The following is a 72089-nucleotide window of genomic DNA, read 5'->3' on the forward strand; positions in this document are numbered from 1 at the left end:
TTTTAGTGCATGAATGGATCAGTGAGCACTGGAATCTCTGGATTGAGTTGGAGTCGCCAGGTGAATGTTTCAGCCTTCATATGTGTCTGACTGCTGCCCACCATCAGCGATCAGATCTGCAACTTGAATGATCTTTCTCGGAGAAGATCTGTCACCTCTTCCCCAGTTTAATGTACTGGGGCAATTTGCAAGTCAGATGTTCAGTTCATAAACTAGACTGGAGATTGACTGAAGCAGCGTTTATCTACTTATGCACTCGCAAAGCAATGTGCAGTTCGAAGGCTTCCTGGCATAACTTCAGGCTCCGTCTGTAGTTTATAAAACAAAGAACACTAACAAACAAATAAATTTTTCTTCCCCAGTGGAGTCACCACTATGTTAGCGCCTAAATCTACCTCAGGCTGAGAAAGGTAGGATCTAGGGTAACATCAAACCACGCTTAACCTGGTAGCTAGCCCTACCAGGTTAGGAGAGGGCTCTCTCCTTGTCAATCTCAGCAAAATATAATCAATGAGGGCTTGAGATGATTTATATGAATATTGATCTTAGGCTAGGTATGTGTGCAAAAGAGTTTTATTGAATTTAAAGATGTTTTGTTGGCTCAAATGGAAAGGAAAATTTTGGGTCTTGGGAATGAGGCTCAGTTTTGTAGAGGTCTCAATGGGGCAAGGTAGGCAAGTGATTTGATACTTCAAATTGAATGAAATGGAGAGATTTAGACAGGTGAGGAGTTGAAGAGGGCAAGAAAACCTCAGGGATCCTCTTCAAATAGCTGAAAACATCAATAACTAAGCAAACCCTAGGTAGAGCACTGCAATTTCAATGGATTCTACCTTTATCCTTGTTTGTTTTAGTTAAGAAGAAGAAAGAGAGATAATGGCATACATAAAACACATATAAAATTAAAATTATAGGAGGAAACACAATATCAAAGCAAGATGCCACATGAATCCCATAGAGTGCTGCAAACCTTGATCTATTCCTTAGCCAAAACTGCTGAGAAATGTATAAAATGAAGATCCAAGCTTTCTCATAAGTCCAACCTTCTTCCAAATTTCAACCCCTACACTATGAAATTCATACAATATATACATTTTCTCATCCTTTTACGAAGGGAATTGAGCTCAACCATTTTCTTCAAAATAGAATCAATTACATTAAACTTGGGCCGAATTTCTGAAAATAGGTGTTGAAGATGACCTCGTATCTCCTAAACCATAGCACCTGTTACAAAACTGAAAGAGGTTTTTGTAGATAAGGTCATGTTGGAGAAAAAACTCTCTCAAATTTTGGAAATTCATTTCCCGTTTCTCGCAATCTGTTCCACAAAATCATCTCTAAAATAGAAAATCATTAAAAATTTAAATCTGTGAAAATGAGCTGTAACGTTCTAGTCACATATCCCAATTCGTGACACCTGTGAATAAATGGAAAGAGGTTTTTTTTAGGTTCGTGGTTAACAAAACCTCCTTGGGTTTTGAAAAATTACTTTCCATCTGTTGTAAAATGGCCCTGCACTAAAATGACTAAAACAGTGAAAAATATGAAAAATTTGCTTTGTTTTAATGTAGGCTCCAAATATCACTATATATCTCTCACATAGTAACACCTGTGCATAAACGAAAGGAGGTTTTTATTATTTGGTATGTGATGAACAAAAACCTCTTTCACTTTTGAAAAATTCCTTAGAATTATTTCAGAAACGGATTTTGTCCTAAATTTGTCATTGTGTGCAGCAACTGACCTCAAAACATGCATAACCAAGAATCACTCATCCATTTCGATCATATCTTCTAATCCGGGAGCCAGTTACAGGAGTGTGATATATCATTGGAAAGAGTTTTTTGAGCTTCTTCTGATGGATACACTGGCAACATTTTTTGTGCTAAACATCATGTGCAAAACATCTAACAAAACCAGACATAGTAAAAGCTCATGTTGATCCCTGGTGACAGGCTGCGAAGACTGGAACTAACAACTTCAAATTTATTTTAGGAATAGTTATTATTAACAAGAATGAAATATTGGAGAACATTCCCCTAACTTTAAATCATATGCAGAGGAACATGATATCAATAGGTCAAAGGCTTAGACATCTTGAGAAGCAAACAGGCATCCCACCTAATCCTAGTTGATAGCAAAGAAACAACAAGGAGCCCATAGCAGTCCAAGCAACTGATTTTGATAACTATGGTTGAATGACTTTTAGTTATCTAGAGAGAGAGAGAGAGAGAGAGAGAGAGAGAGAGAGAGTAATTTACTATCATTATTTGGAAAATTGCAAACACATATAATATGACTTTGTGGAAATTGAATTCATGGTCATTGGTTAGCCAAATGTGAATTGATAATCATATAAAAAATATGATTTACTTCAAGACTTCCATAGGAAAGGGTAAATAGTCCAATCAAGATATATGATGACAAGTACAAAACATATATGTCTTATATTAACACTATATTGGATTATTAATAAATTAAAGAACCTAATAAAAATGAATTTCAATCCAAAAATATTTCATTGTCAAATTCATATTTCCTCCTCCACATAACTTCTAATAGTTTTAATGCAAATGTATCATTTTTGTGGCTAATAGAGGGGTGCAAACATAGGTAACATCATCCTTTCCTACATCAATGAAAGCTTGCTATTTGTGGAAGTTGATGTTGATGTTTTTCTAGAGGAATTCAAAGAGTTCCATTGACCTTAGTTTGGATGATCACTTGCATGATGATATATAAACATGCAACCAATTCTCATCTCACTCTCATTTAGGGTAGAGTTTCTTATTTAATGAATTTAATTTATATTCATTTACACACATATAGAATTTATGGAATATGTTTTAGATAAATAGGGTTCACAATCTCTTTTTATGGAATGCCAACCATGCCAAACTCGCATGACCTCCATAGGGATCTATATCCAAAACCACTATAAACATGTGAGATAATTTTAATACTAACAATTTGATACCCTAACAAGTGTCATTAATTGTCTTGGCTAGGGATATAAAAGGTTAGGTGTTAAACTTGTTTAGGGTGCTTTGAACTATTTATATTTCTCACTCCCATGAAGGAAGAGAGTAATTTGTTTCCCATGTCTCCCCATTGTGTCTCCTTCCTTACTTATTTTCTTTATTTGAAGCACATGTTTTGCATTATCTATCCACACCCCATAAAAACCAAACACCTATTCATCACTTCTCTTGAATATTGTTGATTGAATTTAATGATCAAATTATGTTTCCCCTATAAATATTCCTTCCTTGCAAATTCCCCTAAAATATATTAGGATTTAGAAACATTATGCTCATGAGAAATCCTAGCTTCAACAACCATAGACATTGCCATGGAAACAAGGCATGTAACCCTCATATTCTTCATTAGAAGTGTCTATGTTAACAACAATTTTGTAACTACTCTTAGAAGCTTTCTCCTCTCCATTATTTTCAAACCTTTGACATGTTGACTTCCTCAACTCATCCACTAGTGATAGAAGAGTAGCCATATTCGAAAATTTTGTTGAGATAACTAGCTTTAGCTTAAAGAAATTGAAAAACCACACTAACATTATTAGCATGAAAAATCTATACTTGTCACCACTATTAATTGAAAGGTTTCTTCCATTCATTCAATGTTAAGTCTAAATGCCTTGATGGCCTTATCCACTCCATAGTGAGGGAAAAAGGAATTTGAAGCCTTTAAATTCAAATGCATGGAAAATATTACTCCAACAACCTCATCTTACACATGTCCTACACTCATTTCCTATAGTGGATTTGATCAATATTTACCGTTTCATATAAATGACAACTAGAATATCGATACTAGATTTATCTCGATGATGGACCACACTGGTCCGTTGTAGATTCTTAGTTAAAAAATGATGCAATGAATCCAAAATAACTTTGAAACAATATTTTTACTATTTGGTAGTAAGTGTTTCTTTCTTCCAACTAAGTTATTTATTGTGATTTTCCATAAATTCCTTTTATGGTATGATGTTGTGTTCCATACACTAGATCTAGAGATTTGATATGTATAGGGTTCATGTGACAATTGCCATATTTTTGGATTAATCCATGCCATGTGTAATGATTAATTTACACTAGCTTGTTGCATTGGATCAAATGATAACACATTTTGAAATGGTCTACAAATATTTTGATTAAATGTTACCTTTCATGTGACAACAACTACTCAATAGCCATTTCTCTAGCTATTATTAGGGTTGTACTCATAGTTACATATGTAAAACACAGATAGTAAAGAGAAATAGTAATTTGGAATTGAACACAACATTCATGAATTAGTGCCTTTATAGCATACTCATTGCTATATCATTAAGATAAACATAGTAAAGACAAATGGTAATTCACACTTAAACTCAAGATGGACGAAACAACCCTTTAACTCAAAGAGTATAATTTCAATTTTTATTGTTTGTAAATGTTTAATAACAAACATTTTATTCTAAGAGATCTTATTTTTTGCATTGATCAAATTTCAATGTCAAATTATGGATTTAGTGTTAAATTCATTATGCCAAATGTGTCTTTTGAGAGATGGATCACCATTGATTTTTTTGGCACTCGAGAGAGATACCATTAATCAACATTTGTCATGGGTATTTGAAAATTTCATACCCCTTGAACTTAGCCACCTATCTTCATATCTCTACCTATGAGTTACTCTCCATGTGAAGACTTAGCTTTTTCCACTAACTTATTGCAATGTGGATGGAACTCCATTTAAAGATTATGAAACATTAATATAATCTATAATCTAAAGCATAGGCAAGTTTTATTTCTTAACCATTAATCAAATATCTCATATTGCTACTCAAAATATTATCATTTAAAATATATATGTAAAATAAGAAGGATACCACACACACGGGATCTACTTGACGGGCTTATGAGGTCCGTGCAGAAGAATTTCCTGAGTTGTGATACCACACACACGGGATCTACTTGACCGATCACAGTTATCTTCTTCTCATTCCTATCCACGGCAATATACTCCACCCCTGTAATAAAATATCCTTCCATCATTTATCAATATTCGAAACCTAGTGAATGGTAACAGAATATTTTTGGCCATAGCTTTGCTGAATGACTTTTACCTTCAATTCCTGCAATTGTCTGCATAGCTCTTCTCTTGCTTTTCTCGCTCTCAATCGCCAGCAATTTCAGCACTATCTTCTGCAAATGGATCATTATCAGCAGTGATTGAGTTTCATGCGACTTAAAATATTCACATGGACAATAATTTACACGACAAATTCATTTCAAAATACATCCAAAAAAATAAAATCAATACAGTACTTAACCCTAAAAAGCTTGAAAATTCTTTCAACATCATAAAAATGTCCAAACTACATAAAGAAACCTATAAATTACTTAGCCCTAGGAAAGATTGGAAATTAAAACAAATCTACAGCAACACATATAACACAGAGGCTCTGATAAACGTGGAGAGGAAAAGTTAGTGGCATACATTCATACTTGACAGGCAACAGAGCGTTTCCAAAACGCTCTCTGTGATGTATGACTGAGAAGCAAATATACAAAATGGATCGGAGACTTGTATTTCTTCTTAAAGAAAACCCCAAGAGTGACATAGTGAGTGGGGATTGATTAACTATTTATATTGGTGTTAGAGCCATGCATCGTAAAAGCTTCTGCAGCCTGCCCAAGGCAATGCTAGGCGGTATGGCTAGGCATTGACTTACGAGGAGAATTGCCAGGCTGTGAAGACGTTCCAGTGCTGAAATCCACGGTGCCCTTCATTTTACAATTATTATTTTTATGAAAACATCGACCTGTAATATGTACGGTAAATCGACAACTTATGTTTATGACGATAAATTTTGAAGTGAAGCCAATGAGATGATTGCGTCCAGAACGTGCTGAGAGTCAACGCGACAAAGACCGGTCACTGTGTAAGTCGACCGGTCATGTAAGTCATTCGCAGCAATTACAGGAATTGATTTCATATAAAGATATATCATAGACATGTGGCCACAACGCATCATGGTGCATATTGTTAGCCGTGTAGCAGGGCTTTTATTAAGAAGACTTTGAAAATTATTTTTGAGTTCAGGGAGTCAATGGGACAAATTCCATTTTGTCCCGTTCACACGGAAAGATAGGTTACAACTTTACTATTTGATCAACTAGCGAGTGCACCCAGCGGTGCAAAGGAAAGCCTAGAGGAGAAGTATGGAAATTTTGGAAAGAAATAATTAAGTCTCTGAGTTTTTATAGTAGCAAAAGATTAAATTTAAGAAAAAAGTTGCATTGACATAAATGTCTTAAAACAATGACATAGTAATGATGGTATCTTTCCCCTTCGTGCTCCCTCCACATCTTAGGCTTTACTATATGACATTATAGAAATGGAGGAAGTACCAAAGTGGGATAGGAATCAATCAATGGCAACTATGAAGAGATAAATGGAAGGAAAGGAAACCCTTTGCAGTCAAGAAGCATAGAAAATGTATCCATGAACTCCCTCATACACTAGATCAAGTAAAAAATCATTGAGCTCCTTGCCAATAATGAGAAAGAAAAGAAAATTGGAACAAAAAAAGAAAACTTGAGAAAAAGATGCTCATTTGAATATAACACTAGGCTCCCAAGCATCTCTACCCAGATTGTGCTACATTATATAGTCAGAATTGAAACATTTAAACATGCAGATATTGAATGTATTTATAATCCAATTAATAAAAAACTTCATTTGTGAGTGTTCGATCACGGTCACAACACCCATTTTCCATATATCATCTAAACAGAAAATTTAAAAAGAGATCTATTCACACAAACCTATAGTCCATAATTTCACTTCTACCATTTACGCTCTACATGTATTAGCCACATAACAAAAGTTCCAATGAATGAATGTGATAAAAACTGAATATATTAACTATAAACTAAATGGCTAAATGGATTACCAGGTGAGATACCTGGAGAGTGTACAAACACTCATACAAGCCCGCTTGTTACATTGAGTCAGATGAGCCTCAAATATATAGGCTTTCACACTAACGGGAAGGTTTCAACCACTCCCTAGTGTTATCACTTGGATTGAACCTCAGGCTGAAGGAAGGCAATGTCAGGGTAACCACAAACCACGCTTAGCCAAGTAGCTAGCCCTACTAGGCCGGGAGAGGGCTCTCTCCGTAAGGATCTCAGCCAAGATGACTGGATCAGGGAAATGATATTATGCTAGGTATAGTAGCACGAAGATTTGATTGGATTTTGAAGGGGTTTTGTTGGATTAGGGGGAGCTGGACAGTTTAGGTCTAGGGAATTAAGTCAAAATTGCAAGGTGTTCAATGGGGCAAGGTAGGTATAAGGCTTAGCACTCTAGGGCTTGATGGGTGAGGTGTTTTAAGACAGGTGAGAAGCTAGGAAGAGCATGTGTTACCATGGATCCTTACTAGACTGTAGAAAACATATAATGGTGAATATTTCCCCAAAGCAGAGCAGTGATGTTATGAATTCTTCCTATCAATTTGAAAAATTCACTTAGAAACAATGAAATGATTAATGAAGTACACAATACATATTAACATATGATCGCAAGAGAAGAAACTGAACTAAACTCCATACCACATGGATTCCAAAGGAATAGCTGCAATTTTTATTAATCTCCTGCTAAACTGCTACAAAATGATGTACAATCAAGGTATGAGCATCCAGCTGAGTCCAACCCTTTACAATGAGAAAGAAGAAGAAGATATAAGCTTTTTTTCAACCTCATCCCATCCTCAGGGGTCAAATCCCTAAGATGAGGAGCTAATCTAACCAACTCTGAACAAGAAACTGGAATATAGGCATCTTAACGACTTACCTCTAAAAGTGAAAAAACTAATTCATTTAAGCTCAAATTGTCTTTTAATCTAATGAATCTACCCTCTACTACTAATTATCCATCATATTTACAAGACAAGTCATCATTTACATCAGTAAAACATACTCCGTGAGAGAAAATCCATGAACACAGTCAAAACATAGAAAAATAGCCATCCTATGCAAAATTTGCCCTACGCGCAACGCCATTGGCCCAACGTGCAGCGCCACTTTTAGGTCCCTTTTGGAAGCATTCCTAGCATCCAAATTGAGCTCATGATAATTCACTGGAAAGGTCGTCAAGTCTACTTTCCCAACCACCTGGAACTTCTACATTTGAAGCTCATTTGACCACTCAAAACTTGATTCTCCCAAGACTGCTTCTATGTGTCCAAAAAGTGGCAGAAAGGTCATTTTTAGGGTTTTTTTGACCTTTTGGTGGACCAATTCTGCCCCAAAAACTTAGCAAATCCATAGGGTGCATGTACTCATCACTCTGAATCCAAAAATGCAAACCATTTGTGCATTGGGTGTCCCTAGGAAAAGCGCAGTGCCGGTGGTGTTACACATTGAGCCACCTCCTGAACACGCATCGCCGGTGGTGTTGCACATTGAGCCACCTCCTGAACGTGCAGCGCCACTTCAAGACAACTTTTGACTATCTTGCTGGTGTCCAAATTAGGCATGTGATAGCTCGTTGGAAAGCTTGTCCTGTCTAATTTCTATAACATTTTTAATTTTTCAATTTGGAGCTCATTTTGCCTCTCAAAAGCTCAATTTCCCAAGACTGGTCAAAATGTGCAGAATGAGGCTGCCAAAATGCAGAGTGTTGTTGCAGTTAACGTTTGGGGGTCTTCCTCAACTCCAAAGTGAGCTCCTGATAACTCATTGAAAATCTCTCCGTGTCTAGTTATCATTTGAATCATCCAGCAAGTATTTTGGATATTCCATCTAAGAGAAAATTTGATTTTACCAAAGTCACGCCAGAAGGGCAACAACTCTCCTGTGGCAAATGATTGTTTGGACATTTCTCCCAAACCATGAGACCTGTGTAAAAAATGAAGGAGGTTTTTCTTCTTGAGTCTATTATGGAAAAAAACCTCTCTCATTTTTGTCAAATTCATCTATCATGCTCAAAAAAATCATTTGAATAAAACCTATCCCGATGTGTGGAACAGGGGATTTGTAGAAATAAAGGGAAATCAAGGGGATGAGGGGCTTATGAATCCTTGAGAAAATTTTTACAAGTAGGGAGGAATGTTAGGAAGAAGGGAAAAGTGGAATTTCAAGGATTGAGTGAGTGGAAGGGGTCCAAAAGGGCAAAATGCAGGCCTAACCTAGAAAAGTGTCAAATTGTAGCAATAAGCTAGGGTTTGTGGGAAAATGATGAATTTGAGGGATATTAGTGATGGGAAGTGTTTAAGAAGGTATATTAACGATAAGGGAATCTGTATTAGTATCAGGATACAAGTTTTGTTGATGATTTGACCATCCAAGAAAAATTACCTTCAAAACCCTAGGAGAGGGAAATGAGCCTTACCTAAGCACAACTGAAGCACAAACAAGGTGTAAAATGACCCATTGGAACTTGAAATAATGATAACAACTTTTTGAATGACGGTACACTCAGCCGAATGGTGACATGGACCAATATTTGGAAAACTTAGGAAGGAGTGAAAACAATCCTAAACCTAATACCTAGTGACCAAATTTTACTCGAAGACTCACTGAAATGACAAAATTTGACTTTGACACCCTAAGACCACTTTGTAAGAGCATATTTGATCACTAGTGGAAGGCTGCAAAGACTGACACTAACATTGGCTCCATTGGGGATGGTCGCTCCTTGGAGGTTCCAAGAACACCGTAGACCAAGTAGCCTTATCCATTGGGCATGGAGTAAAAAAAACTCAATTTGAAATACATGACTGAATACTGATGACTCAAAGACACAAACTGACTTTTACTCAACTAAAAACAGACTCAATACTAAAACACAATTGAAAAACTGGAAAATATGCTCAAAATGGAGCTTATTCAATAGAACCTACTCTAACTATCCATTCATCACCTGATCAAGTGAAATGAAACAACCAATGCAACCAAGTAAACATTCTGGCTGTTGTTTGAATTCTCCGCAAGTGCTTGTTTATGAGCAAGAAGAGAGAACTACTAAAATGCAACTCCCATGAAAACTTGTAAATAGATCCAAATTTTCCTAGATTGAATAATATGGATTCTCTACCTGACTCCAAAAATATTGCATGAGGATCTTGAAATTCATGTGCACTAGGACTTAGCTCATCCAATGGATTACTTTGATTCTCCTCATACTATGAATGCAAACTTTCATTTGAACTTTGTGATGAAACTCTTGCTGAAAATGACAAAGAAACCGGCTGTCGGATCAAGTTTGTATCAATACTTTTTTCAAGTTCACTGTTAGCTAATGGAGAAGGACTTTGATTGTAGACATCATCCAACACATCAGCTATTGGATCATGAAAAACTTGAAAAGGCTATTGCAACCCATTTTATATTGGTTCCAATGAGATTGCATGCTTTTCTACAGGCTGCTCATCCTTTATTGAAGATATACCATGCAAATTTCCCTTCAAAAACTGAAATGATTCAAAACATAATGGTACAGGCTCATCTTGCATCATTTGATAATATGTTTCAGCTTCCAAGTCTTCATCTGCAACATGACATTCAATGGCATTCGGTGGATGCAAATCTAGATATGAGAAGGCTTGAACAAGGATTTCCTTTCCCTCTAGATGGTCCATATCAAGTCTTATCGACGGTTGATTTCTGATTGCACAAAAGTTGTCTCTGATGAACTAAAACGAAGTAAAACAAAAAGGCAAAGATCCTTCACTTACTTCAATATTTTCTGCACTTAACTCCTCACTTCCATGGCTGATATGCATCGGCTAATCACCGAGCTACTAAAAGTGAGCTTCCTCCTTCCACAAACCAGCTGTTGTTTTGTCTGCAAGACTAGCTTATGTTTGGAGAACATAATCATCATCATACTAATCAAACTTAGGGAAATCATCAGTATAAAACACATCATCAAGAATACATGTTAGATCAACAGATCTCTCTTCTGCAAGCTGATTTATAAAACAATCATTATCAGATCTATGACAGTTGGGATAAGAAAGGAAATGTTCTGGATCAGCCACTTGTTTTTCTTCAATCAGCGAGCCATGGTATTGAACATCATACTCATTCCTTGTGGTGATATTTTACATCATCTCTTCCACTGCACTTACCAAAACATCGAGCTTTACCTCTAAAGATGTCGATTCCTTTGGATCTATGTTCTTCATCTCTTCTTCCTTCAACTTTACCCTTCTGATCAGCAGATTAGCCTCTACATCTAATGCACTATTTTGCATCTCTTTAAGTGTTGAAAGGTTCCTTTCCCTTAGCTGAAACTCTATTTCCAGATCAAAGGCTTTCGGATAATGCAAGAGAGCTGAATCAGGAGGAGGTCTTATATTAAGAGGCATCAAACAATAAGTTTGGTTAAATCTGGTAGAAAATTGTTGTACTATCTCCCCTGGCTGTGTTTTCAGCTGGTTATACTCTTCTAGAATCAAGAAAGGGTTTTGTCTGACCACCCACTTGTTGAGGAAAACTTTGACGAACTGCTGGAAATCTGAGATGCTCACATCAGGCAGGGTTTTGAACCAACTCTTGACTTTGCCTTGCAAAGAAAGAGAAAAAAGCCTAATACTGACATCCTCTTCATCAACTTCAAAAAGGTCAAGAAAAGACTCAAAATTCAGTACGTGTCTCTCAGCAGTGATGTTGTGACAGTCACCATCAAATCTTGGTATATATAGGTAATGATTTTTAGGGAAAGCATGGGATATAGGAGGTAAAATCATAAGCTTGTATCTATTTGGAATTTTACAAGGTATAGGAGTATATACAAAAGCTATAGAATTATTCTTGATCTCTTGAGGCTCATCAGTTTGAAGATTGTCATCATAAGATTCAGAAGAAGGGTCTTTATCAAGATCAAAGGCATGCGAATATTTTGTATTCGCAATCTTCAAAAGGAAGGAATCACATGCAGGTCTAGGATATTTTCTCAAATACAGTATACTTTGTAAATTCTTCTTGACATTCTCGGGAAAAAGAGAAGAAATAATTTATAACAAAGAACATAATGTCTTGGATGAAATTCAAACTTGAATACCTGATATTTCCATATTGTCCTTTCATGTTTGTGTTGGTCAGGTTCATCCTCCAGCGGAGTCCTTGGATCTGATCTCGAAACTGATTTAGAGTCGCCAGGTGAATGATTTCAGCCTTCTGGTGTCTGATCGTTGTCCACCATCAACAATCAGATCTGAACTTGATACATTTTGCTGAGGAACATAAAACTACGTTCCCCAGTATGGTCACCACTATGTTATCACCTGGATTGAACCTCAGGCTAAAGGAAGGCAATGCTAGGGTAACCACAAACCACGCTTAGCCAAGTAGCTAGCCCTACTAGGCCAGGAGAGGGCTCTTTCCATAAGGATCTTAGCCAAGATGACTGGATCAGGTAAAGGATATTAGGCTAGGTATAGTAGCATGAAGATTTGATTGGCTTTTGAAGGTTTTTGCTGGATTAGGAGGAGCTGGACATTTTAGGTCTAGGGAGTTAGGTCAAAATTGCAAGGTGTTCAATGGGGCAAGGTAGGTATAAGGCTTAGCACTCTAGGGCTTGATGGGTGAGGTGTTTTAAGACAGGTGAGAAGCTAGGAAGAGCATGTGTTACCATGGATCCTTCCTAGACTGTAGAAAACATATAATGGTGAATATTTCCGCAAAGCAGAGCAGTGATGTTATGAATTATGCCTATCAACTTGAAAACATTCACTTAGAAGCAATGAAATGATTAATGAAGTACACAAAACATATTAACATATGATCTCAAGAGAAGAAACTGAACTAAACTCCATACCACATGGATCCCAAAGAAATAGATTCAATTTTTATTAATCTCCTGCTAAATTGCTACAAAATGATGTACAATCAAGGTATGAGCATCCAGTTGAGTCCAACCCTTTACAATGAGAAAGAAGAAGAAGATATAGGCTTTGTTTTAATATCCTCCCATCCTTAGGGGTTGAATCCCTAATATGAGGAGCTAATCTAACCAACTCTTAACAAGAAACTGGAATATAGGCATCTTAACGACTTGCCTCTAAAAGTGAAAGAATTGATTCATTTAAGCTCACATTGACTTTTAATCTAATGAATCTACCCTCTACTACTAATTATCCTTCATATTTACAAGACATGTCATCATTTACATCAGTAAAACATCCTCCATGAGAGAAAATCCATGAACATAGTCAAAACATATAAAAATAGCCATCATGTGCAAAATTTGCCCTACGCGCAACGCCACTAGCCTGACGCGCAGTGCCACTAGCCCGATGCACAGTGCCACTTTCAGGTCCCTTTTGGAAGCCTTCCTGGCATCCAAATTGAGCTCATGATAGCTCATTTGAAAGTTCTTCAAGTCTACTTTCCAAAACACCTATAATTTCTATATTTGAAGCTCATTTGACCCATCTAAACATGATTCACCCAAGACTTCTTCTGTGTGTCCAAAAAGTGGCAGAAAGGTCATTTTTAGGGTGTTTTTTGACCTTTTGGTGGACTAGTTCTGCCCCAAAAACTTGGAAAATCCATAGATTGCATCTACTCATCATTCTAAATCCAAAAATGCAAACCATTTGTGCATTGAGTTCCCCTAGGAAAAGCGTAGCACCAGTGGCGTTGCGCGTTGAGCCACCTCCTGAATGCGCAACGCCACTTCCTGAGCGCGCAACGCCACTTCAAGAAAACTTTTGACTTCCTTCCCAATGTCAAAATTTGGCATGGGATAGTTTGTTGGAAATCTTGTCCTATCTAATTTCTAGAACATTTTGAATTTTTAAATTTGGAGTTAATTTTCCTTGTCAAAAGGTCAATCGCCGAAGACTGGTCAAAACGTGCAGAATGAGGCTGCCAAAATGCAGAGTGCTATTGCAATCAAATTTTGGAGGTCTTTCTCAACTCAAAATTGAGCTCATGATAGCTCATTGAAAATATCGCTATGTCTAGTTATCATTTAACTCATCAAGAAAGTCTTTTGGACATTCCATCTAGGAGAAAATTTGATTTTACCAAAGTGACGCCAGAAGGGCAACAACTCTCCTGTGGCAAATGATTGTTTGGATATTTCTCCCAAACCATGAGACCTGTGTAAAAAATGAAGGAGGTTTTTCTTCTTGAGTATATTATGGAAAAACAACTCTCTCACTTTTGTCAAATTCATCTATCGTGCTCAAAAAAATCATTTGAATAAAACCTATCCCGATGTGTGGAATAGGGGATTTGTAGAAATAAAGGGAAATCAAGGGGATGAGGGGCTTATGAATTCTTGAGAAAATTTTCAGAAGTAGGGAGGAATGTTAGGAAGTAGGGAAAAGTGGAATTTCAAGGATTGAGTGAGTGGAAGGGGTCCAAAAGGGCAAAATGCAGGCCTAACCTAGAAAAGTGTCAAATTTTAGCAGTAGGCTAGGGTTTGTGGGAAAATGATGAATTTGAGGGATATCAGCGATGGGAAGTGTTTAAGAAGGTATATTAAGGATAGGGGAAGGTGTATGAGTAGCAGGATACAATTTTTGTTGATGATTTGACCATCCAAGAAAAATTACCAAAACCCTAGGAGAGGGAAATGAGCCTTACCTAAGCACAACTGAAGCACAAACAAGGTGTAAAATGACCCATTGGAACTTGAAATAATGATAAAAACTCTTTGAATGATGGTACACTCAGCCGAATGGTGACATGGACCAATATTTGGAAAACTTAGGAAGGAGTGAAAACAATCCTAAACCTAATACCTAGTGACCAAATTTTACTCGAAGACTCACTGAAATGACAAAATTTGACTTTGACACCCTAAGACCACTTTGTAAGAGCATATTTGATCACTGGTGGAAGGCTGCAAAGGCTGACACTAACATTGACTCCACTAATATTAACTATAAACTAAATGGCTAAATGGCTCTCCAGGTGAGATACCTCAAGAGTGTACAAACACTCATACAAGCTGGCTTATTACATTGAGTCAGATGAGCCTCAAATATATAGGCTTTCACACTAACGGGATGGTTTCAACCACTCCCTAGATATTAGGATATGAGGTCTAAGATTAGAGTCTCAAAACTATCATCATCATAACAATAATCTAAGTTTAGCTTTCTCCATTACTTCCAACGCTCCCCCTTAATGGAGAAAGGGTACTGAACAATAACATACGCCTGCTGGTCTAGTCTCAACTAGGCTTACAATAGTACATAAAAACTTGGTTACAGGGGTTTTAATTTTGGTCTTTTTGCTTGATAATCCATGCTTGTTCATCTTGAGTCGAGGCTTCATCTTCAGTTTCCTCGCCATGAGGTAGTGATGTATCTTCACCTCATTTCTTCCCTAGTGATGGAAAGCTTGAATTCTTATTCTCTCCCTTCTCAAGATTATGACAGGCTGGATAGGAGAATTTTCCCTCTCACTATTTCCGATGTCAACCATCTGAACATCTGCTATGATGTCTTTATCATTCATTGATGTAACGTCTACACACACAGAAATATTAATGAGATCATCACAATTTAAATTATCTCCAGCTTTGTCTTCTTTTGCCATGTCTTTGCAATAAGCTTCATGTGGCTCGTCCAATTGATCTTCAACACTTTGTTCCTCTTTACACCCTTCCTGAAGATCATCTCATGTGTCTTCAATATCAAGATCTTGCACAATAGACTGTGCCTCTTGATTCTTGTGGCCATCAACCGAACCACATTGTTTTTCTTAAATTTCTTTTGACTCGAACATACTAGTCATTATAATACCTCCAAATGCCCACATGAGAAAAACATCATCATCAGAATAAAAAATATCTTCAAATATAGACGTGTTGTTAAAGTCCAGCTTATCTTGCTTTATCTTGCTTCGAGATTTCTTTTCGACTCCACACGGTCCTCTAACGAGCTCCAACAACCCCATTACCACGCAGGCAGGAAACCTCTCCCTTTGGCAGCTCTTCAACTATAGAACCTTGTAGACTGTGGCTTCTATGCCACGCAGGTCTCAGTTCCCTCGACTCTGGCGACGAGCAACACAACGACCTATCACAAACTGAAAACGCTATCAATATCTAATCCTAATGTATGTAATTAGCGATTTTTGATAGCACATATTTATGAAGATGGGTTCAAATCAACAAGAACTTTCACATTTTCATTGTGGAATATAATAACTTAGAAGAAAATTTACCCAATTGCTTTTGGAATCTCCTCAACCTGCAACTTGAGTTTCTCAAACAATTAAATTTCCAGGACAAATTTTTTAGATGACGCTCTGGAACATGAAGCTCTAGAACATGCCACAGATCCACGGCACCACCGATATGTTAGCATGTACTGTTAACACGCCGCTACAAACTTCGCTTACCAAAAGCTAGAACACCACCTGAAAACGACTTCAAATCCACTTTCCTTGTAGGCACATGTCGGAAAACGACTTCGGATCAAACTTCACTCCAGCAATAGCAAATCAGGCATGAATCTATCTATGACTCTCAATTTCCCTCCGTAAGTTTGCCCGCTTTAAAACTGGGCTTCTATCCTCGCGCACAACAACACTAGATGAAATCTTGAGCTCATGTTGAGCTACGAATAGATCAGCCGATGGATCGAGGGCATCAATAGGTTGCTAGATTGAATCCTTCGATTATTAGAAAACAGAAAGTGAACGTCTTCCCGGATCTAGTCTGAGCACACTCCATCAAATCCCAACCCACGAGCTAAATAGGTATAGCATACTTTTGGACAGGAGTGGGTTTCATATAATTACACCTTCACAGATTGGTATTCAAGCTCTCCTCCAAGTCGATCTTAAAGAAAGTGTTAACCCGAGGAGGAACGGTGTCACCACTGGTCTCAACAGGAATGTCTTCGTACGCATCAAAATTGATCCCCGTATTCTCCTAATCAAAGACCTCACCAGTATTCTCGCTTCCACCCTCCTTCATGAACAGATTCACTTCATGTTCATGCCACCAACCATCGGATATGTTATTATTGATGCTGGAATTATTCCCCATCGACAGCTGCCATGCAGTAAGGTCGACACGATTTTACGCCAAGCCCTCGCGCCGATTTGAAAAATAAAAAACCTCGTAAGTTTTTCCAGTGAATCGACGCAATTTTCTCACTGACACACATGAATCAGCGCTATTCCATGCCCAAACCACATGACGCTTTTGACTTAGGCGCGTCGGGTAGATTCTTCACTCAACGTACAGGTTCCTCCATCCTGTAGCTCTGATACCATGATAAAAAATGAATATATTAACTATAAACTAAGTGGCTAAATGGCTCTCCAGGTGAGATACCTGGATAGTGTACAAACACTCATACAAGCCTACTTATTACATTGAGTCAGATGAGCCTCAAATATATAGGCTTTCACACTAACAGGATGGTTTCAACCACTCCCTAGATATTAGGATATGAGGTCTAAGATTAGAGTCTCAAACCTATCATCATCATAACAATAATCTAAGTTTAGCTTTCTCCATTACTTCCAAAAGAATGAAATTTTATGAATTCTTTGTGTTCGGAGAGAAGCAAGATATCTGAGCATTGAATAAGAATTGACTCCTAGGCCTAAGAACAGATACTTCAAAACACTCTGTGAAAATCAAAGGGGGAGAACACAAACAACTACTTGTTTGACAATAACAATTTCAGCATAGATAGATAAAAAAAATTTCAAAACCAAACAAATTGACTAAAAAGGTCTCTTCAAATAAGAATAATGAACACGCTGCAACCTTAGATGTGTTATAGTAGTCTATATTTATCTATACTAACCTCGCCAACCAAACCATATAGGATTCAGATTATTAAATTCAAGAAACTTTCTTAATGGACACAACATATGAATATTGGAACCACAAAAATTGATTTATTGCAATATATCCCCACTTAACATTGTCTCAACTATAAGCCTGTAAGGAGTCAGAACTATAATCGAAATGGGCACATTTGTTAGGAGAGTTCCAATCCAGGTGGCTCTAGGGACACACAACAAAGAGGGCTTATGGGAGCTCAAAAATCAAAGTGACCAGAATGCTTTTGAACCAGGACCAGAGCGTAGATCTCGTCGTCTTGATCCCAGTGGTGTGAACAGTTTGTCAAATCGAGTCCGTATGCAAAAATTAGGAGTAGTCAAACTTCAGGTTGACTTGGGTGACTAGGCAGCCTTAAGGAGGTAGCAATTTGGACAAAATCCGGCCACCAGATTCTGGCCAACCTGGACCATATTCTGGGTGAATTTGTGGCCTATTTAATTTGTCCCCTTCGGTAATTTTTCAAATTTTTAAAAATGACTATTGATTTTTAAAGTCCATATATATATATATATATATATATATATATATATATATATATATATATATATATATATATAATGGTGGTGGGCCATGACCCCCGCCACCACCATCGGATCCCAAACCACATTACATTAAAAAACCCAAAATTTTATGGGCCGATGGGCCATGACCCTCGTCGGCCCTCCCTCAACTCCTGCAACCACATAACAAATCAATTTAAATTTGGCTCGGCGACCATTACCCTGCGGAGCCCTCCAACCAAACCCACAACACAAACAATATATGACTTAATACGGGGTGGGCGCGGGCAACCTCTGGTGGACCCCACCCACACCCCAACACAACCACCATGAATTAAGTGAGAGGTCGGTGGGGATCGAACCCACCCAACCCACGTGGGCTGACCCCCACCTAGAAACCCCATATATGGTGCGTACACCATGAGCCAAAGTACCAACTCAAACCATCGTGCACCTTTAATAAACAAAACATTAATGTGCCACCCTAAACTTTAACAAAATAATATTATGTGGGTTAATTTGGGAGGGGTGGGATTTGACCCCCCGACCCCTCCTCAACAAAATCCTAAAGTTGCCACTGTGCCAACCAACCCACATTGAACAATCTACCCAAAAATGTATATAAACCCTCATTTTGTCAGTGCAATCAGGCATGGAGGACCAAGAGCGTGCACAAAAATCGAGGTGAGACAATTTTTAATTAATTTTTATAGGTGGAACCATGATCCTTAAAAAGGGCAGGTGGAACCATGATTGGGTAAAATTCTCAAGAGGGTGAAATTTTTGCAGTGTCCAAATTGGACAAACTTTAGGTCGATCTTACACCTCTCATTGACACAAAGCCAATGGCGTAGTTAGTTCCCTAATATGAGTAGCAGATTTGCAGAGGACCCGGAGGAGGGAATCTTTGAGGAATCTAAGGGGAATCTAAAAGATTCCTTGAGCCCCAAATTTCCACTTTCTCAGAATTCAGAAATTTGACAATCGATTTTGCACTATTCGACGCCAAAAATCTGATGGTGCATTTAGATTTTCCATTTTCTCATTTCGTTTTTCAGCCACTTTTCTAAGTTGAGTGCAGGCGTCAGCGTTCAACATGCGAGAAATCATTCCATGAGATTCGACGCCGTGAGATTGATGGTACAACTAGCTTCAACAGTTTGACGTCCTCTTCTTCAGATGGCCCCTGGATGTGAGGTATATGCAGTGTGTTCATGTACTTCTTTTTCTATGCATTGTGCTGCACAGATCCCTATTTGATGTTTGATGTGGGATCTTGTTTCTTATTTGTTTTCATGATTCTTGCTTGATGTGATGCGGAATCATTTTGTGCGATGTACTTGTTGTCATGATTCGTCATGTTTCGTTTGAGATCCCTTTGTCATTATGTTGATGGGATAATCATGTGTTGCCATGCATGTTTGCATTGAGATCCCTTTATGCCATGTTGGTGGGATGCTCATTATCATCATGCATGAGTTTGTGTCATACGGATAGGAGTCCTTTTTGACTAAGAGTTCCTATAGCGGAACATCTTTTGGAGCCACTCCTGCGTGAGGGCGTTTTCCTTGTATGATAGTGACATCGCCTCTTATGTGAATCATCACTACTGACAACACTTAATGCAGCGGCCTACACCATCTTGACACCAGGGACTGGAGATGTAGTCCCTCCTGGACGAACTCCGTTATCAATAGCTTATGTTTTCATGTGTTGATGGATGTCATGTTCATCTTCTTTATAGTATGCAGATGTATTCATTGATGTTCTTTTAAAAGTGCAATTTAACACATCACGAAAGTAAAAGGTCTTGGAAGGGTCCTTTTTCACACCCGGACCTGGATCAAGTGGTATCAGAGCGGTCTTTACGTGGATGTGAATTGCAAGCATGAACAATGGAATGTGTAGCGACAAAGGATGAAAAAGTGATGTACGAGACCACACTCAAAATTTCCAAAAGGGTGGAAATAATGTATGAAACTGTACAGAAAGAGATAGAGGAAAAGGAGCGATTGCAGCTTCAGCTGCAAGCCATGGAAGAGGCCCTGGAAGAACTGAAGCACAACAAACATAATCTTCAAATAGATAATGTTGAATTGAAGATGTGTCTACATGAAGACAAAGAGGAAAAACAAAGTTTTCTACGACAGCTGCAAGCTAAGGTTGAGGCCTTGGAAAAGTTGCAGTGTGACCCATGTGAGGTAAAATGTAATTCTCTGAATTCATGTATGTGTCCCGATGATGATTTCGCTGTTTTCGAAAATCATACCATGGGAATTGGCTCCAAACTGGTGAAGATAATGAGGTATGAAGGAAAAGGCTTGGGCGTTAACGGCCAAGGCATTGTCAACCCCATCAAAGTAGAAGAATTACCCCATCAGGCAGGACTTGGGTGTGTCATGAAAGAAGTTGGGGAATGCGCCAAGATAGCCAACGAACCACCAACAACAGATGATGAGAATCCCACATTAGTTCTTTCCAAATTGACAGAGGAGGTAAAATATGTTGATTTCCTTTCAATTTTGTCTTCACATAGTATGATTTCTGTTGGAGATTTAGAGATCCCAATTACAAGGACGAACATGAGGCTCCTTACCAGGACGAGGCACGAGGAGAAAAACGAACTTGGTTTTGATAACCAAGGCATAAATCAACCTTTGGAGGTTGTGCATAAACATCAATTTGTAAGCTTCAGATACATCGAGGGAGGATGCTCGAAGGCGTCAGATTCTTCCGAGACATCGTTGAAATCGTCGAGGAAAGAGAATGATGGGAACACATCCCCATCATCCCATGGCAGTGCCCATTGTAGGGAACGAGCTGAGGCAAGCTCTCATCACCATACTTACACCAGAGAGAACAAGGAAAGGTATAACCATTCTTGACATTTGAATGCTCATTTCGATTATAATCATGTTGTTAATGATGCACGAGAAACATGGCATCGAAAAACATGTACCTTTTGTGGATTACGTAACCATACATTTTATAAGTGTTGGAAAAGAATGGCAACACACAATAGGATGAGGTGTGAAAGACCCTCTCAGCAGCATGTTAAACAAATCTGGAGGAAGAGGACCTATTGTAGTCATTGCGACAGAAGTGGCCATCAAAGAGCCACATGTTGGAGGCTCCATCCAGAGCAGAGCCTTAAAGACAAAGTGTTGATGCATGAACCAGGTGAAACAATTGTTTGACAAGAAAAACCACCACAGGGGGATGACCCATTCATAGCGATAAGTGAAAAATGGTTTCTAGATATGTTAGCTTGTCATGGTGATGCTTTTGTAAATCATTTGTTGCACTTTAAAATGTAAAAGTGATGATGTGTTTTCCATCACTTGTTCAGCAACAATGATGTCTGGTCTTATTTTGTGTTGCATTTTACACTTTGAAAGTGATGTCGTGTTTCCATCACTTGTCAAAGCAAAAACAGTGTTGGCCTTATGTTTGTAAATCATGTGTTGCAGTGATGATGTGATTTCCATCACTTGTTGAAGTAACAATGATATGTTGGCCTTGTTTTCATAGCTAGGGTATTGTTTCCGTTTCGATGTAAACTTGACCACCAAGTATAAACTCATGGCAAGTGTGGGATACTTGGGTCATTATTTGGTCATGAAAGTCAAGCATGTAATTTGCAAAACAATGTACTATAGGTTGCAGAGGTTGCAGGTGTCGACTCATTGCTTAAGGCTTCGAAGAACAAAGGTGAAGGAGGTGGAAGCAGGACCTTTTCAGGATGCTTGTGATGCAGACAAGGTACAGAGAAGTTGTAGATTATTTTTTATGCTTTTGGAGGACCAAAAGCTCCTCAGTGGGGAGGATTGATCCAGGTGGTTCCAAGAACACACACAGGACAAAGAGGGCTTATGGAAGCTCAAAAATCAAAGTGATCAGAATGCTTTCGAACCAAGACTAGAGCATATATATCATCGTCTTAATTGTGGTGGTGTGAACAGTTCATCAAACCGAGTCCGTATGCAAAAGTTAGGAGCAGTCAAAGTTCAGGTTGACTTGGGTGACTAGGCAGGCTTAAGGAGGTAACAATTTGGACAAAATCCGGCCACCGGATTCTGACCAACCTGGGCTAGATTCCGAGTGAATTTGTGGCCTATTTAATTTGTCCCCTTCAGTCATTTTTTGAATTTTTAAAAATGACTATTGATTTATATATATATATATATATATATATATATATATATATATATATATATATATAAAAACAAATGGTGGTGGGCCATGAACCCCACCACCGTCGTCGGATCCCAAACCACATTACATTAAAAAACACAAAATTTTATGGGCCAACGGGCCATGACCCCCGCCGACCCTCCCTCAACTCCTGCAACCACATAACAAAATCAATTTAAATTTGGCTCGACGACCCCGTCGAGCCCTCCACCAAACCCACCGCACAAACAATATATGACTTAATACGAGGTGGGCGTGGGTCACCTCCGATGGAGCTGGCCCACACCCCAACACATCGACCATGAATTAAGTGAGAGGTCGGTGGGGGTCAAACCCGCTCGACCCACGTGGGCTGGCCCCCACCGGGCGGCCCCATATATGGTGCATACACCATGAACCAACGTACCAACTAAAACCATCATGCACCTTTAATAAACCAAGCATTAATGTGGCACCCTAAACTTTAACAAAATAATATTATGTGGGTTAATTCGGGAGGGGCGGGATTTGACCCCCCGACCCCTCCTCGACAAATTCCTAATGTTGCCACTGCGCCAACCAACCCACGTTGAACAATCCACCCAAAAATGTATATAAACCCTCATTTCGTCACTACACCCAAGCATGGAGGACCAAGAGCGTGCACAAAAATCGAGGCAAGACAATTTTTAATTAATTTTTGCAGGTGGAACCATGATCCTGAAAAAGGGCAGGCGAAACCATGATTCGGCAAAATTCTCAGGAGGGTGAAATTTTTGAAGTGTCCAAATTGGACAAACTTTATGTTGATCTTACCCCTCTCAGCAACACAAACCTGATGGTGCTGTCAGTTTCTTGATTTGAGCAGTAGATTTATAGAGGACCCAGAGGAGGGAATCTTTGAGAAATCTAGGGAGAATCTAAAAGATTCCTTAAGCCCCAGATTTCCAATTTCTTAGAATTCAGAAATTTAACAGTCTATTTTGCACTATTTGACGCCACAAATCTGATGGTGTGTTCAGATTTTCCATTTTCTCATTTCATTCTTCAGCCACTTTTCTAAGTGGAGTGCAGGTGTCAACATTCAGCATGCGAGCAGTGATTCCATGAGATTCGACACCGTAAGATTGATGGTACAGCTAGCTTCAGCAGTTTGACATCCTCTTCTTTAGATGGCCCCTGGATGTGAGGTATATGCAGTGCGTTCATGTACTTCTTTTGCTATGCATTGTGTTGCACAGATCCTTGTTTGATGTTTGATGTGGGATCTTGTTTCTTACTTGTTTTCATGATTCCTGCTTGATGTGATGTGGAATCATTTTGTGAGATGTACTTGTTGTCATGATTCATCATGTTTCGTTTGAGATCCCTTTGTCGTTATGTTGGTGGGATACCCATGTGTCGCCATGCATGTTTGGATTGAGATCCCTTTTATGCCATGTTGGCGGGATGCTCATTATCATCATGCATGAGTTTGTGTCATACTAATAGGAGTCCTTTTTGATTGAGAGTTCCTATAGCGGAACATCTCTTAGAGCCACTCCTGCGTGAGGGCATTTTCCTTGTATGATAGTGACATCACCTCTTATGTACATCATCACTATTGACAACACTTAATGCATCAGCCTACACCATCTTGACACCGGGGCCCGGAGACGTAGTCCCTCCTGGACGAACTCCATTATCAACGACTTATGTTTTCATTTGTTGATGGATATCATGTTCCTCTTCTTTATAGTATGTAGATGTATTGATTGATGTTCTTTTAAAAATGCAATTTAACACATTACGAAAGTAAAAGGTCTTGGAAGGGTCCTTTGTCACACCCGGACCTGGATCAAGTTCATTGGAAATGATTTAATTCAAATTAAAATTGTAAGTGTACATTGTGACAAATGTGGTGTTGTTTTTTGATAACTCTGGAACAAACTGCTCTTCTGCTAATGTTGAAACGCCTTTCATTTAATAAGAAAAAAACCACTGCAAGAAAAAGACATGTGTTGCACCTAATAGGATAAACACCTTTCATATAATAGGATTAAAAATCGTTGTAAGAAAAAGACATGTGTTGCGCCTAATAATTAAGCACCAAGAATTCACTTACTTAGTGTGACAATATTAAAGAATGCACTTACTTAGCAAGGGAATTAATCACCATGGCAATATTAAACAAACATGTTGTAGGTATTTTAGTTTTTGAAGGATAGTTGGAAGACATCTAAGGTCCTCCTCGATGGATATGTTATGCTAGCAAGCTGCTCTTTTTCTAATGATCAAGCACCTATCATATAATAGGAAAAACACTGCCGCAAGTAATAGACATATGTTGCACATTGTGCCTAATAATTTAGCACAATGAACTCACTAACCTAGAAAGAACATTAATCACCATGGGAATATTAAACAAACATGTTGTAGATATTTTTTCCAACTAAAGGATAGTTATAAAACATCTAAGATCCTTCTCAATGGCTAAGTTATGCTATTCAATGTAACCAAAATCTATTCAAGTCATATTAACCCCTATAAAATCCCAAATATGCAAAATAGATCGCAATGGCAAATTTCCAATGTGTTTAAGATGGGGAGAAGAAAAACAATGATACTTTTATATATGAAACATGATGTAACAATTTTTTAACAAAATAGTGCATATCCCAAGGATCAACCAACAAGTGCACAATACCAGCACAAGGAACATTCATCAAGATTATAATGTCATAAAAAGGACCTTTCAGCGTTGGGTGTTGGAATGACACAACTATCGTGTCCCAGCTGAAGAGAATGTTAACATTCATGCCCAACGATGAATAAAATAAGTTAGGGAAGCCCAGTTTGAGGTTTAGAATGGAGAGCATAGGGATTAGAAGGAACTAAGGAATGTATGGAAATCTTAAGAGAACTTAGGGGTAGAAATGTTAAAATTTGATTTTAAAAGTTTAACATGTAAAATTGTTTATGAGCATGCAATAGACAAATAGGTAGAAATGGAATAAAATATTTGAACATATATTTAAGCCCTATAGTAGAGAGGTAGTATGTGAGAGGCACTCTATGAGAAACAAAATCCTTGGCCATGTGCACAATGTTCATACTGCTCTTAGAGAATCTTAGGCCTGAAATATCAAGCACGACTCCATAAAGTTAGTTTTCATCTTATGTGTTGTTTAAACTCATATTAGTTTTCATAGATTTTCATTTATTTCTCCATAACAATTTTAGTGCCATTCTCTATTGTCAAATATGACAGATTTCATGATCATTAGGGGAATTTTGAGGTCTAAAATGGGCCTCCTAAGAAAAATGTACAACCAAAATAAACTTTATAAGAACCAATAGAATTCAAGATGATGATGTCAACCATGGGGGATGATTCACCATTTTTGGAGTAAAAAAGTAAAAAGATTAAAAAATAATAAAATAATAAAACTACTTTTTCAACTCATATTTTCAAATCATATTTTCAACTTATCTCCATGAGGTTTTACTCAAATTTTGAGCGGGAATACTCGTTGGATGCAAAATTTAATTCCTCATCCAAAGAGTACCCATGTTGCATACTTTCGATGGACCTTGCTACACGAAAAATGAGAAATAAATGAAAAAACGTGATTGCAATCATGTTTTTCAGGTATTTCTCATTTTTTGTGTAGCAGGGTCCATCAAAGGTATGCAACAGGAGTACTGCTTTGATGAAGAATCAAATTATGCATCCAACGAGTTTTTATGTTCAAAATTTGAGTAAAATCATAGGGAGATAAGTTGAAAATACGAGTTTATTTTTCCTTTTCCCTCTAAAATTTGATGATGTCATCTAATCTTATTTTATTATTTCCACTATTATTTTATAATTTGCTTAGGAGACCCATTTTAGACCTCAAAAATCCCCTAATGGAATTTCAGATTTTTTAATATGTTATTGTCTATGTTTTGACTTGCATATATTTCTACATTTCTTTATTATTGGAATAAGCCTGAGTTTTTCTAAGATGTTTCAACAAATATATTTTTAGCGTAACAACAAATCTTAGTTGTAATCAACTTCAAGGACATCATACCAAAACTTACATACATCTTATGTTAACCCTGAAAAGAACCATCTCTACACATTAACAATGGCAGCAAAAGAACCATTATGTGAAGCAATTTACATTATGTGGATATAAAATTTCGACAAGCCTATTGCAACCACATTTTGCACTCAGTTGTAAATCCTTTTGGTCATATCCAACAATATGAAAATTTAGTTGTCAGAAAATATATGCAACCGTTCCCCATAAATTGAATCATACGTTTGAGCTTCAATTCCTGGCACTGTCTATTGTCACCATCATGAAATTAAATGAGCTTGCAAACAATATATTTAGTAACATTCATAACAACTTGGAAAATTAACTGACTAAACCAGTTGGGACGTTCTGCAGGACTAATTGAAAGTCTTGAAACCATGATGGTTGGTAAAGGTATAAAAACAACAAATGATAAGAGAAGGGTTGAATGAATCATTGTTGACTGGTGCTATTTGGTATTGAATTTGATATCCAAATTTATTCAAATTCTTCTTGCATTAAAAAATCCATTCAAAATGTAAGACATTCAGGAGACAAAACTAGTTTTGGTTGCTTTCCAATCTTTAACAATCCAGCTACAATGAATGTGACAAAAGATAAGGAATGATACTATTTCAATTTAAAAATTTAAGGAATGTTCAAATAACGACATAAGCATTGCAAAATATACTCTACATTAAAGAATGTTAAGGTGACAAGTTATAACTTATACTACTACTATAACATAGAAAACCAAGCCAAAGAGATTTGAAATTATTCTTCAGCTTTAGGGTTTTTCTTATCAAGTAATCTCAATGAAAGACTTACATAAACAATCTTAAGTGGATGTGCTCATTCCAAAAAAGGAGACCAAGATACCAATTCTCAGTGCCTACCTACTCCATAGTAAAGACCATGTAAGCCACCCTCCCTATAACCTTTGGAAACACATCCTGTATACCCTTGTAAGTTGGTTGGATACGAACACGCCTTGTGCCCTTATCTGACTCTATGGTATATGAACTAGTCACATGCAAAACAAGATTCAGAATCATAAACAAATGAGTTGAGGGACATAGAGACTGTAGCGTATTTAATACCTATAATTGTTGGAGGGCATATAAAAAAATTATTTTGAAGATTTTCCTCGGAAAGAGCTCACGGCCTAAGCCTAAATGTTGTATAAGAATTGACCCCCTAGAATTCATTTTTCAATATTCAATGCTTTTCCCACAATATTTCTGCCATAGGCACCCGTAGAAACAACGTCCACCATAGAGACACCATTCTAGTAAATTGTGGTGGGAAGAGTGAGGCCTTCCTTCACAACTTCCTCCATATTGTCCCACATCCTTGCACCGCCTTGGACTGTAATTTTCATTGTGTTCTTGTTGACTCCAATAACAGATGCATAGTTTTCAGTTGAGATAATCAATCCATGGTCTCCAAAAAACATTCGCCTTGACAGGCTACAAGCCAGAGTGCTTACCACTTTGATATTTTGCTTCTTTTTCATAGCCCGGGCTACAACATGTAAGATGTCGGCTTCAGTTTTTGGTTACACAATCTCTGCAGCTCTGTAAATGTTGTGATCATCTGAAATTCCTTGATAATTAAAGATCTGATATCCTTTTCCATTGTTTTTACATTTGAATGACAAAGGAGATAAACGAAATGCCTTGAAGCATAATGGAAAAGCAAAGAGAAATAGAATACTGAGAAGGTTAAGTTTGTGGCCCATCGCTACACAGATTATTTGAGCCCTCCAGCTTGGAAAATTGGTTTTAGGATTTGATATCAATACATTCCTAGCACTGTTACACCACCACACCCACTTCAAAGTCAATGGTGTCCCATTCGGAGCAACAGGTTCCTAAGGGTGAGCTTATAAGCCAAAGTCTCCACATCGATCGAGACTCTTCCCTGAGAGCCAACATTCTGTAGAGCACATGTAGGTGAAGGAGATCGTCAATCTGAGTAACTAGGACGAAGTAATGGGCAAAGTACTGGACATGGTAGGCTTGCATCTCGTTCTTCAGATGTCCGGGTGCTTGAGGCAGATGTTAATTTTTAAGTGGCAAGAAGGACGAAAATAGATGACTTTTATTGGGCAGGGTGAACAGTGTATGCTCAATAAAATCCAGCAAAGAAAACGCCTTTTGACGTAATTAAATCGAAATAAGATTTTACTATTTTATTTATTAAATTCAAATAAGATTATATATTAATCAAATTTAATGCAAAATCATTTACTAAAGTCAACTGAGTCTTTTTTTTTCAAAATAATTTATTAATGTGAATCTGATATTTTCATATTAATTAAATTTAATGTAAAAATAATTTATTAAATTCATTAATTAAAATCATTTAAATAATAAATAGTTAAAGTAATCGTATTTTAATAAATATAATTTAAGCATTTTAATTTTTAAAATTGTTAACAGGTATATTTTTTTATCAATTTTATTAAAAATTTTAGAAAATTTATTAAAAATGTAAACAATAATCATTGAGATGGTATAATTTTAGTGTAATAGAAATTTTAAGGATGTTAAATCCATTTATGTATTGAAATTTATTTTGAATAATGGAAACAATTATAAAAGAAGAATTAAAGAGTAATTTATAAATTAAAACAAATTATCTCATAAAAACATAGAGGTTGGGCAAAATAATCCAACATAAACATAGGTTGATTCATGTTAAATGACAATGAGTTTAGGTTGATGCCATTTAAGAAGAAAACATAAATTGTTTAATAAACTATATTAGAGCAGTTTTAAAGCAAATTCTGAGATAAATCCTTGTTTATCCAAACATGAATACATACATTCAAAGTGTGGAAATGACAAGAGACAAGATTACAATGTTAGGTAAACTTGACTCGAGATAGAGTCAAAGTTGACCAGGGTAAACAGTGATGGTTTTGGGGCACATGGTATTGTGCACCCATAGTATTATGCCCGTGGTATTATATGTAATGGAGCTTATAAAAGGCTGGAAGGACTTCATTGTAATGTAAGACCTGGAGGTGAGCGGTGAAGGCTCACTTGGTCGGATTGGCAAGGGTTTTGGCCAATGTTAATAAGATCTTATTAGGTTGGATTTTTCCCGGATAAACATTTGTGTTTATGTGTTTATGATTGTTGCTGATTATTTTCTTATATATATTCCTCTCGGTAATTATTTATGTTATGCAGTAAATTTCTTAACAATTGGTATCAGAGCCATGGTTAAGGGTTTGGAATTCGGATGTACACCTATGCAGCGAAGGATTTATTTTTGGCTTCAAAACCTAATCTAAATGCAGCCAGAACAAGGTTCTAGAAACACTCAGATAGGCCACTATGCCAATGTTGAATGTGTGAGATGTTGTAGTCGTTGCGGCTAGTTCAAATCAGGCTGAGAGTTGTTTATTGCAGTCTGTGGATCGACTGAGAGAAAATAAGGCGCTGGGTACCTGTGTGTGTTGAGTGCGCATATCCTGTGATCGGTGCAAAAGAAGGTATGCTAGAGAAATGATGTGATTGCTACCACGACTGTGAAAAAAAAAAACGAGATCCCAGTAGGAGCTAAATTATCCAGTGGGATTGACTTCTGAAGACCTGCCTGTGGACAAGGCTGTTACAGCGAAGAACGCGAGGAATATCAAAGAACTGGAAGTAAGTCACACTCAGACTGGGGAAGCTTATCTTGGTGGCATCGGTGATGCCATGGAGGCTGCCATGAGGGTCAATGAACAGGGTGGCATGGGGTTGCGGGCATGACCTGCATATCAGGATCATCATGAGTCAGGGGCAGGCAAGGAGGGATGAAGCGCAAGATCAATTGCCGGAGCCCATAACATATGGAGACATATTTGACGTCAGCGAGAGTCTAGCGGCGCAAGCCATCACTCTGCAAGACGCAGCTTTCATGAAAAGCGCAGAGACGAGGGCGCTTGGCAAAGCATTGAAGGTAGGTGTCACCTGAGTCATGTAGGCGGCAGCCGAGATGAACGCTTGCACTGGCCTAGTGAACAGTCGGGCATAAGACAACATTGTGGGTGAGTAGGGTGTCACTATCGCCGAAGGCCAGCTATCCGGTGTGAACGTCACCACGGAATATGTAGCCGGGCAGGCCATTCACTCCGCCATCTGCCCGACACCCGCAGATTATCCCACGGTGGCTAACGCGGATGTCACCATTGGAGAAGCATTGGAGGCGGCTGCCATGAGAGCAGGTGATAAGCCTATGGAACTAAGCAATGCAGTTGTAGTCCAGGCAGCCGAGCGGCAAGCCACCAGGACTGGCAAGATCTCTAAAGGCAGTGTGGCCTCGGCGGCGCAGTCGGCGGCAGATGTTAATGCACGATTGCCGTATTCGATGAAAACGACCTTGGGAGACGTTCTTTATGTTTCATGGCAGAGACGTGGAGGCCAACAGGAATTGCCTATTCACGGCTTCGCAAAAGGCAATGCAGAAGGCAATGAGGTTGAACACAAACCCGAGGGATTTGGGGCGGAGGACTGTCCAACGTTTCATTGAAAATTATGAGGCAACCGGATCTTCTAAACATGAAGAGTTCGACAGGGCTATTAGGAATCTCTACTGCCCCTATCTTGAGGTCGGATGAGGCGTCCATGTTGTTCAGGAGGTAAAGCTTCTTGCTAGTAAGGCGGATCGCCAGGCTTTAGATGGCCTAAGCGACGACCTCGTCCAAGTTGGCATGCAAAGGGAAATGGTGGCAGAATCGATATACAAAAAGAGGATGTGAAGACATGGAAAAAAATAAAAAAAAATTAATGAAGTCAAAATTATTGCATGTAAATGGGCATACTACTGTAAGACCCGGTAAGGCATGTGTACCCCTGGGTAATCACCGGTAAAGTCTAGGTTAGACCTCGGTGATAGGGGGGATGTCGGGTTAACAATACCTTAGGTAAAAACTCTGAGGGGGGTAAGGGCTAGAGTGAGCCGGATTGTCTCACTTAGTAGGTTTGGCTCGAGTTAGTCAAGAAACCCCAAGTCAAGTTTAAGGAGGGAATTGTTAGGTAAACTTGACTCGAGATAGAGTCAAAGTTGACCAGGGTAAACAGTGATGGTTTTGGGGCACATGGTATTGTGCACCCATAGTATTATGCCTGTGGTATTATATGCAATGGAGCTTATAAAAGGCTGGAAGGACTTCATTGTAATGCAAGACCTGGAGGTGAGCGGTGAAGGCTCACTTGGTCGGATTGGCCAGGGTTTTGGCCAATGTTAATAAGATCTTATTAGGTTGGATTTTTCCCGGATAAACATTTGTGTTTATGTGTTTATGATTGTTGCTGATTATTTTCTTATATATATTCCTCTCGGTAATTATTTATGTTATGTAGTAAATTTCTTAACATACAACATAAGAAAACACATCACCATTGGGATATGACATAGGAATCCTTGTAAATTCACACCTTTGGCGTTTTCATTCACTGGAAAATATCAGAAAAATACAATGCACACAATGTTTCTTCTTCTAAACCCTGACCATCCCTTTTCTTCATCACAATTAAAAAATAAATAGACAAAAAAAAAACATATCCCACCTCTAGGAACTGAATTCCCTAAAATAATTTCAGTTTCTACCTAATGAGCAAATATAGAACTGCTTTTCTGAAAACTAGGAACTATTTGACCAAGGTTTTTCCAAGAAAATTTACATTAAATACAAAGTTTAAATTGATTTTCAAAGTCCTTAGATGCCTCAAAACATTAACCATGACCATAAAAATAAATTACATGAATTTTTGACATAGATTCCACAGTCAAAATATTGACTATGTGGAAGCGCAGTGTCGACACTGCACAACCTCCTAGTCCAGCAAAAACACAACAAAGAAGTGCATCAAATTGATAGTTGATATAGCTCTAGTCACTCCCTGAATTTCTCAATGACTGATACACGTGTGAAATGGTATCGACATCATCAACTTCCCCTTTATAAACCTTCTCTCATTATGCAAATATTCCAACTCTCAAAAATCCACTTACAACAAAAGTGGAATGCCTATATGAAAGCACAACACCCTAATGAAAGTGTAGCACGCAGAGAAACACCAGAGATGAAACTAAAACTATGATGACTATACTGCTTGTGGAACAATATAACCCCCAACACCAATCGAAACAACTGTGTTGGCTTGGCTTGGAATTTACGTCAACCAACCAAGAGCTTGGTAGATGCTACTTCTTACAATCAAGCAAGTGTGGAAACCAAGTCAAACAGAGAACTGGACAATACTTCCGGAGGTGTTAGACTTGATTTTCATGAACAAGGTCCATTCAGAGAGCTGGAGTTCTACCAGTGTGTTGCCAAGTGTTGTAGTGGCTACAACCACCCTCCAAAATTTTTCCTTAGCTTCGTTTTGGAGCCTCCCAACCAACCGTCCTCAGTAGCATGTCTTGCAATGTCAAGTACACAAGATTCAGTGGTTTTCTAGTAGCATGACAGTGTGTGCATGATATCTTGTTGCATTTCCCTCAGAGGCTGCTTCCCTGGACTTGGTCCCACTGTAGGTTGAACAAATCCCTTAAGAAATTGCACAATTCTTGAGGGGAACCAGCCTTCCTTCCAGAAATTGTGCAATCCTGATTGGCAGTTGTTATAGACATTTTTGGGCACTGCAACCCCAATCAAACATGTCCATAAACTAAGGACTCCTAAGTCCCTAAAAGTGTTGTTCCATCCCCTAAAAGAACAAGGTCAGCTGATTACATCATCTCCCAGAAGTTCTCCATGAAAAACTGCTCAGAACTGGTCAAAACTGGATCATCTCACTTGCTCCATGGTCAAAGTACGATGCATCCCACCTAATGCACACGCGAGGTGCAATGCATACTGAAAATCCCTTCTATGGGGTGCGATGGGTGAGAGTGGACAAATGGCAGAGTCAATTTGTGAGGTGGAGGATCATGGAATCTTCCAGAAACTTCTTATGACACTTGCCTCTCTAAATTCACCCAGGGATGAGTAAGAGATCATCAATATCCAAGTGGAATCAAGAACTATCATAGAGAGGACACCAATCAAATCTCAAAAGTTGACTCATCTCCCTGCAATAATCTATATATGGATCCCTCATCCCAGAGATCTAGAGGCTGGAATTTTGTATCTTGTAAGGAAGTGCTGCTGGTTTCTTGGTGTAACATCATAGTGTTGGGTGATCTAAGCTTTTCATGAGGTGAAGAATGGCTTTCTTGCTGAGAGGATGACGCTAGGTTAGAACAATTGGTTGTAATCCTCTTTGCTATTATTGATATTAATAAACCTATTCAAGTTTTCCTCCACATTCTTGTATGATTGATGATGTATGCATTTGTGTGGTCAATATATATCTGGTCCTATATTGTTTGTGATAGTAGATCTCTGTTCTTGGATAGTGTTATGCTGCTTTGATTCCACAGGTGCTCTTTGAAGCTGGGTAGACGAGGAAGCGAGTGGCAAAGATCTATCAGAAGGGAGAGGAATCAAGCAAGGAACCAAGCACAAGACAGAGGTTGGTCTCCTTTGTTCCCCTCTTATCTACTTCTCATAAAGGAAAACAAAAGTAGTTTTAGTTTGTTTGTTTCTAAGATAGCTACCAGTCTTAGTGGGACTAGCAGCTCTGCATAGACACTAGATTTCTCGATAACAAAATGGCGACTCTGCTGGGGATCAAATAGCTTGTTTGCTTTTCTATACTTGTTTGTTTTATAAACTTACAGATGGAGCCTGAAGTCAAGCCAGCTAGCCTTCGAACTGCATTTGCTATGCAAGTGCAAAGTAGACCAATGCTGCTTCAGTCTATCTCCGGGTTTTTTATAACTGAACAATTTATTTGTAAACATCCTAATTGCCCTTGTGGTGGCTCTAATAACCTCCTTAGATCTACCCCTGTGATTTATTTAATGATTATCACTTGCTCGGCCTAAATCCCTGAACTGTGCTGCAAACTGTGATCAAGAACTGGATCAAAAGTCTCGCACTGTACCATCACACCCTCTCTTCAAGGATATCAGTATGCATCGCACTTCCCGTGTTCTGTAGGTGGGATGCATACTGGAATCCCTGTGTAATAGGTGCGATGGTCAGAGAAGGCTAATTTTGCCTCCAGACTTTGGTTTTTATTCACTCTTTTCAGCTCTATTTAGGAGTTTTGCTGTCTGTAGTCAGTATACCTATGTGGAAATCCCCTTCCTTGCCATTATTCCACCTCCATTGTGAAAAGAACTGTAAGTGTTTTTATGTATTGTGAGCCATTTTCAGTTCTCTTTTACAAAGAAGTAGCGTAATTGAACTGTCGTTTCTTGATTTGGAAGTATCGCAAGTGTCGTTTTTAGTCATAGAAGAGAATCCAACTGTTCTTGATAGTCGATTACATTGTTACTCTTGTATTTGATTTGAATTAGTAGTTTTTCAAGTGTCGAAAGCAAGTTTTCCATTCCAAATCGCAAAGTGTCGTCATTGTCTTCATTTTTTCTTGAAAGGAAGCTTGTTAGTAATGTCGCTTTTAAAAATAGTTCAGATTTGCGCTTAGCTTTCTTTTTATCATTTACACATTAAGAAGGCTAAAAACAAATACATGCATGTGCATTTGAATTTATACTGTTTGTTGGTTTGATTTAGGACAGTGCATATAGTGTTTGCTCTTTGCTCTATGTTTAAAGAATATCATCTCTCTTTCTTTAGTAGCTAGGATTTTCATTGCAAAAAGAAGATTAAACGATTGTTTATCATCTTATATTGCATTTTAGGAATTGTATATCTACATCACACGGTGAACCTGAAAGGCAGATTTCTTAAACAAGATCAACTGTAAAATAAATTTAATGAATCTAAAAATGCTTTGGAACCTAACGCACAACATTTAGAAGTCTAGGCTAGAGACGTATTCCGGCGTCGTAAAGCCTGGTAACTGTTGTTTTCATTGCTAGTTGGGTGATTCCTCCACTTTGAGACGACAAGTGCCAGTACAGACATGTGCTCCCACGTACCATTGAGTATATATTGGGAGACCACAAAGGCTATATCCTTTATCCATAGGAAGCTGTGTCTGCTGCCCTATCAATCGCAATGCACTGAACACAGCATTCGGGAAGATTGATTACCGTACCGTAAAAAGTATTCTGCAGTTTTGCGATTGGTTTGGTAATCCCTCTATCTAGATTTCTAGATTAGTCTCTTTCGTTCCTTTTCAGACTCCTTAAAGTAAAAGGTCCATCTGAGCACTTGTCACTTCAAGCTCATTAAAAATTGAAGGCGAGTAGAGTCATCTTTTGTTTTTTCTCGACTCTTAAAAATTGAAAAAACAAGTTGTGTCAAAGCATCTAAAATTTATTTTAATCGGAATAAACATCACCTTTCCTACGTTGGTCTTAGGTTGAGAAAATGGAGTCCACCAACCAAGGATTTCCCCTTGGAGGAAATCCTAGTCCTTTCTCCTCTTGGGGAGATGTTGGTGCAACCCATATGGCCACATTGTCGCTTCCAGGATTGACAATTGGACTGCCTGTATGGCTCTTCTCGACCTCTGTCGTTCAGAACACCATGATTCCTGAGCAGTCAAGCAAGCAACTAGACGATACCAAAGATACCCCCCAACCTTCTACTTCGTCCGATTCTCCCTCTCCTCCTTCCTCTTCACTTGATGAAGCTGGTAAAGCCAAAAATCAAGTAACTAAGAAGGAGAAGAAGGGGAAGGAGAAGAAAGAGAAGAAGAAGAAGGAGCCAAAGGGAAAAAGGGCAACCAGGCATCATCTAGTGAAAATCCACACACTGCACTATCAAAGCCTAAATCTCCATGTGTCATTTGCAAAGGAGATCATTATCATCGAGATTGTCCCTGCATCCCTCGGATCTTAAGGGACTGGTCTCCTCGTTTGCACAATCCGGTGTTAACAACCTCTAATGATCATGTTGAAAGTACACCGTCAAATAGTGAAAGCGAAGCATCGAGATAGAAAAGGAAAAGTAAATTCCCTTGTAAACTGTTGACACCTAATCTTCATGATTGGGGAATTTGTAAAATAAATAAATCAGGAATGTGAACAGTCATCGGAAGATGAACTGAACAATCACTCCTAATGTATAAAACAATAACATACCTATGGAATAATCAGACGAATTAGTTTTTTCTGCTTTTGGAGAGTTACTACCTGGCCTGACATGGTATCAGAGCCAGTCCTAAGAATATGCGTAACTCCCTTCATCTCTGCCACTGCCTCTGTCCTGAAATGATGTTGCACTGCACTGCTCTACCTCTGTCGCTGCCCAGAAATGATGATGCACTGCACTGCTCTGCCTCTGTCGCTGCCCAGAGATGCGTTGGACCCAACGCTCATGGTTGTTAACGTTATCTCACCTAACGCTCTCACCGTTATGAGAGATTCCATGCGCAGCTGGACTGTTGAACGCTGCCTGATCCAGGGTTTTCATCCATCGTTGAACGCTACTTGATCCAGGGTTTTCATCAATCGTTGAATGCTGCCTGATAAGAGTGTGGTATCATCGTTTTGAATGCGCAGTGCATTATAGTTGGTAACGGTGTTTTGTTTATGTTTTGAACGCGCTGTTTGTGTTTGCCTTGAACGCTATTTACCTTGGACGGTGTTTGTATAAGCTCCTATGTGTTTACCACCCGTCGCCATGAATTTTTTTTGAAGAATATGTAAATAGCAAGATAATTGCGGTTTATAGTTTCAATAGCAATATGTCCAATGAATGTTACGAAACATAAAATCATTCCCATTGACAAAAATGTGTAAATAAAGTTGGGACGAGCTGGAGCTCCGTGCAACACCATTTGAATTTGTTCGGTAACATACCACTGCTTATGCATCCACAGCGAATACCAGATCATTGCGATCCCAACGAGGATAAATATGGATTTTATGATCTTTAGAACCCATATTATGCAAGTCCTGTACTGATTGCTCCTCATTTCTCCAATATACTGATGGCCTGAGATGCCCGACATTGCATCCACTCAACACTGGATTTGTTACTCACTGGCCTCTGGGCTCTTAACCCAGAGAGTGAACGTGGCCACCTACTTAATGGAGCTGAATAGCATTTACATTGAAGTTTGAGCCAGGACAGAACCAATCCTAATCACCGTCTTGGTAGTCCACAATGTCCGTGGATACGTGTTGAATTCAAAGTATTGCGCAGTTTATATCATTCAAAGCGTTTGTTGAATTCAAAGTATTGCGCAGTTTATATCATTCAAATCATTTGTTGAATTAAAAGTATTGCGCAATTTATATCATTCAAAGCGTTTATATATCATTCAAAGTATTACGCAGTTTTCAAAGCGTTTTATATATCAAAGCATTTGTGGTATTGCGCGTTTTATATATCATTCAAAACATAGTAGTATTGCACAATTTTTTTTTACCATGAAGAAAATATAGTGCATGAGGCTGTAACGTAAGGAAGTTTTCTTTTCAGCAGAAGTATTTTTTTTACAGAATGCATTCAATCATCTCTATGGTAGGAATAGTTCTCACTGGCAAGGAGAACTATCCTGAATGGTCCCGGATGATAAAACACACCCTCATCTTCAATGAGTTGTGGAAGGGAGTGTGTGTCGGAGAAGGAGACAATGACCCAGTACAGCCTACATCAGACAAAGAGCTTGTCATTTGGGATAACAAGAACAACAAAGCATATGCATTAATTGCAGCATCTGTAAATGAAGAAGTAAGTCGCCATATTTCATCATATTCAACTGCCTTTGAAGCTTTACAAAAGCTCAAAGAACTCTATGATTCACATTCTGCACTTGAAGTTGTTCAGCTCATGATTAAACTCTTCACTCTTGAACTGAAAAATAATGATCCTCTTGCTCTTGCATCTGAAGTAAAATCCATAATGCATGATATCAAATCCACTAAGGTTGAGCTGGATATCCCTCTTATTGCTTTTCTCAAGGCACTCTATCCTACTTACTCCAATTATCTTGAGTCTTTACAAGCAAATGGAAATCTTAAAGATATAACCTTTGACTCTCTTGTGAAAAAGTTTGCTGAAAGAGAGAAAGCCTTTGGAAAGAAGACAGTCCCTGAATCTTCTGAAGAGACTGTTTGCCTTGCTCATAAAGAAAAGCATCCTGCTCAAGATTCTACAAGAGGAAGAGGTGGACGAAGAGGAAGATACTTCAGAGGCAGGGGGGGTAGACATTCTCAAGGAGAAAAAGCAGATCTGCATTGCATTCGCTGCAAACGAAATGGATCAAATGATGCTTCTACATGCAAGCTACCATGGGACAAAATTGAGCAGAAAAGAAACCAGCAGAAAGGTAAAACTGATGATACAGACAAAGGTAAAGCACCTGAATCCGCTCACTATATTGAGGCACAATGTAACATTGGAGTAAATGAAGATTTGTTTAATGCTTCACTTGCTTCTTCGAAAAATGGTTGGTTGCTTGATTCAGGAGCAACCTGTCATATGACTCATAGGAAAGATTTTTTTGAAGATTTCACTGACAATGTTGATGGAGCAGTATACTTTGCAGATCAGTCAAAAATCAAGCCATCAGGGCTTGGCATAATCAGGCTTAAACTGCCTAGTCTTCCAGACTTTCTTCTAGATCATGTTCTATATCTCCCACAGCTCAAGAGAAACTTGCTGTCCTTGGTCCACATCCGCCAGCAAGGTCACTCCATTCATATGTTTGATGGCAAGCTTGAGGTAAGAAAAGCATCTGAGCACTCACTTGTCATGAGGGGAATAGAAGAAGAAAGGCTTCTCAAACTGCAAGGAACCTCTGCTGATGCACAATATTTCTCATATATTTCTCATCATGAAGAAGGTACGCTTCCATCAAGTTTATTATGGCATGCTAGATTTGGACATTTAAACTATGACAGTCTTCGCTTATTGAAGAAAAATGGTGTTGCTGGTTTGCCTACAATTCCTAGGAAACATAAGCAATGTGATGCTTGCATTCTAGGAAAGCATAGCAAACAGTCTTTTCATGATTCACATTCAAGAGCACATAGGAAGCTTGAACTCATTCATTCAGATTTATGTGGTCCAATGCCTGTTTCTTCTGCAAATGGAAATAAATATATCATGACATTTATTGATGATTACACCAGAATGTGTTGGGTTTATTTATTGAAGAACAAATCTGATGCTTTTCAAACATTCAAGAATTTTCATAAATGGATTGAAAATGATGCACAATCTCATATTGGGTCTATTCGCACTGATAATGGAAAAGAATATACATCAAATGAATTTGAAAACTATCTTCGCCAACATGGGATCAAACATCAAACAAATGTACCTTATAATCCCCAACAGAATGGTGTAGCAGAAAGAATGAATAGAACAATTTTGAATATGGTACGATCCATGCTTTTCTTCAAAAATGTAAAGATAATGTTTTGGGCTGATGTTGTTCTATGTGTTGCATATATAAAGAATAGATGTCCATCTAATGCTATAAGAAACAAGACTCCTTATGAATTGTGGTATGGACATGTTCCTTCGGTAAAACATCTCAGGATCTTTGGTTCCACCTGTTATGCTTTGATACCAAAGGTACATAGAAACAAACTTGGTGCTAGAAGTCGTAAGTGTATCTTCCTGGGGTATTCAAACACCTCTAAAGCATACCGCCTCTATGATGAAGTAAATAAAAAGTTTGTTGTATCTAGAGATGTCATTTTTCTTGAATCATCCAAATCTGACAATGTTGCTGAGCGGCAACTTGATCGCTTGGATAGATTCGCAAAAACGAAATAATTTCAAGAATTTGATAATCAGATTCCACATCTTGAGAGGGGGATTCCTATACTAGAACAACATGTGGAATCTTCTTCTAAAGAACAATCTCCCCTGCATGAAACTCCAACAACAGATGATGCTTTAAGTGATGTAATTGATAGAATTGGGAGACTCAATCTTGATTCAGTCCCAACTCAATCAACAGAGCAGCCTGGACCATCTCAGAAAGGTCCCCCAAAATGGCTGACAAAGACACTTGAAAGTGTTCATCCTGATGAAATTGGAAAAACAGGAACCAGAAATTCAAACCGACAAAATGGAGGTGATGTAGATGACTCTAATTCACCTGTTGATATGGATGTTACTTATGATTGTGAATTGAACTTGTCTACATATTTTGAACCAACTTCCTTCAAAGAAGCTGCTTCTCATGATGAATGGAAAGAAGCGATGAAAAAGGAGTATGATGCCCTCATAAAGAATGGCACTTGGAAGCTGGTTGATCCTCCATTTGGAACCAAACCAATTGGCTGCAAGTGGGTCTACAAGAACAAATACAAAGTTGATGGATCACTTGACAAGAACAAAGCTAGGCTTGTGGAAAAAGGTTTTGCACAGAAGGAAGGGGTCGATTATGAGGAAACTTTTTCCCCCACAGCAAAATGGGCCACCATCCGGACACTCTTTGCACTAGCAGCTCAGAACGGTTGGAAAGTCCATCAAATGGATGTAAAAACTGCATTCTTGAATGAAGATCTAAAAGAGAATGTTTTTATGTCCCAGCCTGAAGGATTTGTTGTGAAAGGACATGAACAAAAAGTATGCAAACTTGTGAAGTCCTTGTATGGCCTCAAACAAGCACTACGAGCCTGGTATGAAAAAGTAACTGAGCATCTTCTGAAACTCAACTTCAATCATTTTGATCTTGATGATGCAACTTTATTTGTCAAGAAAGTTGGCAAAATAGTTGTGTATCTTGTGGTATATGTAGATGATCTTTTAATGACAGGGAACAATGAAAGCTACATTGCATCCATAAAGAAGGAATTAGGGAAAAGTTTTGAAACGACTGATTTGGGCTATGTCCATTACTATCTTGGCATTGAAGTAACCCAACATCCAAAATCCATATTTCTTTCTCAAAAGAAATACATTGGAGATTTGTTAAATAGATTTGGCATGATAGAGTTCAATCCTCTTTCTACTCCAATGGAACAAAACTTAAATCTCACATCTATTGAAGGAAAGGAATTTGAGGATGCAACAAAGTATAGACAGCTTGTAGGAAGTCTCATCTACCTCACTACTACCAGACCAGACATTTCATTTACTATTGGAATCCTCTCCAGGTTCATGCAAAAGCCTTGTGAGGGACATTGGTCTGCTGTAAAAAGAGTTCTAAGGTACTTGAAGGGAACTCAAGACCTTGGAATCAAGTATACACAGGTGGACGAATTCAGCTTGATTGGATACTCTGATTCAGACTTCGATGGAGACAAAGAAACTGGGGTATCTACTTCAGGATATGCTGTGAGTCTTGGATTAGGAGTTGTCTCCTGGAGATCGCGCAAACAATTAGTTCCAGCAGATTCCACAACTGAAGCAGAATACGTGGCAGCAGCTGAAGCAACGAAATAAATTGTGTGGCTCAGGAAAATTCTTGAATATTTGCAGGTAAAACAAGTACAATCAACTTCACTCATGATTGATAACACCTCTGCAATAAAGTTGGCCAAGAATCCAAAGTTCCATGATCGAACAAAGCATATCAATACTAAATATCATCTGATTCGACATCATGTTGAGGCCAAAACAATCCATCTCCGTCATTGTTCCACAAATGAGCAAATTGCAGACATCTTCACCAAAGCACTTGGAAAGGAAAAGCTTGAACGATTTAGAATGATGCTTGGACTCACCAACATCCCTTTAGATTAAGGGGGGAATGTTGACACCTAATCTTCATGATTGGGGAATTTGTAAAATAAATAAATAAGGAATGTGAACAGTCATCGGAAGATGAACTGAACAATCACTCCTAATGTATAAAACAATAACATACCTATGGAATAATCAGACGGATCAGTTTTTTCTGCCTTTGGAGAGTTACTACCTGGCCTTACATAAACTGTGTGAAGGCGATCACGCCGTCCACCATTGTCCCTTCCTAGATGAGGCTAAAAGAGTTTTGGACGACCGTCCGGTTTCACCATTATGTCTTCCTCCTGGATATAAGAAACTCTTTCCAAGTCCATCACTAGTTGAAAATTCGACTGACACACCATTGTGGTCAGTCAAAGCGTCTATCATTGAAGATAAACCATCTGAATTCACACCAGATGAAAGTCAAAAGTTCGAGGCGGCAGTTGACCTGATCTTGCCTTCAGAAGGTCCATCTTTAGATGATACAGTCACCGGAGAGAACAAGAATGACACCGTTCAAATTCTCTTCGTAAACACAGACTCCGATGAACATGGGGGTAGTCTGCCCGTTCCTTTACCGCAGGAAGGAAGTTCGTTAGAGTCATATCCGACCGTCTATTTGGTCCCACCTCCAAGCAACCTAGTTGTTTCCTTCGATTGGAATCTACTAGGCAGACCCTGTTTACCGACTAGTGTACCATTTCGAATCATTGCACAAATATACAGAATGGTCATGGCTGGTACCATCATAGGTGAAGGGGCTTCTGTGAGTATCCTTTCCTCAACTGCTTGGAAAGCTCTTGGTTCGCCATCGCTTTTTCCTGAGATGAGAAATCTAATAGGCTTTGACAAAGGAACCAGTCGACCGTTAGGGATCCTTCCCAATGTGCCGATAACATTGAGAAGGAAAACCATTCACATGAACATAATGGTAGTCCAAAGACCCCTAGATTATAATCTACTCCTTGGATGTGACTATATTTATTGCATGGGAGCCATTGTCTCCTCGCTCTTTAGAGTAATGTGTTTTCCGCATGAAGGAAGAGTGGTCAAGCTCGTATACCAGCTTTCATTCCCCGGCTCACACATAGAAAATAGTCAAATACCATCCCTAAATGGTCTTTTCATGCAAGGAATATCTCGTCAATCCCCGGTCCGTCCACCTGATGAGCGCGAGTGATTCGGGAGGACATGACTGAAACCCAGGGGCATGCACCCTGGTCTGTTTCGGCAGGAAAAACTTGGGCATAGGGTAGATTTCCATGAAGGATATATGACTGGTTTGATGTGGGATTAGACCAGAATAATATACCTCTGTCAGAAGGTAGGCCTTTCCCGATAGAACAAATGTTTTGTCTGCAAATTGAGGGGTAACCTGGAAAAGGTAGGCCTTTCCCAATAAAACAAATGTTTTGTCTGCAAATTGAGGGGTAACCTGGGAAACTCTACTTCACTATAACTAAGGGCATGCAAGCGAAGAGTGACCATTTATTTTTTAAATTTGTAGGTCCTCTAACCCTTTAAACTCATAGGATTGGTCGTTTCCTAACTTGCATAAAGAAAGGATGCGGGGCAAAGCTGTGTAACGTGCAAGCTCCATAAAAAATGGTATCTTAGATGAGACATCCTTATTATACGACTGGATCGAGAAGTTTTTATGTGGAGTTCAAGCTCGTTAAAAATTAATCATAAGCAATGAGAAAATCCCCAGAGTTTAAGCTCATTCATTAAAAAATGAACCAATTTCCGGTAAATAACCATCGTGAATGTATTATCATCAAACTTTGAGCCTTGGTCGTGTTCTCATCATCACCTCCACTCTGTTTTGGCCGATCATTCACCTCAATTTGATTGTTTACCCTTTTTGAGGAGCAGCTACGAAGAGTGATCCTGTTAGCCATCCTTGTGACACTGCCATGATCGGAAAATTCCAAACCTTACCTGGAATTATCTGCTACCCGAATTTATCACTCGTTCCTCGAAAAACGAGTCTCCTTTAAGCTCTTTTCATCTAACTCGTAAAATATAAAAATATTGCTGAGTAATTGTCCTCTCCAGCTCGTTAAAGTGACCGGAAGTGCTATCCCTCCTCTAGATTTTAATCTTTTTGGACCGAGGGATTATTACACAAAAAGATCGAGCGCTTGTTTTGTTCGGCTCGTTAAAATTACCGAAAATTCATCCCTTTTGTATTATTTTATACTTTTTCAGACTTAAGGGATTATAAGATGAAAAAGGATTATTGGAGTTTTCTTTACGTCCCTTTCAGACTCTCTAAAATTGGAAAGGACCGAGTTATCTTTGTCGTTAAACTCATTAAAACTGAATAGTGACAAACTTGTCCATACAGACTAGAACGAGTTTCACTATCACTAGGCTCGTTAAAACATAGCGATGGGTTTTCAAAGTGCGATGCATCCCACCTAATGCACATGGGAGGTGCGATGCATACTAAAAAGCCCTTCTATGGGGTGCGATGGGCAAGAGTGGACAAATGGCAGAGTCAATTTGCGAGGTGGAGGATCATGGAATCTTCCAGAAACTTCTCCTGTGACACTTGCCTCTCTGAATTCGCCCAGGGATGAGTAAGAGATCATCAATCTCCAAGTGGAATCAAGAAATATCAGAGAGAGGAAATTAATCAAATCTTAGAAGCTGACTCACCTCCCTGCAATCATCTATATATGGATCCCTCATCCCAGAGATCTAGAGGCTGGAATTTTGTATCTTGTAAGGAAGTGTTGTTGGTTTCTTGGTGTAACATCATAGTGTTGGGTGATCTAAGCTTTTCATGAGGTGAAGAAGGGCTTTCTTGCTAAGAGGATGACGCTGGGTCAGAACAATTGGTTGTAATCCTCTTTGCTATTCTTGATATTAATAAAGCTATTCAAGTTTTCCTCCACATTCTTGTATGATTGATGATATATGCATTTGTGTGGTCAATATATATCTGGTCCTATATTGTTTGTGATAGTAGATCTCTGTTCTTGGATAGTGTTATGCTGCTTTGATTCCACAGGTGCTCTTTGAAGCTGGGTAGACGAGGAAGCGAGTGGCAAAGATATATCAGAACGGAGAGGAATCAAGCAAGGAACCAAGCACAAGATAGAGGTTGGTCTCCTTTGTTCCCCTCTTATCTACTTCTCATAAAGGAAAATAAAAGTAGTTTTAGTTTGTTTGTTTCTAAGATAACTACCAGTCTTAGTGGGACTAGCAACTCTACATAGACACTAGATTTCCCAATAACAGTAGTTTGCTTGCCTCAGGAATTGTGCAATTCTACCTATCATCCTTCCCTGGAAAAACTGCATAATCCAGCCTAGCAGGACTGCTTGGCCCATAAATTGCACAATTCTGGGTAGCAGTCAGCTGGTTAGCCTAGAAATTGCGTAATCCTTCTGGGCACACAACCCAACTTCCTCCTAGAAACTGCACAAAGTATTCCATCAATCAAGCAGCCTATTGCATGTGCCATCGGGTTGATCGGTTCCACTCGGGACCGAGAAAATTTGACTTGCATGCATGGGCTGCTTTTTCCCAAAATAGAAAAAAGAAACATGCAAAAATCATCCCTAGATTTTAGGGATCTATTTTTAGAAGCTGGAGGTTACATGCAAAGATCGTTTTAGAATCTTTCCTCCAAGTATCACGTTTTCCAAGATTTGTGGCATGCGCGCCATGAGCCTCAAAATTATTTATTTGACACTTCAGAGCTCACTTCTTCACATTGATCCTGTAGCTCTGACATCCTACAACACATCTAGGAGTCTTTGACACATCCAACTCAACTATTTTTGGGTAAGTCCTCTCAATTTGTCTTTTGCAGCTTTTATATCACTTTTTGTGTTTTGGCTGGTGTGAGTGCTGTTTGCTTGATTTCTGTGAATGATTGTTGTCATTTGCATGCATATTAGCTTATACTAGCACCATTTCAGTTTTCGTTAGCATCTCACTACTATTGCATGCATGACATTGTTTTGCACAAACGATCTCTGATACGGCGACTCACTTCACCCATGTTCATGTTGTTCCATTTTCTGAATCTTTCATTCATCTTTTGCATGCATGATCATTCACTTCTATTTACACTCTATTGTGGAGGTAAATCCTCTCTGTGGACAGAGACGATCCCTACTAGCCCAGACCGGGTCTAGCAACAATCACACAATGCTATCACGCATGTTCCTAATTGCAAATACAAAGTAGATGGTGAGAACCTACTTGGATTCCAACGCTAGTGTTCGTAGAAGAGATGTCGCCCTCGTTCCTTTGCTTTGGCCGGTCATGATCCCCACGATCTCCATGATTGGACACCTGCACATGCAAAGAACACCACGAAAACAAGCATAAAATCTAGTAGTTACAATTATATATCAGTCAGAAAAGATATAACTCAACATCAAACATGAAACAATGAGAGTGGAACCATAATGATAGTCGTCTATTATTAATAAGTAACAAAGAAGAATACAACCATTGTTCTGACGTCAAATCCTCCTTTGGCTGGGTGATCAGCTACACAATAATGGCAGAAGTGTCCTCAGACACGTAATTTTATTAATCAGAAAAAAAATAATTACATAATTGATTTTGCAAGAGTTTACACCTGAACAACCAAACACTCTTGCAATGAGCTATTTATAAGCTCCATGTCCTAACTACCTCTAATTATGGAGCACTTATTAAATAACAAGTGTCCATTTACAATAAATGCTATTCAAACCAACTAGCTAACTAATCTCCTATAATAGAGCCTAAGATACGACACATTTGGAGAGTCATATCTTGTTACAACAATATACTAATTCTAATTGTCTCTAAAATAATTAATCATTCTAGAATAATTATTAATTTAATCTCTTAAATTAATAATTATTTTATTTCAATTTTATAACCTATGATAATAAAGTATTTTTGGATCATCTAACATTCCCCCCTATGATCGAAAGATACATTACAACAGATACCAAGTTCATCCCTGAACTTAGTAAATTTTATTCTGCCAAGCGGTTTTGTGAAAATGTCGGAGATCTGATCTTCGGAAGGACAATAAACTGGTTTGAGGACATCTTTGGCAATGAGCGATCTGATATGATGATACTTGGTGTCCACATGCTTTGTCTTTGAATGAAAAACTGGGTTCTTGGCAAGTTTGATGGTTGACTGGCTGTCAATGAACAATGATGTAGCTTCTCCCTGAGAAATGCCCAAGTCCTGCAAAATTCGGCGCAACCAAACAATTTCACATGCTTCTTCCCATGCTAAAATGTACTCTGCTTCTGCTGAAGAAGTGGCCGCAGTAGCTTGTTTCTTACAACTCCAAGATACTGCTGCTGACCCCATGTTCATTAAATAACCTGATGTTGATGCTCGATCATCAATACTCCCAGCAAAGTCGGCATCAGAATATCCACCAAGTACAAAATGTTTAGTATTTGTATAAAGAAGACCAAAATCTTTTGTTCCTTGGATATGTCGAAGAACTCTTTTGGCTGCATTCCAGTGGCTGTCTTGTGGTTCCTGCATAAAACATGAAAGAATACTGACTGCATAAGATAGATCAGGACGAGTATTGGTCAAATAAATCAAGCTGCCAATCAACTGTCTGTAAGTTGTACTGTCCACCTTTTCCCCCCCTTCAAATTTTGAAAGTTTCAAGTTTTGCTCCATGGGGGTGAGAACGGGCTTACAATCTTGCATGCCAAATCACTGAAGAACCTCTGCGGCATACTTACTCTGAGAAATGAAAATATGATGTGGATGTTGGAAGACTTCAACTCCAAGATAGTAGTGAAGTAATCCCAAATCTGTCATCTTAAAACCTGCATGTAACTCCTTTTTTACCTGTGCAATATGATCATCATGATTGCCAGTGATGATCAAATCATCTACATACATAACAAGAATTACCAAATATTTTCCCTTTTGTCACACATACAAAGTATCATCAGATTCACTTCGTTGAAAACCAACTTTCTTAAGGTATTCGTCCATCTTTGCATACCAGGCTCGGGGAGCTTGTTTCAACCCATATAAAGCCTTGATCAATTTGCAGACTTTATGTTCTTGTCCTTCCACTTCAAAACCTGGTGGTTGGGTCATATACACTTCCTCCTATAAATCCCCGTTGAGAAAAGCACTTTTCACATCCATTTGATGAACTTTCCATCCTTTTTGAGCGGCCAATGCAAGTGTTAATCGGATGGTGTTCCATTTAGCTGTTGGAGGTTTTGTATCATGTGCTGAGTTGACCCGGAATCCAAGATCCAGGCATCTTCATAGTCACTTCTAAGATGAGATGAAATTTGTGATGCTGGTGAGGAAGTAAAAACATATTCTGAGCTGTCTTCATCTTGATCATTTGCAAATTGTGTTGAATGCTGCTGAAACTTGGGAATTCTACTAAGTGAAGTTCGACAATCTTCAACATAATGGCCAAATTTGTTACATCTTCGACATACAATTTGACTTAAGTCTCTTCCTCGTCCAGAAGATTGTCCTTTGCGTCTGATTTGACCTCTATTCGGAGATTGTCCTCTACCTTGACTATTATATCCTTGTCCTTGAAAATTGCCTCTTCCTTGGTTGTTTCCTCTACCTTGAAAATTATTTCTTCCTCCTCTGTTAAAATTGTTGCCTCTACTTTGGCTTCGACCTCGATTATGTGTTGCTTGATTCTGATTCCATCGGCCTCTTCCTCGAGAACTATCTGCTGAAGACTTACTTGTGCTGGCTTCTGTGAGAAAAACATCTTCACCAACTTTCTTCTTCTTCCCAAAAGTTTTATCATGCTGACTTAACATTTCACAAAGTTCATCAAACTTTAGTTTTTCTAATTTCCCAGTTACTTGTAAAGTTTCTAAAAAATGCGTATAGGAAGAAGGAAGCCCAACAATTACAATTGTGACCATAAAGCTATCATCAATTGCGGGAAAACCAGCATTAATAATTTCCTGCTTAATATTCTTAAGTCTGGAGAGATATTCAAGAATATCACCATCTTCAGTTAATTTTTGTTGCAACAATTTTAACTATAGATCAACCTTCTTTGATTCTGGCTGAGTATCAAAGAGGTCTTTAAAAGTTTTCAAGGCAGTCCATGCATCTGTGGCATTCTCTATATGTACATACATTTCATCATTCACAGATGATTTAATAAGAGCTAAGGCTTTAGCATTCTTGATTTCCCATTTTGCCAGTGGATCTGCATCTGTGGGTTTATTCGGCTTTACATCTCCATCACATATTCCTTGCCATAATTCATTGTAAATGAGTGTGCTTTCAATAAGATGATGCCACGTTTTATAAGATTTAGTGCCCTCAAGTTTTTCGGAATCAGAAAATAATTTAATCAACTTAGACATTTTTATCGTTGAAGAGACGCACCAAGAAGCAGAACAGAAGGTACAAGATAGTCAACACAACACACCACGCAAAAAACACGATCTATCGGGGCTTGGCCTTGACCGTCGAATAGTCGTCAAAACAGGAGAATATTGACTGAGCTTTGCACTTGGCTCTAGTCAATTTCTCTAATTTTTACAGGGCAACTTTCAAAATTTGACTTTTTACAACGGTGCTTTTGCACAATCTGGTAAAAAAATTTACCCCCCCTCAAAGTAAAATTACTTTGAGTTACAAATATGATGATCCCAATTAAAAAAATAGCTTCTTAAAAACAAATTATCAAACACACCTTATCTCTCCAAGTTACAAATAAAACTCCTTATTACTCCAAAAAATTTCAAAACATCACCCTTATTACTCCAATTACATAAAATGATTATACCGCATCTCACCCAATTACAAATTACAAACTATATATTACAAAACCTTATCTCTCCAAATTACAAACCATTAAAAAAAACTTTGTAATTCACCTAATTTCTCCTTTACAAAACCTTTATTATGCATCTTATCATGATTTTTTTTTTTTAAAACCATTAAAAAAAAATGAATGTTACGTGAGCTTTTTTTAAAAGGTGAATTCTACTTTTAAAGCATATATCATTCCTAACTCACGTTGACTTTTAAAAAGAGAATTCTACTTGGTAAGTTTACCAATCCACGCAGGTTGTCAAAGTTGTTTGGAAGCTTGGCTGGAATGGCGGTTACCGAAGCAAAGGGTCGAGAGAATGCCCAGAGATCATCAAACTATTTATGCTTCCAGTTTCCAGATCTTGATCATATTGCGCTTTATTCGTTCATAGCCTTGACAGTAAAGGAATTTCACTTCCAGCCACGTTTAAAAGACGCCCGTGAAAAGTTTTCGAACAGTAGAAGTCAGGTACACGTTGCCTTTTCTAATAAATCGCTGCGACTTCGGCTGTTGTAGCTTAGACTGCGGCTTCTTCCATGACGATGCGACTAGAATGTGATCTTGAAATAGACCGCTCACACCGGCTGCTTCACTGCCAAAAAACAAACAACAAAAAATCCGCTGCAGATACCCAATTATATAAAATTCTAATTTTCATTTTGCCCGATTTCGATTCCAGAATTCGATTCCCGATTGCAATTTCAGATTTCAATTTCTAATTTTTCATTTTGATCCAGATTTCGATTTCTAATTTTCATTTTGATCCAAATTTTGATTCCTGTTCACTGAAAAATGGCGAGAGCGAAAGACAGTTTATGAAAGAAGAATTGTAAGGAATTTACGCTGCAAGTACTCGACAATTGGATATCGCATACTTTCATTTTAATACCATCTCTGGATGGTGAAAATGGAGAAGCAGAAGGATATAACAGGCATTCCTTTTGCTTACAGTACTATATGTACATCGGTGAGAAAAAACACATGTTCACAGGGGTCACAATATTTGCTGCCATTTTCAACGTTCCCTGTTCTTGTCCAACAGAATATGAACATAAATTTGATCGATATTCTTTTTCAAACAAACCGAATAGAAATATGAAAGTTCAATTTATGTGGTTTGAACTTTCCAGATCTTCTAGTGACTTCAGAATTCCTCACAGCAATCGTAGTCAAATGGTGGCAACACTAATTCTTAAAATTGATTTTCAGATTTTAAAACATCTAAAATCACTAAAATAATAAAATTTCTTCTTTTTGAACAAAATTTAACAATTCTCATACCAATCATTCGCTTATCATTCAATGGAGGTTTCCAAAAAATTGTAGAGCTGGAATCTCCTCTTCAAATCAACTGCAGCATTACTGGAGCTCTGATACCACAATAATGGCAGAAGTGTCCTCAGACACGTAATTTTATTAATCAGAAAAAAAAAAACAATTACATAATTGATTTTGCAAGAGTTTACACCCAAACAACCAAACACTCTTGCAATGAGCTATTTATAAGCTCCATGTCCTAACTACCTCTAATTATGGAGCACTTATTAAATAACAAGTGTCCATTTACAATAAATGCTATTCAAACCAACTAGCTAACTAATCTCCTATAATAGAGCCTAAGTTACGACACATTTGGAGATTCATATCTTGTTACAACAATATACTAATTGTAATTGTCTCTAAAATAATTAATCATTCTAGAATAATTATTAATTTAATTTCTTAAATTAATAATTATTTTATTTCAATTTTATAACCTATGATAATAAAGTATTTTTGGATCATCTAACACACAAGTCTTGCAAAGCTTGTTGGGATGAGGAACAAGCCTCTCTCTCTTTGGGGGACAAGAATCTCCTTACTTAGATTTGGCCTTATGGGTGCAAAGAAGGCTCTTGCAGCTTCAAACTCTCTAGCACTATGTTGGGACCAGAACTACTGTAACCATCACTACGACTATTGTAACTAGCTTTCTCAAGGCATAGAGGCAAGCTTTTATAGATAGAGAAGGAAGAGATAGGATCAACCACATTATTCATGGGATTGGCTTTATCACTTGGAAACTTCCATGAAAGGTGGCAAACCACTTTCCCTTCTATGGAGATTCGAAGCCAAACCATCCTAGCTCAACATAGATTCAGTTGGCGAATGGGTTGAAGAGAACCTTCAGGAGTTTTGTGGTTGAAAACTTTACTCAATTCGGTTGGCGCGAGTGCGACTCTGAGACAGAGCACCAATAGCGCGCCCTTTTTAGAGGATTTCCCTCATTGGCACGGGCAATGAACTGAGGACCCGCGCTAATGCAAAAAGAGCTGTTTTCATGGAGATTTTGCAGGAGATGTCTTCAGGGCAAATTAAGCTCATACTTAGAGGAATATGATGCAAGTGTTTCAGGTCATGTCACTTCTCACAGGCCCCAGAATGAGTCCTCCAGTGTGCGGGTGAGGGGTAACAGGGACGGTGACAAACGGTGACAAATTGTTGTGTAACAGATGCCCCCTAAAGCATGAGGCCTGAGAGAGAGAGGGGTGAAATGATTTACAAGAACATGCGTGACTGAAAACACGGCCGCCAGAGGACCTGCGTAAAGAAGTACAACTGATATCTCAAATACATGATGTATGTGGTATGGGCGCAGCCATCCATAATAGAGTACATAATAATCTAGATCCAAGGCATGGACGCAGCCATCCAAAGAGGATCGATAAATAGACTCAGGCATGGTCGCAGCCATCCAGTGAATGAGTCATGTAATGATCACAACAAGCCACAAATCGCAGCCTGGATTCCAATAGACAAAATCTAGGGTCTTGCGCTCCATCTCGACCCGAACAGAGTACAAGTTCAAGCATGCGAATACATGAGTCGAAGTCGAACATGCATGAACATCGTCTGATTACCAGTCAATGATGAAAACTGTTAATAGACGCGAGAGGTACCACCAATAATGACAATGGCCCTCAAGGTACTATAGGTACAATCTATGGCGTGCGAGTGAGTGAGTTGGCGTCGAACACCCGTAGAATCATTCGATAGGAGGCCAATGATGAAAACCTCTCGTCGAACACGAAGAACTTGCCATTGAGGCATGCAGGCTCCAAGGCACCGGAAGGGAGTCTCTAGATCAGCTTCCTGGATAATGAGCTGAAGTCGACAGGAAGTGTCCTTGATCAATGGTGGGCCATAGTGTTTCCCACATCATTGACACGAGACAGAGGAAAGATGTTGTGGTGAATCAAAATTACGTGAGGTATCAGAGGGAGGTTGTGATGCTGCAGAGGTCAACTTCTCTTGAAAATATCGGCGGCACGACAGTGGACTTGGCAGTATTTGACATCAAATGAGTAGAGGTCATGGTGACAAGGCAATGAGCAGATGAGAGGTCAAATAGGATCACCCAAACCCACGGAGGCAAGTGTAAAAACAAGATGAGATGTCCCCACTCAGACACGAATGCAGACAAGTGCCATGTTCAAGAGCGACATACTGCCGACACGATGATAATCATGGTTCCATTTTCCCCACCATTTCTGGTGAGTACCCCAGTTATTTTTATCAACAAGCTTGACGGGGATAGCATATGCTTGTAAGGTGTCATTACGACAGAACCCAATGTCATTAAGTTTTAATGAGTCTGACAAAGGAAGAACTCGGCGTCTTTTCCTATTTAGAGAGTCTGAAAAGACAGCAGAAAAGAAAACTCCAGGGGGGTCCTTTTTCGTAAAGTTGCGTCTCCCGAGCCCGAAAAAGTATAAAACAATGCTCGAAAGAACCGCCCGACCATTACGATTGAGGAGTACTTTTCATGAGTAGTGATATCGATCTCAAAAAGTAAAAAAGCGATCAACATCATGTCGTTTCGTAACCATTAACGAACCTGAAACGACAAGGGTCCGACGATCTTTTTGTTTTTACACGGTCGAAAAAGAGTTTAAAGGCGACCGCCTCTTATTTACGTTTAACGAGTCAAGAGGGGTAACTCGACGATCTTTTCGTTTTTAAACGGTCGGAAAAGAGCTGAAAGCAGACCTCCATTTTTATTCTCTTTAACGAGTCAAAAAGGGAAAAATACTCGGCAATCTTTTCATCTTTTACGAGTCAGAAAAGAGCTTAAAGGAGACTCATCCTAGAGGAACGAGTGGTATAAAGGGTAGCAACTGGTTCCGGCAATGGTGGAACTGCTCAAAACATGTAATGGTCAAGAGGCTGGCTAAGAAAACCACTCATCGCTACGGTTCCTCAGGAAAGGAAAAACAACCAAGTGAAAGCATATGATCGGCCAAAGAGATGGTGGCAATGGAATGAAACAACCAAGGCTCATCTAATTTAATTTAGCGGATAGGCGGCAATCACAAGATATGAATTAGGTATGGGTTCATTTTTACACAAGCTTGAACCATGGAGAACTCTGCTTGAATTCGGTTTCATGTTTACACAAGCTTGAAACTAAAAGCTATGCTTGTTATGAGTTCGCATGCCCCCAGGCATAATGACGCAAAACGAGGTACATGCCCCCCAAGCTTCATTGCATTCAACAAAGTGGATGGAATGAAGGTTTACTCTCGAGATCGATGAAAGACTCGACTTTTATTTTACGAGATCTTAATCAAAAGACTCGATTTGGAAAGGGAGTTGTTTCATTTTTTAATGAGGTTGACATAGTAAAAGAACTATCCTCATAACCCTTGTTTCATTTTTTAATGAGCTTGACACAAGATCAGGAACTATGCTCCGACTAAGCCTAGTTTCATTTTTTAAGGAGCTTGACATAGGAAAGGAACTATGCTCTGGACCTAGTTTCATTTTTTAAGGAGCTTGACACCGGAAAGGAACTATGCTCCACCCGAACTTCATCATAAGGAATAGAAAGTCGGGGCTTCCAAGATTGCCACTCTCGGTGGAAGGGAAACATCTTGGAAGTCAGGGCCCAATGCCCCCACGACACTATGCACGATGGCGGCATCACTAGATCCAGGCATGGGATAGGTGGCCACGTAGTTGATCTGTGGTGGGGTAGATGCAACTGGTGGATGAAAACTAGGAGGGGACGACAACGGCGCAGGAGGCATCGGGGGACTAATGAATGACACTTGATCGATAGTCACAATTCTTCCATCGTGCAGAAAGCAAACCACACGGAAAAGCGAAGAAACGAGGGCCCCCATGGCGTAAACATAATCACGACCAAGGAGAAGACTAAAGTCTAAAACACCTTGGGTAACCAAGACGTCTATATGGATGGTTTTGCCTCCCAAAGTAATAGGGAACTTCGGGAGAACTCTTAGAGATGGACAGGCTCCTCCGTCGAAGGCCAACAGATTCTGAGTGACTGGCCCAAGCTGCGGGGAACCTAAAGCTTGCCAAGTAGTGTACGGCATAAGATTGACAGACGCCCCTTCATCCAAAACAGTGCCAGGTACTGCCTTAGCACAGGCATGTACTGTGATTTGGAAAGGCATATGGGATGGAAGGCGACCGATGATCAGGCGATTCCAATCAAAGGAAGCGACCAGACTACTTGGTGGGGGAATCATATGATTGCCCTCATGTGCTAAAGGAACCGAAGTAGGACTCTCGGGAGCAGCTGGGATAGGAGAGTCATTTCCAGACTCAGGAGAATCTGAGGAGACGAGAAGAACATGGGCGTGATTCTTTTCCGAAACAGAGTGAGCGAGCGGCGGACTCGAGTCGACACTCTTTCCGACAAATGGTTTGTCTGGAACAGGCTGGGGACAGCTGGGTTCGGGAAGAGGGGCCTGGACAAGAGAAGAATTTGAAGCAATCTCTTTGTCAGTAGGGGGACGATCTACAGCTGCAGAGAGATGTCGATATCCAACGGGTAGTTGGGGTGAAGGAGCTGTAAGACTTTCCAAGACAACAGAGGCTTTATCCATGAGTGGACAAAGGTGAAGGGGATGATTGCCTTCACAAAGTCTACAGGGGATTCGAATCTTCCCTTTCCCCTTACCATTCCTAAATGACAAGGTAGCATCGCCTTGAGCTTGAGAGGACGATGAGGGGCGGGCCAGATTGCGAGACCATTCTTCTAGTACCCTGGGAATGTCATGACAATCGCGAAGAAGATGGTCCTCCTTGCATAATCGACAAGGAAACTTGACCTTCCGCGGAGGAGCGGAAGGGGGCCCAACTTCAGTTGTACTCGAGGGGGTAGCTGCACTTATAACCTCTCCCTTAGGAGCCTTCTTCTTCTCCGTCTTCTTCTTCTTCTTCTTAGCCACCTGGTTACTCGAATCTAGACTTTCACCAGGTGAAGTAGAAGATAAGGACGTAGAAGTGGGCGTAGAAGGGGAGAGATCCACCTTAGAATCAACATGATGTTGTTCGGGTGGAGGGACGGATTGACTTGATGGTGAGACGGCAGGGACCAAAGAGGTTTAGAACAACCAAACTGGCAACCCAACAGTTAACCCTGGGAGGGACAACGTTTCCATATAAGGAGCACCGACATTTCCAAAAGGAGCGAAATGACCAGGGTTCTCGTCAGAGGGGATCCCTAGGTTGGTGAACCCCGGAAAAGTTGCCATCGAGAACGAAAAGAAGCCTACTCAAGCTAACGCAAACAAGATCTAACCAGGTAATGTTAATCGCGGCCACATAAATTTTAAGACGCAAGGACACAACTTGACCTTTTCATGTTTTAAGAGTCGAGAAAAGGACAAAAAGGTGACTCTAGTCGCCTTCGAATGTTTTGTGAGCCCAAAGTGACAAACTACTCAAGTGAGCCTTTTCTTTTAAGGAGTCCGAAAAGGATCAAAAGTGACTACTCTGGAGAGACTAGGCAAAGGGTTTACCAAACAAATCCGTAAAACTGCATATACACCTTGGCAGTCATATGAAAACCAAGGACTTCCCGTACGACAGTCAATCTTCCCGAATTCTGTGTTCGGTGCGTTACGACTTGTAAGGCGGCACACACGACTTCCTGTGGATAAAGGATGATAACCTAGTGGGGTCTCCCCTATATACGCGATGGTACGTGGGAGCTCAAGTCTGTGCTAGACCACTATCAAGTCAAAAAAGGAGGAATCACCCAACCGTAGTGTGAAACAATAGTGACTAGGTTTAACGACGCCGGAGCACGTCTCTAGCATAGACCTCTAATTAGTGAGCGTTATGTTCCAATGCGTTTTTAAGTTCATTCAATTCATTTTGTGGTTGATCTTTAGTTAAGTTTCAATTTCCAGGTCCTACCGTATGTAATCTCTCACAATTCCCTAAATGCAAGCTATATGCCAAAGAATATCATTTCGTTCGATGAATACTAACTACGAGAGAGTTGAGAATTTTTCAAACAAAATGACCACAATTAAGAAGCACTCTAATGTAGCTGATAACAAATAAACGAAACTTTTCTTTGTTTTAAATCACTTAATCAATGAAAAGCTTCTAATTTCAATTAACTAATGCAACGCAAAAGAGATTGTTCGTTTTTCTTTTCCAATGGCAAAGTGCACTAAACAAATTTTGAGAGATAGTAACACCGAGCAAAAGATCAATTTCACTCAATGAGAACACAATCGAATCCCCAAAACACCAAAACAGTCCTTCAAACCAAGAAGAAAGCACAAAGACCTCTATGAGCTATGTAATCTAAGCCCAAACGAAGCCAAGTGAAACCCAAGCGAAAAAGAAACAAATCACTTGGAAAAAGCTTTAACAACTACCGAGCAAACGCAAAAGTAATCACAAAGTAGACTGGACGATCAAAGAACCCAAGACTCCTACGGAAGGCTCGATGCACAAAGCCACTAGATGCCCTAGGGCTAAAAGTGTAATCGATAGAAAGAGGCAAACACCCGAAGGATGAAGGTCCAAAACCAGTCAAACCAGGATCAAACACACTCCAGTAATTGAAAAAGACACAGCAAGACACAAAATCCAAGCTCAGAGGGCTTAAGGACAAGCAAACTGAAAAGTTGACAGGCCTGGCGTGACTGTCAGGCTGCAACTCGCGCTTTTATAGGATTGGCGCGGGTTGTCTTTGAGCAACTTGCGCCAATTGGCGCGACTGTAAGGCTAAAAAGCGCGCTAATCAAGTTGGCTAAGTCAAAAACAAAAGCAAGCAACTCAGGGCTTGAAGACAGTATCTAGGCAAACCAGGAAGCAAGAAACAACAAGAAATCCAACCCAGAAAGCTATCTAAGCAATCAAAGCAAGAAAAACCAAAGAGACAAGACAAACTCCAAGTTGTTTAGTCCGTAAACCAAACCGGAGATTGACTGAAGTGGCGTTGATCTACTTCGCTAATGCAAAGCAATAGCATTTCGAAGGCTACCTGGTTGTACTTCAGGCTTCATCTAAAGTCTACAAATCAAACAACAAGATATCCCCAACGGAGTCGCCAAATTGTTGTGGAGGTAAATCCTCTCTGCGGACAAAGACGATCCCTACTAGCCCAGACCGCGTCTAGCAACAATCACACAATGCTATCACGCAAGTTCCTAATTGCAAATCAAAGTAGATGGTGAGAACCTACTTGGATTCCAACGCTAGTGTTCGTAGAAGAGATGTCGCCCTCGTTCCTTTGCTTTGGCCGGTCACGATCCCCACGATCTCCGTGATTGGACACCTGCACATGCAAAGAACACCATGAAAACAAGCATAAATCTAGTAGTTACAATTATATATCAGTCAGAAAAGATATAACTCAACATCAAACATGAAACAATGAGAGTGGAACCATAATGATAGTCATCTATTATTAATAAGTAACAAAGAAGAATACAACCATTGTTCTGACGTCAAATCCTCCTTTGGCTGGGTGATCAACTACACAAGTCTTGCAAAGCTTGTTGGGATGAGGAACAAGCCTCTCTCTCTTTGGGGGACAAGAATCTCCTTACTTAGATTTGGCCTTATGGGTGCAAAGAAGGCTCTTGCAGCTTCAAACTCTTTATCACTATGCTGGGACCAGAACTACTGTAACCATCACTATGACTATTGTAACTAGCTTGCTCAAGGCATAGAGGCAAGCTTTTATAGATAGAGAAGGAAGAGATAGGATCAACCACATTATTCATGGGATTGGCTTTATCACTTGGAAACTTCCATGAAAGGTGGCAAACCACTTTCCCTTCTATGGAGATTCGAAGCCAAACCATCCTAGCTCAACATAGATTCAGTTGGTGAATGGGTTGAAGAGAACCTTCGGGAGTTTGGTGGTTGAAAACTTTACTCAATTTGGTTGGCGCGAGTGCGACTCTGAGACAGAGTGCCAATAGCGCACCCTTTTTAGAGGATTTCCCTCATTGGCGCGGGCAGTGAACTGAGGACCCGCGCTAATGCAAAAAGAGTTGTTTTCATGGAGATTTTGCAGGAGATGTCTTCAGGGCAAATGAAGCTCATACTTAGAGGAATATGATGCAAGTGGTTTCAGGTCATGTCACTTCTCACAGGCCCCGGAATGAGTCCTCCAGTGTGCGGGTGAGGGGTAACAGGGACGGTGACGAACGGTGACAAATTGCTGTGTAACACACTCATTATCTCCATGCATTCACATTCACATCTGATTTCAATTGCCCATCGGTGGGTCTGGGCAGCCTTGGCCTGGGCTCTACCTCATCGAGACAACATTGCAAAATATTGAGAGGGAAGTCTCTACCATCCTCTTAGAAAATACAAATTTCTTCCGAGTGACTATCCTCCAGTCTCAGATTATGCAATTCTGAGAGGCAGTGAATGCTAGCCTATAAAATTGCGTAATGCAGTCACTGGGCCTACAACCCTTGCCAGTTGGAATTGTGCATTGTGCAATCCTAGTAGCCAACAAGCCAATATGGATCACGCATTGCACAATCCCAGTAGCCAAAAGGCCATCCTGGATTACGCATTGTGCAATTCCAGCAGCCAGCTAGCCTCCTAGCAGCCTAGACTTCCTTTTGCACAGTTCTAGCAGCCAATCTCCCAGCCTCCCAGGAAAAATTGCGTAATTCTTGCTAGTCATTCCCCAGGTATGTTGTATGTTGTTCCTTAAGTTTGCTTTGGTTTTAGCTGACATATTTCTTACCATGCATGTCGCCATGTCTCCAGATCTAGTAGGTGTTCGTCTGTCTCTTATTAGTTCATGATCAATGGTCTCCAAGAGAGAAGGATCAAAGGACACTGATGGAAGTGTAACTGGAGTAGCAGTTGGGTGAGTGTCTACAATTCTGCCAATCTATGAAGACACCAAGCTAATTGTAGACAAGGACATCAAGCTGAAATGGCAAGAATTCAATGATGCATTTACAGGCACATTTGGGGAAGACCTCAAAGACCGCCAAGTCTATGTGAACATTCACAAGTCCAGCTTGTACCCGATTGCATGTAGGTATCCCATGCTCCCATGTGCAAACATGATACATTGGATCATCTCACACACTAATCCTGAGATGATAACATTGAGTAGTGTCAGTAGGATGAAGATTGCGACCTTAAGGGCACATGATTATGAACAGATGTACCATATGTCGAAGCCCGTGGTCACCATGTAGACACCCTTCAGCATACCCAGTAGCAATGCCAACTCCAGGGATATCTTGAATAACTAGGTGAAGGAGCCGACCAAATTTAGGATGACACCCAACTAGATCTATAAGACGAAGATATTGCGAAAGGCATATCTATACATGGTCATTTTTTCATGTTGCTTGTATGGCCAAGAGAGCACAAAAACCTTCCTGCAGAGTTGGGTGATCACATTGGACCAACTGGCCAGTGAAGGCAAAGCATGCAACTGGTCCGACATGTTGGCTCAACGGCTGAAGGAACATGTAACAAGAGCTTGACAACTACCCAAAGGCTAGCAAGCCGAAATCTACATGTCCGCTTACATCTTGGATGTAATCTATGCCCGTCAGGAGTTCCCGGGTTTGAAGTGGGCATGGACATTGTCGAAGACCTCTCTGACCACTTATTGTAAAATGTTGTCTGAATGCAACTTTAGAGGAGTTATCACACCATTTTCCAATCATTTTTTGACCCTGGTGTACAAGATGATATTTGAATAGGATCCACCCTGCATGTCGAAGGGAGTAATGGAGGCACTAATCGATATTGTAGATTGGTATGCCTCACCATCCAATACCTTCATATAGATGTACAACATGGAGAAGCCTCCCCATGTTCTACCGAAGTTTTCCTTGGACAAGCTCGTCATGTAGGAAGTATCATATCACATCTCGATAGGACTGTCATCTAGGCTGCACCGGAAGAAGAAGGCAATTTGGCCCGCTCTTCTGTTGCAGATCGGGTTATATGCGATAAGGAATTTCAACCATGCGTATGTCGAAGCAGAGGAGATCAAAAAATATCCATTCGATGCCCAAAGCTACAATCTGTATGACCCACATTGTCTATTAAAAGATCACTGCATGAGAGTACAGTTTCAATAAATCCACAGGGCATGTAATTGGGTGGAGGAGGACTCATGGAGATATTATTATAGCTTCTCTAGGCCCAATGAACCAGTCGACATTACTGAGGAATGGTTAGCGAAGAAGCATCCTCGAAAGCAGAAGCAACAACATTAGCAGCAGAGGTGAACATACCAGTGTGTAACAAAGGAAAGAGGAAGATTGTTGATAGCATGGAGGAGGAACAAAGTTGGAAGTTTCGAGCAGACCCACTTGTGTAGAAAGCAGCTTTGGCAATAGAGGCAAAAAGGCAACAACGCAAAAAGAGGAATGTGCAAAGGCAGAGAGAAAAAGGAGAATGGAGGAAACAGAGAAGGAGTTGCCTAAGTTGAAGGAGAAACTCCAGAAGGAACAGGAGCTGCATAGACATATGAAGGAAACACAACAAGAACATGTACAATAGGGGGTGCAACATGTATACAAATGAAACTGCATCCATATAGGCTATTGACTCATTTGAACAACTGGCACCAAGCAGACAGGGTGAGCCATTGCAGGAGCAGGACTTTGCTCAAGAGATTGAACAAGCACTTGAGTAGATGGATATGAACATGGAGCAACAAGAGTTAGAGCAAGACATCAACCTCATGCCTCACCACCAAGAGGTTGATCCACCAACTTCACTGGATCTAGAAGTGGAGCAAGTCCCAAGAGACCAAGGTGTTGTAACATTTTTGGTTTTGATAGGTTAGCATATTAAAAAAAAAATATGAAAAATGAAAATATATTAAAATGTTAAGTTAGGATATGGACAAAAAGAAAACATAAAATAAAATGTTAAAAATACTTATTATGATGTCCATATCAAATAAAATTATAGGATAGATTGCCCTAGAAAACGAAGGAAAAATAAATAAAATTCTAGGCAAGCAAAGAAAGAAAGAATAATTTCTTTAGTTGAAAAAGAAATAAATTTGGGGCAGCTTAGTTTAAATGCACCATTAAAGTTTGTTTAATTTTGATTAAAAAAGGTTAAGTTCTTAAGTAAAGTTTAATTTCCTTTTCTCATAAAGTTTGGCATTTGTAATAAGCAAAGTGCGCATAATTTATCCAAGGTCAGAAAATGACAAAAGATCAAGTCAGCGCATGGTAAGCACCCATCATCTTTCGACGGATAGAATGAATGCCACCCAGATCAACTGCGGAGGTATCATTTCAGACCCCCTTAAGCTATTTCTCATTAATGCAAGGGGGGGGGGGGGTCTGAAAAGTTGTTTTAATGGCAACCAATTTTGTCTACCTGTCAACTCCATAACATTTCAGACCCCCCAAGCGCAAAACCACAAACCGCGTCACCCCCCTCAAAATCCCGCCGACGGTTCTCAACCTTCAAATGTTCAACTATTCTTGCGCACCACATCACTCATCTGTTACCCCTCATCCACTTAGAAGATGCCATGTCATTAATCCGTTGCACTATACACTCCTGTCCCATTACAAACATCATTTATCCATTTTTCAATCTCGTTGGATAATTAATCCTTGCTCCTCTTCATGAATTTCCTACGGTTAAGTCTTAAACAATAATTAATCAATTCAAATTATAAATACACTATGGCCTTACCATTTATTACTTTTCCACCTGAAGCGATGCCATTGTAAGCTCTGATTTATTTTGTCACTGTGTATCCTCTCATTCATATCTCAATTGAGTTATTTTTCCCATTCCCCTACAGTAAAAATGGCTCTAAAGGGTAAATCACAGAAAACAGTTGAAGAGGAAAACCCATCTGCAACCCTGATCGATCTGGATCACCTTCCCCTTGCAGATTCTTTGTTCAAAATTGCAGACTGCGAATGCGAATTCAATTTTCATGAATTTCATATTTGGCTAAAACAAAAGTATATAGATAAGGAAGAACCCATTCGATTCTGGGAGACACTCTTGCCCCTCTTTTCCTTTCTAAAAACTCACCATTTTCCAGATTTGATCACCTGGTGTCAAGCCAGAAATGATCCTATGCAGAGAACAATAATGAATTAGTATGGAAACATTCTAATCACCATTACTACTCAAAATATCAATCAAAAATTGCTGATACCTTTATTTGACTCCCTTAGCTACTTCTCACTAGCATCTCTCATGGACCTGTATAACAAACTTACCTTCCCACAAAGAACTCTCATTTTTGAACTTTTTCTACCAGAAGATGCTAAATTACCCAAGAGAAATCCACCTGATTCATCTTCTATGTTCCCTGAAGCTACTAGACATATCATCTCCCTACTATCATATCTCTTAGGTTATGAAAGTGATCAATGTGTTGATGAATCCATCCTTGGATTCTTTTCTATTTTCAGTAAGGAATATCAACCTGCATTCATGTACAATTATAGCCAGTTCTTGGCTGATAGTATACATGAGCAGTTCATGAAATTTACCACATAAGGAGTATTCAAGTATAGTTTAGTCATTATTCATTTGCTTTTGTTTCAGCAAGGATATTCATTACACATTTAGCTCAACAAACAAGATGAACAAGGAGTGAATTAGTCAGTAATTCATTGGACATAATTGGTTAGAGAAGCATCATCACATTTTTCATTTTCTCAGTTCATTGATTCTTTTATTCATCCAGTTATTTAGTTACTCAATAACAAAATAGAGCCCATAATTGGAGAAGAAATCAAGAAAATCCTACATCTATCTGAATAGACCAAGACTGGTGACTGGTATCTATACTAGAATTACACTGAAATCAGGATATATGGCACTGAATTAGCTCCATACCTAAATATGTGCCAATGAGGATATTCTCACTAGAATACATTAGGTAGATGATAAATATGGATGAAGCTCACTTTGTCTCTGGTAAGAAAAAGTCATAGTTTAATCTCAAAGCAAAGGTATGGTCATTCATTTGTAATACTAGTGTTGTAGGCATAGATGTAGATAAATTATTGAAGAGCATGAACCTTCAACCAAGTTTTACTTGGTCCTATGATCCTTTTGGGATCATTTCTGCATTAAGAGTTCAATTGAAGGCAACACTTTAGAATCACACTCCTAGATTAGAACTAGAAAAGTTTATGAACCGGGAGCAATGGTCTAAGGGGAAATTCTTGGAAGAAGATGAGCAGGTTGTAACTTCTCAACAAGTGAACACTCCAGTCACCCATAATATTCAACACAAAAGAGCCAGAGAAGAAACTCTATTAGCTACATAGTCGATTAAAGAGTATTCTATACTCCAAAAGAAATTGAACACTGGATTAACAATTTCATGGGGAGCAGACAACAAAATTAATTGATCTTGGGGATCTAGAGGATATTTCGTTAGCAAGGAACATTGATCCCAAAATTTCTTCTCCTTCAACTCCTTTTTCAGCAGAACCCATGGAGATAATTCATTCTATTGAGACCAGCTCTTCAGAAGATAGTAACATCTTCTCCAGATTTATGGAAATTAAGCAAAATAATGAACCTCTTAAGTAAACAAAGTACATTCAATTTCGGAAATAGACATCCACCTCTTAGCACATGCTTCGCTTTGATTTTGAAAGTGAAAGATGAAGATCGCAAATGGATTTCTTGCAGGTTCAGATTCCATTTCAAAAGTCTACAACAGAATACAAGAAGACTATATTTTCATTTGATGTAAATAAGATACATCCTATTGACCAAATGGATTTGCACAGGAAATCAGGTGAGATGTTATTCTCGACTATGATTACAACTGCCATGTCTCTCTCTAAGCTTAGAACTGCCTTGTCAAATGTGTAATCACAACTTAAGATTGAGAAATTGTCATCTTTAGCTAAAGATAACAAGTTAAAATCTTTAGAAGACCTCATTATTAAAATTGGGTATGATCCCCAAGACTATAAAGAAGTTGAATAAATAATTAAGAAAAAGAATACAAAGATAGCAGCCTTGAAGAAACAGTTGAAATTGCCTTCAACTGAGGATCCACAAACCAGGGAAATGGCAAGAATGAACAACACAAAGAGGAGATGTTGAAGCTCATCATAGAGCAAAACATACAAATGAAAATCATGGAAGAACAAATAGAACAACCTCTTAAGGAAAAAGAGGAAGCACAAATTGCTGTAATTCTAGTAACAACAATTCCCATAACAGGTACAGAGCCAATCTCATCTTCCTCTGGTATTGTCTCAACATCAACAACAGTTGAAACAGAAAAACTATCATAGGAATTGCAAGCACAAAAGCAACAGAATGAAAAGTTACTCCAGAAGTGTTACCAGGAAATCCAGTGTCTATTCAGAACTGCTAGTCCCACTAAGACGGGTAGCTATCTTAGAAACAAACAAACTAAAGTCACTTTTTTTTCCTTTACGAGAGAGAGATGAGAAAGAAGCAGAGAGTACCAACCTTAGTCTTTCGCTTCGCTCCTTGCTTGTTTCCTTTCCCCTTTGACAGAATATCGCCACTGCTTCCTTACTTGTTCTGCTTCAAAGAGCACCTATAGAGTCACAACAACATAAGACCATTAAAGCATAGAGATCTATCACCATAAACAATATAGGATCAGATATATATTGACCATACAAATGCATATATCAACAAAATATTCAGAGATACACAAGAATATGGGTGAAAACTCAAATAGCTTTATTGATGAAGGTAGTAGAAGAGAGGATTACATCCACTTGGTCTAACCCAGCGCCATCCTCCCAGCTTGAAATCTCTCTTCACCTCATACAAAGCAAGATCACCCAACAATGTCTTCAAAGAGAAACTAGCAACACCTATTTGCAAATTACCCCATTCCAACCTTTGGATCTTTGGGATGAGGGATCCATATATAGATATTTGCAGGGGGGTGAGTTAGCTTCCGGGATGTTGATTAGTGTCATCTCTATGATGGTTCTTGGTTCCACTTGGAGATTTCATGATCTCTTACTCATCCTTGGGCAAATTCAGGGAGGTAAGTGTCAAATGAATAGTTTCTAGAAGATTCTCAAGGTCTCCACCTAGCAAACTACTTGTGCCATTTGTCTGCTCTCACTCATCACACCCTACAGAAGGGCTTTCCAGTATGCATCACACTTTTTGCATGTGGCAGGTGAGATGCATCGCACCTTTTGCTCTGGGCATTCTGTATGGTCTTGTTTTGACCAGTTCTGAGTGGTTTTTCATGGAGAACTTCTGGGAGATGATGTAATCAACTGACCTTGCTCCTTTAGGGTATGAAACAAAACTTTTAGGGGCTTAGAAGCCCTTGGTTTATGGACATATGTGATTAGGGTTGCAGTGCTCAAATATGTCTATAACAGTTGCCCCCTAAAGCATGATGTCGTAAATATTTTGATGTCGGGTGAAATGCTTTATAATGAGGATTCGAGGTTTTTCGAATTGGAAGGTGACCTGTAATAAGATACAATACAATACATTATCTTCATAATATTTTCATGATCTGGATGAGGTGGCATTCCCATGCTCAGCTTGATAAATTCATTTTTATGTACATAGGACAGACAATTGTCTATGTGCAGACTGATGATTCTGGTAGAGCCATCATCCCTTAGTTTGGATGATTATCTGTGCAACAATGATGTACATTTGATGTCTTTATTTTCCCGAATATATCGCAACCCGGATGGATGAAACTAGATTCGGGGTCTTCAAAACTCGTTCAATCTTCACCCGAAAGTACAAGTCGATCCATGTGAAAAATATGTTCTGATGTCGAACATGGAAGGACATCGCCTGATTACCAGCCAATGATGTAAGCTGTTAATAGGAACGAGAGGAATCATCGATGATGATGATGACCCTCAAGGTACTGTAGTACAATTCGCATGGTGTGAATACATGAGTCGATGTATAACACTAGGCAAACTCTTTCGGTCGAAGGCCGTTAATGTAAACCTGTCGCCAGAAGTGAGAAACTTGTCATTGAGGCATGCAAGCTTCAAAGTATTGAAAGGGTTGTTCCTAGGTCAGCTTCTTGGATAATGAGCTGAAGTCGACAAGAAGTGACCCGTCGCAGGAGGGCATTGATGGATCTCGCATCTATGACACGGAACGAAGCAAATGATTTTGTAGAGGTGAAAACAATCTAATGATACAAGGTTCAGGGTGGCGGTCATGAAAGAATGAAGTGTGAAGGTATTGCAGCGGATGAGACACAAGCTGGGTAGGTGAATTCTCTGAGTGACTTCTCTTGAACATATCGACGACATTGAAATGGATTGGTAGTGTTAACCCCAAAAGTGGATGGTACGGTGGACCAATGGTGATATGATTGGTGAACGGAATAACTCAACCCGACTCAATCATGGTGATGGAGTGAAAGTGTCATGTTCAAGAGCGACCTACTACCAATAAAGCTTCTTTTAGTTTTCTTCCCAATTTTCCCTAGTCATTCCTGACCAGTACCTCTTTATTTTTTTCAAGCTTGAGGAGGTCAACATATGCTTGTTCTATAATTTTCCCTTTGGGCAAACCCGTCGCTATGTTTTAACGAGCTTAGCGACAGTGAAACTCGCTCTTGTCTGAATGGACAAGTTTGTCGCTATTGTTTTAACGAGTTTAATGACAAGGATAACTCGGTCCTTTTCAATTTTAGAGAGTCTGAAAAGAGATGGAAAGGAAAACTCCAATATTCCTTTTTCTTAGTATAATCCCTTAAGTCCAAAAAAGTATAAAACAATGCAAAAGGGATGAATTTTCGATAGTTTTAACGAGCCAAACAAGACAAACGCTTGATCTTTTTGTGTAATAATCCCTCAGGTCCAAAAAGATTAAAATATAGAGGAGGGAAGGCACTTCCAATCACTTTAACGAGCTAGAGAGGCCAATTGCTCGGCAATCTTTTCATGTTTTACGAGTCAGATGAAAAGAGCTTAAAGGAGACTCATTTTTGAGGAACGAGTGATATTTCGGGTAGCAGCTAGTTCCAGGTGAGGGTTGGAACTTTCCAATCACGGCAGTGTTAAGAAGATGGCTAACAGAATCAATCATCACAGTTGTTCCTCAAAAGGGGTAAACAATCAAATGGAGGTGAATGATCGGCTAAAACATAGTGGAGGTGATAGTAAGAACATGATCAAGGCTCAAAAGCTGATGATAATGCATTCACAATGGTTATTTACTGGAAGTGGGTTCATTTTTTAATGAGCTTAAACTCTGGTGGAACATATGCTCATTGCTAGGTTTAATTTTTAATGATCTTGAACTTTGTGTAAAACTGCTCGTGTCAGTCGTATAATAAGGATGTCTCATGGATAGGTTCATTTTTTATGGAGCTTGCACCATTCGAAATTATGCTCCGACTCCTTTTTTTTTGTAAGCTAGGAACGACCAATCCTACGAGTTTAAAGGGTTAAGAACCTACAAACTAAGAAAATAAAAGGTCGCTTTTCACTTTCATGTAAAAAGGTTTTCATGCCCCTAGGTATAGTGAAGTAGAGTTTCCAGGTTACCCTTCAATTTGCAGACAAAACACTTGCTCTATCGGGAAAGGCATACCCAGTTTACCCTTCAATTTGCAGACAAAACACTCGCTCTGTCGGGAAAGGCATACCTTCTAACGGAGGTATCTTATTCTAGTCTAATCCAATTTTCCTAAATGGACGGGTGTGTTAGACTAGTCATATATCCTCCGCGGAAACCTACCTTATACCTGAAGTTTTTCTGCCAAAGCAGACCAGGGTGCATGCCCCTTGGGTTTCAGTCACAACCACTTAATCACTCGCGTTCATCAGGTGGACGGACTGGAGATTGATGAGACATTCCTTGCGCAAAAAGACTTGTTAGGGATGGCATTGGACTATTAGCTATGTGTGAATAGGGGAATGAAAGCTGGTCTACGAGCTGGACCACTCTTCCTTCATGCAGAAAACACATCACTCGAAAGAGTGAGGAAACAATAGCTCCATGCTATAAATGTAGTCATTCCCAAGGAGTAGATTGTAATCTAAAGGTCTTTGGACTACCATTATGTTCAGATAAACGGTTTTCCTTCTCATAGTTATAGGCAAATTTGGAAGGATCCCTAACGGTCGACTGGTTCTTTTGTCGAAGCCTATCAGATATCGCATATCAAGCAAAAGTGATGGTGAACCAAGTGCTTTCCAAGCAGTTGAGGAAAGGATACTCACAGAATCCCCTTCATCTATGATGGTACCAACCATGACCATTTTGTAAGTTTGCACTATGATTCGGAATGGTACATTAGACGGTAAATGGAGTCTGCCTAGTAGATTCCAATCGAAGGAGACAGCTAGGTTGCTTGGAGGTGGGACCGAATAAATGGCCGAATACATCTTTGATGAACTTCCTTCCTGTGGTAAAGGAATGGGCATATTGCCCCCATGTTCATCGGAGTCTGTGTTTACGAAAAGAATTTGAATGGTGTTGTTCTCATTCTCTTTGGTGACTGTATCATCTGAAGGTGAATCCTCTAAAGGCAAGATGGGGTCGACTACCATCTCGACCTATTGACTTTGGTCTGATGTGGACTCAGAGGGTTTATCTTCAATGATAGGCACTTTGACCGACAACACAAGTGTGCCAGTCGGATTTTCAACTAGCAATGGACTCGGCAAGAGTTTATTGTATCCAGGAGGGAGTTGCTGCGGTGATGCAGGACGATTATCCAAGACTCTTTTTTCTTCATCCACGAAGGGACAACGGTGGAGGGCATGATCACCTTCACACAGTCTACAAGGAAATTTAGATTTTCATTTTTTTCTGGTGACTTCGTTTTCACTAGTTGACGGCGTACTCTCAACATAATCGTCAGAGGTTGATGACACCGAATTGTGCAAGCGGGGAGACCAGTCCCTTAAGATGCATGGGATGCAAGGAAAATCTCGATGATAGTGGTCCCCTTTGCAGATGACACATGGAGATTTAGGTTTGGATGGTACAGTGTGTGGATTTTCGCTAGACAATGTACGGTTGCCCATTTTTGCCATTGGCTCCTTCTTCTTCTTCTCCTTCCCTTTCTTTTTCTTCTCAGTTACTTGGTTTTTAGTTTTACTATCTTCACCAAGCAAAGAGGAAGAAGGAGAGGGAGAAACAAATGAAGTAGAAGGTTGGGGGGCAACTTTAGTATCATCTAGTTGCTGATTTGATTGCTCAGGAATCATGGTGTTTGGAACGACAAAGGTCGAGAAAATCCATACTGGCAGGAAAATTGTCAGTCATGGAAGGGACAATGTGGCCATATGGGGCACACCAACATCTCCCCATGAGGAGAAAGGACTAGGATTTCCCCCGAGGGGAAATCCTTGGTTGGTGGACTCCATTTTCTCAACCTAAGATCAACGAGGGAACAGTGACGTTATTCTGATTATAATAAATTTTAGATGCTTTGACACAACTTGCTTTTTCAATTTTTAAGAGTCGAGAAAAAGCTAAAGATGACTCTAATCGCCTTCGATTTCTAATGAGGCTGAAGTGACAAGTGCTCAGATGGACCTGTTCCTTTAAGGAGTCTAAAAAGGAATGAAAGAGACTACTCTAGAAATCTAGACAGAGGGATTACCAAACCAATCGAAAAACTGCAAAATACTTTTTATGGTACGGCAGTCAATCTTCCCGAATGCTGTGTTTAGTGCATTGCGATTGATAGGGCGGCAGACATGGCTTCCTAAGGATAAATTATATAGTCTATTGTAGTCTCCCAATATATACTCAATGGTACGTGGGAGAACAAGTCTGTACTGGCACTTGTTGTCTCAAAGAGGAGGAATCACCAAAACTACGATGAAAGCGACAGTTACCAGGCTTTATGACGCCAGAATATGTCTCTAGCCTAGACTTCTAGATGTTGTGTGTTAGGTTACAAAGCATTTTTATGTTCATTGAATTTATTTTACAGTTGATCTTTCTTAAGAAGTTTGCCTTTAAGGTTCACCGCGTGATGTAGATATACAACTCCTAAATATGCAATCTAAGATGATAAACAGTCATTTATTCTTCTTTTTGCAATGAAAATCCTAGCTACTAAGGAAAGAGAAACGATATCCTTTCAACATAGAGTAGAGAGCACACACTAGATGCACTGTCCTAAATCAAAATCAACAAGTAGTCTAAATGCAAATGCACATGCATGTATTTGTTTTCTGCTTTCTTAATGTGTGAATGACAAAAAGAATGCTAAGTACAAATTTGAATTATTCCTTCTTTCAAAGCAACAATACTAACGATTTTCTTTTCAAAAAATGAAAAAGAGACAAGACGACACTTTACGATTTTGAATTGAAAGCTGCTTTCGACACTTGAAATACTATTAATTCAGATCAAATACAAGAGTAACAGTGTAATCGACTATAAAAAAGAGAAGGATTCTTTCCTTTGACTGAAAACGACACTTGCGACACTTTCAAAACAAAAGATGACAATTCGATTAAGCTACTATTTTGTAAATGAGAACTGTGAATGGAAAAAAATAGATAAAAAAATTCACAAATCTTTGTACAATGGAGGCTGGATGATGCAAAGGAAGGGGGTTTCAACAATGGTCTACTGATCATAGACAACAAAACTCTTGAATAAAGCTGAAGACAATGAAGAAAAAACCAAAATCTGGAGGCAGAAACAGTCTTATCTGATCATCGCACCTGTAACACAGGGAAACAGGGATGCATCTCACATACTGCACACGGGAGGTGTGATGCATCCAGATTGCCAAGAAGAGAAGGTGTGATGGT

At 39.2% G+C, this 72089-nt stretch overlaps 1 pseudogene; it reads left to right on the forward strand.

Annotated features, from left to right (window-relative positions):
* Window positions 1-30352: 30352 nt before the first annotated feature.
* On the forward strand, window positions 30353-31093 carry LOC149147405 (late embryogenesis abundant protein D-34-like; annotated as a pseudogene).
* Window positions 31094-72089: the final 40996 nt, after the last annotated feature.

Source organism: Pinus tabuliformis, chromosome 9 (genome assembly GCF_031772625.1).
Source record: "Pinus tabuliformis cultivar Carrire ecotype Pingquan chromosome 9, CPIR1, whole genome shotgun sequence".
Taxonomy (NCBI): Eukaryota; Viridiplantae; Streptophyta; class Pinopsida; order Pinales; family Pinaceae; genus Pinus; species Pinus tabuliformis.